The following is a 70,708-nucleotide window of genomic DNA, read 5'->3' as shown; positions in this document are numbered from 1 at the left end:
CCGTTCCCGCATGTGCGGGCGACGTTAAACATCCACAGCGGCGTCATTCGCCGGAGAAAGGCCCAAATCTGTGGGCCGGCGTCAGGCTCCGCATTTTGGCAAATTCGAAAATGACTCCGCAAATTGCTCAAATTTGGGGTGGGGGGATTATAGAGACGCACGGCAGCGGCAGTAATCATCGCCCCAACTGACAGCCAGGCTCATGCCCCCCCCCCCCGGGGCACTCTTAACACAAATTAGATCACCTTTGGTTTAAACACAAATAAACCGAAACTCGCCACTGATGTTGACCGTGGCCGCGAATGTGAACTCAGTGCGCGGAACCTTTATGTGCTGTGCTCCCAATTAACATGAGCAGTGGGGAGATAAAGGCGGCCGGGCGTAATGCACGGTTAAGTTACGTACGGTGCGAAAGAAGTTCAACATACTGCACATCAGAATCTGAATGTTTGTTTCTACTGGAGGAATCCGATGCGCTATAAAGCTCTTTTTCACAGATACATAACTGCATCGACATGCGCTACGATGGACTTAATAGGTGCTCGCTAACAGCATTTGGCCCACGAGTCTGCATGGCCACACACGCACAGTGACAAAGCGTGAGAAGTCGAGTGGTGAGGAAGATGATGATCGGATGTCAGTGAGGGTGGTGAGTGAACGAGTGAGGGTGGTGAGTGAACGAGTGAGGATGGTGAGGGGAGGGGTGAGGATGGTGAGTGTAGGGGTGGAGAGAATGATGGGAGAGGTGAGGGATGGTGAGTGGAGGGGTGAGGATGGTGAGTGTGAGGGTGGAAAAAATGATGGGAGAGGTGAGGGATGTTGAGTGGAGGGGTGAGGATGGTGAGTGTGAGGGTGGAAAGAATGATGGGAGAGGTGAGGGATGGTGAGTGGAGGGGTGAGGATAGTGAGTGTGGAACGAATGAGGGGAGGGGTGAGGATGGTGAGTCTGGGGGTGGAGAGAATGATGGGGGAGGTGAGGGATGATGAGTGTAGGGGTGGAGAGAATGATGGGAGAGGTGAGAGATGGTGAGGGGAGGGGTGAGGATGGTGAGTGTGAGGGTGGAAAGAATGATGGGAGGGGTGAGGATGGTGAGTGTAGGGGTGGAGAGAATGATGGGAGAGGTGAGGGATGGTGAGTGGAGGGGTGAGGATGGTGAGTGTGAGGGTGGAAACAATGATGGGAGGGGTGAGGATGGTGAGTGTAGGGGTGGAGAGAATGATGGGAGAGGTGAGGGATGGTGAGTGTGAGGGTGGAAAGAATCATGGGAGAGGTGAGGGATGGTGAGTGGAGGGGTGAGGATGGTGAGTCTGGGGGTGGAGAGAATGATGGGGGAGGTGAGGGGAGGGGTGAGCGTGATTACGACGTGGACATGGCGTGACTAAGTTAATGGTGAAGGAATTCCCTGGTCCCTCGAGATTCCCGTCGATTGTAGCGCGCGGACGAGAGGAGAGAGAGAGGTGAGAGAATAAACAGCGATCAGAGAGCAAGGGGGGGAGGGAGGTAGAGGTTAGTCGGGGGGGGGAGAGAGTCAGGAGTGAGACAGCGCACACGTGAGACTCATTGAGGCAGACACGAGGCTGTAACGAGATTAATTAAAGCACAGACCACGCGGACGACTTGAAACAAAGGACACATGCTGGTGGCTGGCCATTCAGACAGCCTGAGACAGTGCAGGGAATTCCACATTTCTATGGCGGGAGGGGTGGGGGGGGGTCGAGTGTTGTTTGACTCCAAGAACAATCAGCCAGAAGTTCGTCAGAATTAGCCGAAACTCAGGAATCCAAGCAGCCTTTAAAAAAAAAACAAATAACGCCGTCATCTTGGCGCCATGGAGGTCGATCATTTTGAATCCAGATATTGTCACAATTACAGCACTTTGCGTTGCCCGTGTACTTGCGCGGGATGCACGGCCTGAGTGGAGGGTGGGGGTGGGGAGGGGGTGGGGAGGGGGTGGGGAGGGGGTGGGGAGGGGGTGGGGAGGGGGTGGGGTGGGTGGCGACGGGGAGGCGTCACGTCGGCGCGACGCACGAACCCAACGCTGTGGGATGCGGGTGACGTCATCACGAAATATGTGCGTGGTGACGTCACCGCGCGCTCGCTGGCCAGCCAGCCAGCAAAACTTTTTTTAAAAAAAAGTTTGATCTTGCGATACGCGAGAACAGAGTCGAGGCTGATCTCTGTCTCTAAAAAAAACTTTTGTAAACTCCTGCTGCTGATGCATTTTTTGTGTTTCCCCTCACTCTCTCTATGTCGAAAACGAATAGAGACTGATGACGAGAGAGCGAGAGAATGAGAAAAAACGCGACAGTAGGAGGGGGAGAGGCAACAGGCAAGGGAGAGAGAGAGAGGGGAGAGAGCGGCAAATGGAGTGAAAACACAGCGAGCCCATTAAAGCCAAACCGTTTCTCGTAAGCGGCTGTTTCGCGCGTGACCCCTGGCGACCTCTGCCCGACACACAAGGTGTCTCGGGGTCACAGAGATCCTTAAAGAAAAAAAAAGCAGCTGAGGACGAAAATAGTGGCGGTAATTTGGAGCTGCTGAGGGTGTCTGTGGGGCGCGCGGGGGGGGGGGTGGTAGGGAACGGGGGTGGGGGGCACGGGGGGTGGATTGGTGGGGAGGGTGGAATCTGGAGTGTGTGGGGAGGCGTGAGTATAGTAGGGTGGTGATGGAGAAGAGGTGAGACGTGAGTGGGGTGGGTGGGTGAGACGTGGCTGGGGTGGGTGGGTGGGTGAGTCCCGCACCAGAGGCGATTCGCGGCCAGATGTATTACACGTGGACCCCGTAGCCTCCTGTCACGTGATATAATCCCTGGGTTTGATCTCCCACGAAGCTCATGGTCCACCCTAAACCGCATCCGTCACAAACAAACACAAAAAACCACCACGGCAGATGCGGACACCTGATGCACAAATTTGAAAATTGTAAAACTCTCCAGTAGTGCGCCGCGACCGTGGTCATCCAGAACAGAGACCGTGCACAACGTCGAGCGACGCGATGTCCGATTCACAAATACGAATGAAACATAGCAGCGACTAACGCGGTGGCCTGGGCTTGACCGATTGAATGTGAAACTGTCGTCTGCGTCTACACCATCAGCCGTATGAAGGAAGAAGAAGGAGGAGAATAAGAAGAAGACGCGACATTATGGATGCGCGGCGTGCCCAGGATATCTTCCGGAACAGCGTGCCGGGTTTGTTGTTCTGCCTGATATGAAGCAATGCCTCTACGTGTGTTGAACTTCTTTCGCACCGTACGTCGCCAACCGTGCTCATGGGAGGCGCTCTACTCACCGAAACACTGCTACCGTTTGGGCGCCAAGGTGACCGTCACTCTCGATTCGCAATCCTGAGGAAGCCGGTTCAATTTGATCACCCGGTGGATTAAACAATGGGGCGTGTTTCTCTATCCTCGCTCGCTCGCTCGCCACCGTCTACCCAGCAGCATGAATGGGTGCACTGCTGTTCGTGGGTCGGCTCCAAGCCGTCTGACGAGCGTGAAAGAGTAGGCCAAGGTACCCTTGTCCCAGAGAGAGTTTGTCGAGAGCTTCCTCGCTTGGAGGTCCTTCCACCAGCAGTGGCGTGGGGAGGCAATTGCAGGGCTGCATGACTTCTCGGCTCAGCAAAACAACCATTAGCGCGCTACCCAGTGGCGATGGTTTACACACCGCACCGGGTACCCATTTGGGGCTGAGTCGACCTAGGGGAGGCCCAGGACCGCTTCAGATATTCGCCACTTACCCTCAACGGGTGTTGGTGGCCGTGAGCGGGAATCGAACCCCGGGGGTTTCGCCGGGTTCGTGGCGCAGCGCTGCGAGACGAACGCTCCCCGTCAACCTCTCTCCACCTCCCCATCTCATTACCCACACCTCTCTGCACCCCCCACCCACCCCGCATTACACACCCCCCCCAACCCCCCACCCGCACTTCTCCTCGCTGCCCCATTGCAAATAAACACACGCGCCCGCTCGGCGTCATTAGCGAATTCCCGGCGCGTGTGTTGAGACGAACTGACGATTAGCACCCCGCGGCGTCAAACTCGGCCTGGATTGTTTGGGGCAAAACAATGTCTAGATTTACACGCGAGTGCGCGCGACATATGGGCTCCCGTAAATAATCTTAATTATTGCATTGGCGACTGTGCGTTTCAATGCCTCCCTGTGTGGCTCACGCGAACGCACGCGCTCGTGTGTGTGTGTGTGGCCTTCATAGGTGCTCGCTAACAGCACTTGCCCCAACAGTCTGTTAAGTCTATACGGTGGATCTTTGTATTTGTGTCTGTATATGTCTGCGTGTGTGTGTGTCTTTGTATGTGTTTGTCTGAGTGTGCATTTGCCCGTTTCTGGCTGTATCGGTGTTGTCTGTGTGGGGAGCGGAAGTGTTGTCGTTAGTGCAATGCGCTAGGAACCCGGCCATCTGAGTTCGATTCCCGCTAACGGCCAACACCAGTGACGATTTTCCGAACCGGTCCTGGGCCTCTGCCCGGTCTACAAAGGCGGCCGGGCGTGGTGCTGGCCACCCACCCCCTTGTGTGCCGTGCCGGCCTGCATAGGTGCTCGGTAACACCAGTTGCCCAACGGTCTGTTAATGTCTATACGGGAGATATTTGTCTTCGTGGCTTTGCATAACTGCAGTATTTGTGTGCGTACGTTTATTTGGAATTGGAAGTGGTTTGTAATCCAGCACTTTGGAGGCTCGGCTCGGTGGATCACACAAATGTTATGAAACTCCCTTCCCATGGGCACCGAGGTACCATACTCGCCAGGAGAAGGCAGTACAGCAAGTGGACTAATCGTCGTGTATCATAAACCCAACTCGTCATTTTTCATGTAAGTATGTTGAACTTTTTTTCCACAGTATGTATCCAAACTTGCTAAACGGAGGTGCAAAATTGGTTGAAAATTATTTGGCTGAAAACATCTTAAGAAGAAAACCCAATGCAGGACCCTCCTGAAACAGTGCTAGATACATATACATCCTTATTAATTATTATTAATTAGTATTATTTGAAGTTGAATCCGGGTTTCATCTGCCCGTGTTTTTAAATGGGGTCCTCTGGTGAGCTGGTGGTATCACTTCCCACCAAAGCTGAGTTCGATTCCCGGCATTGGCGAATCTGCGTACCGGGCGAGTGATATCTGAACCAGTCCTGGGCCACCCCTCCTTCATTAACTCGCACTGAGCAGCGTGGAGAAGCATTGCCAAATAACCCCAATGAGCGGCGAAGAGCTGGAATTCGGGTGACAACAGCAACGGCAAATTAGTTCATGCATTGCGCTGTGAACTCAGCGACCTCAGTTCGATTCCCGACCATGGCTATAGCAGCAATGAATGGCAAGCGTGCAGTACTGTTTGTTTGTTAGAGTTGCATCCGACTCAAGAGCCGCATGGCTCACAGGGCTATACCTAATAGATGAAACTTGAAAAACTTGAAACTGTATATGTGAACCAGTGCTGCATGGGCATCATCACGCGAACTTCGCAGCGACGTTGGGCTGGCCATCGAACAAAGACGGTCACCTGCATCGCGCGCTTTCGGATGCGCTTCTGCGGCCGTCTGGAACGCTCTTCCATCCGACATAAGGAAGCCACTGGGAGCTACGCACTTTTAAATTATCTCGATTGAAAACTCATTTCTTTTAAAACTGCTTTATTATCCTTAGTGTGGTGTCCTTCCCCATGCACCTCCGATTAGAACGGTTGGCTACGTACGGCGCGAAAGAAGTTCAACATATTATTGGTTCTTTCGATAAAGTCACGTAGAACGGAAATAATAAAAATAAAATAAAAATTACATTATAAAATGCTGACGACGTTTCGGCCACAACGCAAACAGCCGAAACGTCGTGATAATTTATTATTGTTTTATTTTTTATTATGTCCCTTCTACGTGACTTTACCGAAAGAACCAAGAATATGAATCCCTGCAGTCACGAAAGCTTTAAATCGAAAGTTCAACATACGTACGAACCTCTCTCGTCCTTGCTAACCCAGACCCCAGCGTGGGGAGGCCTCGATACGATGCGGCGAGGCCCTCTCCATCCAGCGGTGGACTGACAACAAAGCTTTGTGGTGTTTTTTTGCCGGTGCCAATCCAGGTGCCGGTGACAAGTGAAACACCTTGGTGTGGCACTCCGGGCCCAAAGGGGCTCGTTGAATGTGAACCTCCGCGAGTTTTTCTCCCCCGGGAGAGAGTCGGGGGGGGGGGGGTCCTCAGAAGTCGCCGAGCAGCAATTCGCAGCCACGTGTGGCGCGCACGTGCGGGGTTTTTTGGGGGGTGAGGGGGACAAAATTGGCGCACAGAGAGCGCCATTGCGTTCAAACGCGAAACAATATAGAGAATGTATTGAGTAACGGGAGGGTAAGGGAGGGGAGGGGGTGATGGGTGAGTGGGGAAGGGTGGGAGACTGTGGTGGTGGGGGGGGGGGCTGTAGGAGTCACTAAATTGAGCGACCTCCGCTTTTGCAGTCGCTGTGACTGAAACGAGACACAAAGCAGAGGACCCCCCCACACTCACCCCAACCAACCCCCCCCCCCCGGGCCCCCTCCATCGCCGATCCCCACAATTTACTCCACGTCTCCTAATACCCCCCCCCCCGCACCACCATCACAGCCCACCGCGTTCGCGACATCCGCCACGCACACGCGGACCGGGGATGACTGGCGCACTCACAGAATCCGCGGTGAGAAGTTGAGAGCCCGCTTGCTGTGCTGCCATCTCCTGGCCAAATCCTGAAGCTTCCGCGTGATCAAGCACCGTGAGAGACGGCGACGACTCGTATGTACTACGTATGTTGAACTTCGTTCGCACCGTACCTAGCCAACCGCGCTAATCGGAGGTGCGGGGGAAGGACAATAAACTGCAACACAAAAAGCAGTTCTAAGTAGTTTTCAATCTAGATTTAAAAGTGCATCTTAGCTCCAATGGCTTCCTAATATCGGAGGAATTGTGTTATAAAGGAGGTCTTCATTCAGCAGTGAATTGACCATGGCTTATGCTGCTGCTGTGGACGATTGCGAACTACACACAAAGTAGAAATACGTGATATACAGTTGAGTAGTTGCGCCCTTTATTAACCCCAGGCAAGTCTCCCGACGTTTCCAGACTTGTTCCGGATGGCCCTGCTGCTATACAGTGCGTGGTTTGGCCAATGCCACCAACGAATGTTTGGCAAAGTTAGTCGCTCCTGTCGCACTGGAACGTTCGGTGTGGCTACGTACAGTGCGAAAGAAATCCAACATACAAGGACTCATCTACTTACGAACGAGTTACGTTCCAGAGGTCTGTTCGTAAGTCGATTTGTTCAACTTTACTTCGTCGATTTTCAACGTGTTGTTAGGCATGTACACTGAACACGGGGAATGGCTTTAACAGTTGGAGAAAAAAACCTAAGAATATGGCTTTAACAGTTGGAGAATCTGCGGTAGATGCCACTGGTGATTCATGTTCTGCAGATGTAGATGCCACTGGTTCTCCATGTTCTCAAGATGTAGATGCCACTTGGTTCTTCACGTTCTGTAGATGTAGATGCCACTGGTTCTTCATGTTCTGCAGATGTAGATGCCACTGGTTCTTCACATTATGCAAGTGTCGGTGCCCCACCACCGCCATCTATTGAACTTACGGTCCGAACAGGCAAACTGGACATACGGGGCAGGTTTGTGCGTATCTCTGAAAGTTCGTAAGTCGAATGTTCGTAAGTAGAGGAGTCCCTGTACGTACGTGGAAGGAAACGGCAGAACCGGGAGGGAAAGTGAAGGCGCGTGAAGGAAACTCGACGGTCTCCACAGATGGAGAGATTCAGGAATCTGCGTGCTTGGACTGCCATCTCCTGCCCACTGCGAAGCCCCGCAGTTGGGTTGGGAGCCTCACAAATCCCCCCTCGCGTCATCCACCAACCCCTATATTCCTCCAAAGTGCTGGATCATAGGCGAATACTCTGGGACTGAAGAAAATTCGATTTCGTCAATCGACAAGTGTCCGTCATTTCTCACTTGCGTGAACGCGAATTTTCCTTCAAACCTAACGTTCATAAATCGAGGGATCCCTCCAGTTGCACCAGTCACTTCACCAGTCACTTCACCAGTCACTTCACCAGGAACGAGTCTCAAAACTCGCTTTTTTTCCGGAGGGTCTTGCCTGGTTTTTTTAGCAGTAGGGGGCGATGTTGATTTGGTAATTTCCAAGTGTGTATTTTTTTTTATTGCAATGGGGGATGTGGTTTTGACCAATACCGGTCACAACTGTGATTTCCTTTTGTTTTTGCTATGGGAGGCAAACAGGAATAAACCCAGAAGAAACCCATGCAGAACAGCGAGAGAAGATACGTGCATTGCCGTTGTACTATTCGCTTTTTGGCGTCCTCTGGTCTGACATTGGTGGTGAGACAAGGCCACGCAGAAGGCTGCTGTCTCTGGTGTAGGCCAATCAGTTTCAAAGACAATGCCATCTATAATTATCAAAGCATTTTGTGTTTGTTTTGCCACAAGTGCATGTGGTTGATGCAGACTTGATTCTTTGCAACATCTCAACACCTCCTGTTTAATTGGCAGAAAGGGTAAAAGCTATTATTTTTCTTTCATACAAACGCCACGCAGAAAGGCGCCCAAGTTGGGTATTCGAACCCAGGACTTTCTTGCTCCAGTGTGACCACTGCGCCTCCCTCCACTGCTGGATGGCGCCCTCCCCACGCCGTCCATCTCCAGCCCACGAGCTGCTTGCATTGCTCCGTTGTTCAGTAGCCAGTTAAGCTGATTCATCGACTCATATTTAAAATCTACTTTTATTTCGTGGTCGACTACTCGAGCTGATGATGGTCCATAACGTCACCAAGCCCCGCCCCTCACCTCCCGTTCAGCGGCACAACGAGGGAATAGAGGCCAGGCTTCCCCCCCACTATTTTCATATTCGTCGAGTAATCGAAGCGATGATCGGTAGAGCCGCCTTTCGCTGACCGAACTTGTTGGCGACGCCGATACCCAGAAAATATGCCAACGTTGCACCAACGTTGGCATGGGGTTGGAAACGTTGAAGCAACCTTGGTCCAACGTTCCTCGCATGTTTACCGGGGTAGGTGGACGCACGCTGGCAGCCCACTCGTGGCCAACTTCCAACTCCGTCTGTCATTTCCCGAGACAATTTGTGCTGCAGGCAATTATGTTTGTCATCGTTCGTTCGGTTTTGCTCAGCATGTGACGAAGTTGTTTTGTGTTGTTTGTTCTCATTGCTATTAAGTTTGCAATACACGTTGGTTCTTTCGGTAAAGTCACGTAGAAAGGAAAAATAGATTAAATAATAGCATACGAAGTTTAGATTGCAACACAAGCCATCATCATCAGGTACAAGTGAAAGATAAAACAAACCTAGTAAACTTAGAAATATAATGCAATGCAACACAGAGAGTCGGCCAACACAACAGTCAACACCCCACCTGGTTGATTAAGGTTCTTACAAAGATTGCTAAATTTGAGAGAGAGACAAAACACAGACACGGAGACACATAGACACATAGACAGACACACAAGCAGAGAGAGATAACACAGAGACACACAGACAGAAACACACAGAGGGAGACACAATAGTTAATGTTCCTCGTCGTGTGATGCCAGTTGTGTTTTTGTTGTGTGTTGTTGTGTGTGTTGTTGTGTGTGTTGTTGTGTGTTGTTGTTGCGTGCTCTCGTTGGTATTTGCTCTGCTTTTGGCATTTCGGCGACCCAAGGTTATCCCGTGCACATGGGACTTATCCACCCTGGTCTCGTGAGGCCTCACCTGGCTAGGCAAAATAAAGTTGAGCCTTGCTCGCGTCCTCCCCAACTCTGTACAGAGCCAAGACAAGTTGTCCTTTTGAGCATCATCTTGTGCCTTGCCCCACCAACCTGCCCATCCGGACTGTGTGTGCCCTCTCTGATTGCCCTTGGCGATGATCGCAATGCCCCTATCCATGCGCAGCTCCTTCTTTATGTATGTTGGCCATCCCGTTGCCGTCCGTCCCGATTATGCCTCGTAGCTTCCTCAATACACCCACTTCGAACGCTCTCAACTCACGCTCACCACTGTCATTTTCCCGAAGCGACCTGGCCACAAACGGTAGCCCGACGAAGTGGCTTATCACGTGGACATCTATAGCGGCCAAATACTCTCAGCGCATGTTTTCTAAACGTGGAAGGGAAAAACCGGAGGACCCGAAGAAAAATCCACGCGACCATTGGAAGAAGAAGAACCCACGACCTCCTGTATACCAGGTGAGGTAGTTAACATCTCGCCACCGCGGTACCACTTAAATGTACGGATAGCCCAGATATAACACAGTCGTAATACAACAGCAACTCAGCATGTCCGTCAATAACGCTGTGTGGCCTCAAATTTTTTAATAGGCGACGTTTCGGGCAATGGCCCTTTTTCGCAGAGCACACAGAGGCCAGAGAAGCAGAGTGAATAATAATAATAATAATACATGCTGTATCAAGTTGCTGTCCAACCTTGCTTTACTACCTTACTGATGATTATTGCCTATGGCATGACGAGGGAACCCCCCAGCGGCATTTGTTAAACAGACCGCACCCTGCTGATGAGTCGCCGAAAAGTTGAAACCGCTGAAGAGATTGCAGCTTCAATCAATTGCAGCTGTAGGCTATTGATCTGGAAGGTTGATGTGCTGATGGGCAACGCGTACTACTTACTGCTACGACTACCGATCTCAGGTCGCCCATCCAAGTACTAGCCAAGATCAACACCCTCTTAGCATTACGCGTGATTTGGTTATATGCCGGTGAATAACGAGCATCATTAACAATGACAGTAGTTTTGATTTAAAGTTTTCGTGACTGCAGGGATTCATATTCTTGGTTCTTTCGGTAAAGTCACGTAGAAGGGAAATAATAAATTAATATAAATATAAAACAATACAAATTCTCACGACGTTTCGACTGCAATACAAGCAATCATCATCAGGTGTGAAATCCACAGCAAAAAAAGTCGTGATAATTTTTATTGTTTTATATTAATATTATTTTATTATTTCCCTTCTACGTGACTCTACCGAAAGAACCAAGAATATAATGACAGTAGTGTCAGTGGCGTGGTGACGACATTATCCGCTCAGGCGGTGCGGCAATTGGTCAGGTGGAGCCTCAATATTTGATTTGTCTCGCACGGTCGCACTTAGGCTCCTCTTACCGAATCACATCATTGCACAAGCGTTTTGTTCTTTTACACTGTTGTTGAAAATCGTATCTCGTGGCGGTTGTCAAGGGGGCCCCAACTCGTAGCTTTGGTCACGCGAGTTACCCTCTTTGCAGTGACAATACGGTAGTCAGCTTTTGTTCACTCGGCGTTGCTTTCAACCCGTGGTTCTTCACCTGGGGTGCGCGCACGCCCTGGGGGTGCAAGATGCCCTTTATGGGGGTGCGAGACGTGGCCATATCTTTTTTTTTTAGTAGGTAAATAATCGAAAAGACAAATTAAGCGCGGGCACGTAAGTTACAACATACTTTGCTTCATCAAACCCTGTGCATTCATTAACATTCTTGTACATGTATTTTTTTACGATTGAGAAACAAAGGGGGTGCAAGACTGCAGTCAAGGTTTAAGAACCACCGATCTATAAGAACTTTGTGCCACACTGGAAGTGGGAGCCACGCGACTCTCACGTGCTCGCGTGGGGCACGGGGAGAGTTTGTCGCGGTGGGTGGGGGGGGGGTGCAGGGATGAGGATGGGGAATCTGCCGGTGTTGGTTATCGTTGTGGGTCAAGGGGCGAGAGCGGGGGGGGGGTTCAGCGGTGGAACTTCAGAAAAAAACAGGAAAACATGCACCCCCCCCCCGACTCCAACTCCGCCCCCCCCTACTCCAACTTCATCTAATCCCGACGATTACCACCCCCGAACACCACACACACGCGCACGGGAGAGCGCGTGTGATCACACAGCAAGCTTCAGGTGACCTCTTTAACTCGCTTAGCGATGAGTAGACAAAGTTACACGCACATACATCGGAATCAGCTATGAAGCTCTTTTATATAGATTTTTTACAAATGTCTAGGGGAGTCACATATGTCTCGTAGGGAGAGCATGGGGGGGGGGGGGGCAGACAGTGTATAGTTGTAAAACAGATAATGTATGTGCATGTAAATGTGTTTCTGTATGTGTACCGTTGCGGCCTTCATAGGTGCTCGCTAACAGCACTTGCCCAAAAAGTCGGTTAAGCCTATACGGTGGACCTTCGTCTTTGCGCGCGTGTGTGTGTGTGCGTATGTGTGTGTGCGTGTGTGTGTGCGTGTGTGTGTGTGCGCGTGTGTGTGTCGCCCTCCAGAATCACGGGGAGACCGAGGATCAACGCTCACAACAACGAGGGCGGAGCGAAGGGCGGATAAAATCGCAGCGAAGGTGGCACGGAAAGAGTAGCGAAGGTGGTGCATCTGTTGTAGCAGTCACCTCGAACACTTACATTGTACATTATATATATTTTTGGTTCGATCGCGTAAATATGAATGCGTCGTTAAACCCGCCACCAACCGGCATAATGAAATTCGTAAGGTTTGTCACGTAAACAGAACGTGCCAATTAGTTACTAGTACAGCAACACCGGTGTGTTGGAGAGGAAATTCACAACATTTACAATCTGTGTACGGTGTTTCGCTAGCATTTACAACTAGCATCATCAGGTGGGCAAGCCAGATTTCCCAAAGTTGTACTTAGATTGTAAATGTTGTGGATTTGCTCTCTAACACACCGGCGTGCTGTACTAGTAACGAATTGGCATGTCCCGTTGACGTGACAACCCTTACTAATTGGCTGTGTCGGGTGGTGGCGGGTTTAACGACACATTTATATTTACGTGATCTAACCTAAAAAAAAACCTGTATCATGGATGATATTGGTCGCTAAAGCCTGCGACGCGTTAAACTTCTATTGTAACCTCCAATAACATCTGGGGCTAGTCAGCGAAGGGGATCTGTTCCGTGACCCCCTACCAGCAAGCTAGACACTTCACGTGTTACGTATACTCAAAGTGCACCTAGCCTGGCACAAGAGCTGCGGTTAGTTTGCAAAAGGCGGTCAATGTTGTTGTGAAAGTTGAATCGTGGTCAAATCACAACTTGTAAACTACCTCGCCTGGTATGCAGGAGATCGTTGGTTCGATGCCGACCCTGACGCATGTTGTATATGCGGAGTTTGCGTGTCTCTCTCTCTCTCCTCGTGGTCGTGTGGCATTCTCTCGGGGTCCTCCGGGTTTCCCCTCCACAATTTAGAATTAACGTGCGTTTAGAGTATTCGTCTGCTGTAAATGTCCACTTGATGATAAGCCACTTCGTTGAGCTGTCATCTGTGGCCAGGTCGCTTCTGAAAAAGAGCTACTTAGCTCAGTGGGCCTTACCTGGGAAATTTTGTTACACTCTTCACGTGAATGACAATTTGGTACGTCGCGCCATTGATTCGTTCACGTGAGAAGTCAATGGATATCAACAACTACAGCATTCTCCGGATTATAAGACGCACATAACCCCCATCCCCCACACTGGATGGAGCTATACTTCACCACACTGGTGACCTATGGTACGGCTTAGTGAGAGAGAGGGGGGTTGGGGGAGAGGTGTGCCTGAGACTGCTTAAGATATCATTCGCCCATGGCGCGCAATCGAGCTGAGATGGTGCAGTCGTTCATGTGCTTTGTTTCACCATACTTCACCACTCTGGTCGCGGGCCGGTTGCTCGAACGCCGGGGGAGCGTTTGGGGAGGAAAAAAAACACCCAGCGGATCGAATGATTTTAAATTTCTCATTTTGTTATTTGACTCCCGAAGGTGCCGCTTCCCTCGCCTGCGTCGCCAACCCCCCGACGCGAGATGTCCGGTAAGGGCTGCGCGCGTGCCGCGTGGGGAGCGGTGGCGCAGTGGTGAGCGCACTGCGCCGCGAACGGCAGCGGCGGCCGCTCAGAGCACACCATTAGCGAGGCGTGTCCCAAACCGCTCCGAGGCACCCGTTGAGGTCGACTCAATCGCCTTCTCTGCGTGCGAGTTTATTGTCCTTCTCAATGCGCCACTGACCAACCCACCCACCGCCCGCGCGCCTCCCGATTAGAGCGGTTTGGCCACGCACGGTGCGAAAGAAGTTCAGCAGAATGCACAGAAGCTACAGGAATCATAACGAGTAGTTTTAATACTTTACAAGTGGGCGGAAATCGGGGCAGCCGGAGAAAACCCGCGCGCGCGAGAGGGCAACACTCTACCCACCGTATGGATGGTAACAGATGGTGATAAGCCAACTTGCTGTACTGCCTTCTCGTCAAGGAAGAAGTGTTTTTAATATTAAACGTGCAATTTTTATTTGACCACGTAAGGCCCACCGAGCTATAAAGCTCTTTTTCAGGAGCGACCTGCAATGGGGAGACAAAGGCGGCCGGGCGTGCTGTTGGCTACCCACCCATGCGTCGTTGTGACATCACCGCAACTTAGTGCAGAACGGCGGTTGTTGTTGTTGTTTCTCTCTATGCGTGTTTGCCTGCACGCGTGTTGCACCTCTACCGATCGCGCAGTTGCACCGCCTGCACACTCGATAGAAGCTACGCCAGTGGCTCGCCGCCCCCATTGCTCGTCTGAGCAGTGAGACGGAGTGACCCGGACGAGGCCGCTCCGCTTGGCGCACGTGGCCTGTAATCCGGCGCTTTGGAGGCAGCGAGGGTTGGTGGTTCACCACAAAAAATGTTGCGAAACTCCCTTCGCGTGGGCGCCGAGGAGGTGCCCGTACCCCTGGCTCGCCAGGAGAAGGCGGCACAGCAACAAGCAAATGTGTTCCGTCTGTACGGGATCGAGTGTTCCCCCCTCGCACATGGCGTGGGTTTTCTCCAGGTGCTCCGGTTTCCTCCCGCATGCAAACACTCGTCATTCATTGGCCGATAATATCTTAATATATCGAGGACCGCAGAGCTTGGGAAATGGTTGGCTTTGGCTCACCGTGTGGCTGCCTCCCCGCTCGTCCGTGGTTCCTCCTCGCGCTTGTCTGTCGGTGTCTCCCTTTGAAAGTGCGTGCATGCTGTGCGGCCAGTTGCGATTAGAAATTGTTATTATTGTCATTAACATTAAATGTGTTGTTAACCCTGACCTCTCGCAGGAGGAGAGAGCTCCATGGAGGAGTCCGACACCAAAGCCTTCGCCTACAACCAATTCGGTGAGTCGCGGTGCTGAGGTTCGACACCCATTACGCTGGGGACTGGAGTTGTGCTTACGGAAATTGAGTCATCTAGTTGTAATCGTAATAATAACAATTTCAACTCGTAACACCGTCGCCACCGCACGCTTTTTTTGCTCATCGCTCTCGGAAGAGAGAGAACGACTCAGAGGCGCTCAGAGGAGGAACCGCAAGACGAGCGGGAAGACAGCAGCCACGCGATTAGCCGACGCCAACAATTGCCCAAGCTCTGCGGTCCTCGATATACGAAGGGGTTATTGGACAATCAATAACGAGTGTTTACACGTGGGTAGGAAACTGCTGCTTTGTGTGCACGCATGACACATGCATGCACACAAATGCAAATGTCCCCCCATGTCGCCGTGCAGGTTGTTGGGGCAAGTGCTGTTAGTGAGCACCTACGACAAATTGTTTTCTGAAGAAGGGCGGTCGCTTGACACATCGAAATGTGTTCTCTGTGTGAGAGTAAAAAACCCGAGTTATTATGTTTAATGAATCTGCTCTGCTTTTCTATGAGTTCAATGAAGCAGCGAATGTTTACACTATCGTACGACCTGCACCAAATCAAGCTCTAGTCAGTGGAGTAGCTGCCGAGTGTGCAGGCGGTGCAGCTGCACAGGGGCTGGAGGAGCCCAAGCGCGGGGCTACGAAGAGGGGGGAGGGGGAGAAATGAGACAAGGGTCTCCGTGTCTCAGTCTCTCTCTGTCTCCATTTATTCGTGTCTCCATGTGCCAGTATGTCCGTGTCTCCATGTCTCAGTATATCTCCGTGTCTCAGTATCTCCACTTTTCAGTGTCTCAGTGTCTCCGTGTCTCAGTATCTCCATGTCTCATGTGTCTCCATGTCTCAGAGTTTCCCTGTCTTTTATGTTTCCCTGTCTCCGTGTCTCGGTGTCTCCATCTCTCCTGTGCCTCCATGTCTCATGTGCCTCCATGTCTCATGTGTCTCCACGTCTCAGAGTCCCCTTGTCTCAGTGTCGTCTCCGTGTCCCCGTGTGTGTCCTCGTGTTTTCCCCGACAGGCATCTCGGAGCGTGCCACCGAGCACTTGTCTTCAGGAGGCCGCGTCTGCCCCGGGTGTCCCCTCCGTCTCACCGTGCTGATTCTCCTGGCTCTGAGCGGTGCCATCGTCGTCGCCATCGTGGGCAGCGATGTGGCCGGTGCGATTCTAGCCCCCATTCAAATTGGTCAAAAATGTCGTGGGATGCTGAGCCATATTAGCCCCCACCTTCTTCCACGCCCCCGCGCACCCTCTACTTTAGATATTCTTTCCACGACCTTCCCCTCCACACGTAAAAGTAGATAACACCCCGCTCGCGGTCCCAACTCGGTGGAGGCAGTGAGCCCAGCCTCCTCCCGCCTCGAAGTTCTGGAGCACGCCGGAGTTTGGGACTTGTATCCGCGGAGTTTTTGTACCCCCCCCCTCCTCCTCCTTCCCCCCGACGTCAAGGTTGGTGCTCTGTATCGGGCTCCTGCTTATTGTGTTCGGCGGATGCTTTAACGCAGTTCGGTGCAGCGGATACACAAGGGAGATGATTAAGTAGTTTCATTAAATACGCGGGCATGTCGATGTAGTACGTGAGTGGACGTCAGCCCACGTAGCCGCAGAGCCACGTGACTAATGCCGGAGCCAGGATGATCAGGTAGGGGGGGCAACCCCTCCAGAAATGAAAAAGGATAGGAGTTGTTAGTGAGTAAGGAGTTGTTCGTAAGTAAGGACTTGTCCCTTGCTTCTTATTCGACGCGTGTGCGGCGATTGCGCAGCCATCGATCGAGTTGTCGAATTCGAACCGCGCTGTGTGATCGGCATCGCGCTCGCTGAAGGTGTTGATGCCTTCAGGGAAGTCGTGGACTGTAGACGCAACTGCGCACATTTCTGCGAGTCACTTAAAACTGCTTTGCCGTTACTTAATGCCAATTATAGACTCAGACTATTGTCCTATCATCTTATAGAGTCCCTGGCACGCAATAATATGCTACACAGTGGCAGTGGGGGTCGCAAAATGCCGATTTATTATTAATAAACGCCAATGATCCGATCAAAATTAGAGATTTTGATCGGATCATTGGGGGGGGGGGGGGCATCCTTCTAGGGGAAAGCGCGCAAAAGAAGCGCGGGGAGTTGCACGCTTAGAATGATGGGAGAGATCAAAAGGGAGGAAGGAGGTGGTCGAGACTAACTGCGGAGTAGCAGCCAAAGGAGGAGGGGGGGGGGAAATCACGCTCCGGAACCACAAAATGAACTGGCGTGCGAGATGGATTGTTACATCACACGACCGTGCGAAGATGACTACGGCTTGGGGATGTCTTCCTCCAGCAGTGGATTGATCGTGGCTGATTGATGATGATGGCGATGGTGACAGTGATACATTTGAACCACCCCAGTGCTGCAGGTGATTGGCTTCGTGGCGAGTGACGTCAGCGAGGAGCAGACGAAGCGGGAGAATCAGCTGAGCGACGTGGATTCACACGTGAAGAGCATCGGTGATGCAATGCATACACAATACATATGCACCGCATACACAACGCATACACAATGCACATGCAACGCATACACAACGCATACACAATGCATACACAACGCATACACAACACACATGCAACGCATACACAATGCATACACAATACACATGCAACGCATACACAACGCACACACAGTGCATACACAGCGCATACACAACGCATACACAATACACATGCAACGCATACACAATACATACACAACGCATACACACCGCATACACAATACACATGCAACGCATACACAACGCATACACAATACACATGCAGCGCATACACAACGCATACACAATACACATGCAACGCATACACAATGCATACACAACGCAAACACAACACACATGAAACGCATACACAAACATATACACAACACATAAACAATAATACAAAATGCATATGCAACGTATGCACAATAACATACACAACACATTCCTAACGTATACACAACATATAGAAATGCATATACAGCACATACACAACCCATACACGACACATACGCAATACATACGCAACGCATACACAACGTACACATATACGCAACACCTTCTCCCTTGACGCCTTGCAATATGTATCTATTTGGAATTTGTTTTATTGCCTTAAAGAGGAAAGCCTATTCTTATTTTTGGATAAATTTGATACTGGCAAAAAAAGGTCCCGTTGATATAACTGCACATCCCGAGATATTAATACAGTGGTACCCCAGAGATCGAACTTAATTCGTTCCAGAAGGCCATTCGAACACCGATTTGTTCGAACATCGAATTAATTTTCCCCATCAGAATGAATGTAAATGACATTAATTGGTTCCAGACACAAGACATCTCTCATTATAAAACAGTTTTACACGAAGTTTACAGTAATTACACGAATAAAATCATACAAAAAAACAAGAAACACAATAAATAAATGGAATAAATGAATAAATATATGGAATAAATTAAATAAATGAACATTGAACTTCACTTTACCTGTGTAGAGGTTATTACGGGAGAAACGGCGGACGAGAAACACAGGGGTGTCTGCACTCACACACACGGGTGGTCACACCGACGTCCGCATCCGTTATCCCCCACGCCCCCGCCCCTCGGAGGGGATCTCTATAAAAGGCGGGGAGCCAGAGAGCTCGAGGCAGTTCGACACGAAGCTGACCAGTGAAGATCGAAGACTCGGAGATTAGGCCCTGGGACTCCCCTGTCTCGCTGCCCTTGTCAGGGCCGAGCTGGGTAAGCCAGCGGCGCGGCCCAAGAGCTCCCGGACCTCTGCCCTTGTCAGGGCAAGGCCGGCTTAGCTGGTGCCGAGATCTGTGCTTGCCAGAGCCAGATCAGTCAGCCTCCCGTAGCCCACTAGAGGTGGACTGGGGAACAGGACAGAGGGCTTAGTACTAGGGTGGGTTTCCCATAGTACGGGTGAAGGGGCCGTTACCCCTTCAACTATTGTGCCTGTCACTGAGTTAATAAACAGAGTGTGCCTCAACTCCGACCTCGTCTCCTCGAACTTACTACATCTGGCGTCAGATGTGGTCCAAGCATGGATACGAGACGGACGGCTCGTGCCCAAGACCCAGGAGAGGATGACGACGAGGGAGAGGCGGTGCAAGACGTCGCCGCCGACGTACCTGCACAACCGCTGCCGGCTCCAACACCTGCGGGATCGTCGGAGAGGCTCGGGACGTCGGCTGACGAGTTGGCGTTAGCCCACTCACGGCTGGCGGAGCTCCTATATGCAGCGGCTGCCATGCTGGAGCAGATAACTCGCCTGGGGCCGGGAGGAGCGACGTGGCGGGAAGATGCACAACGCCCGCCAGAAACTCCTGCCTTTGCGATGGGCAGGAGGCTTGACATTCCCGCCATGGGGACAGTAGGGGCCGAGGGAGGGGCCCCAGCTCGTCACGCGGGTGGCGGGGCCCAACCAGCGGGCGCCATGTCATCGGCGGGGGCAGGTCGCAGTCGCTGCCTATCAGGGGTTGCCACGTCACCACCAGCGGACGCCAGCACCGACCAAGCTGAAACCAGCGCGTCACTGACGGCGCGACCTCCATTAGGGGCCGCCATTGCTCATACTGTCCATGGACACGGTACGAGTGCTGCGAGAGGATCGGGGACGGAGCCGACATTTCAACAACGCCTGCCGGCCCTGCAGGTGTTCGTAGCAAGCGGCGGCGATTGGGGTGGGTTCCAGCGCCGGTTCCTCGCCCACCAAGAAATGGCTGGGTGGACGGACAACGAGGCGCTGTGTGCTCTCCCGGCGATGTTGGATGGCGACGCCCTGGGCACCCTCACCGCTGCACCCAAGTCGGCACGCTCCACGCTTCAGTCGGCGCTGCAGCTGCTGGCCACGGTTTATGGGCCGCCTTCCGATTGTCGCCAGCTCTTCTACGAGCGACGGCTAACAAGGCAGCTGTGAGACACACCGTGGCGGCGACCACTTCCGAATCTGAGGGGGCCTTCGCTGCCGACCGTTCTGCGGGATGGCGATCTGGCGAGCGACCGGCTCGGGACATACCGAGCCACCGAGAGCAGCCCAAGTCTTCGGGAGCGCTTGTCGCGTGCTACAATTGTGGCCTCCGGGGCCACGTGGCGTCGGGATGCCGGGCTCCTCGACAGCGCGGAGCAAGACCTGGGGCTGCGGACGGTCCTCTTCACAAGCCTTCGCAACATCCTCGGGCAAGTCGTGGCACCCCACATGTTCGGCCTGCATGCACACCCACTTCCCTCTCACATGGTCCGACACACGAGTCTCGGGGTTTGGGTGCTGGTGCGTCGGGTCGCGGCTTGTCGGGGAGGGCGCTCCAACCGGGCCAATGGTCCGAGTTGGCTCACCGGGTTGTAGCTGCGTCGGCGGGGTCGTCCGTTGTCACGGGGCATATTGACGGGGTGGAGGTACGGATACTGGTCGATACGGGAGCTTCGGCGACTATCATTTCGGATTTGATTTATAATATCCTGCCCATTCAGAGTCGCCCGTTGCTCCCTGTCGACATACCGTTTTACGCTGCGAACGGGGGCTCGTTAGGTATTATCGGCCAAATTCGAGCACAAATATCTATCGGGGACATTAAACTATCTGGCCCGGTGTTCGTCTCCTCCTCGCTGGCAATTCCGTGCCTGTTGGGGACAGACTTTTTGGCCAAATTGCCCATCAAAATTTTGATTGACCAGCGATGCATCGAGCTTCCATCGGGCCGACGTATAACGTTCCTGCCTTCCACCCCTGCCTTGCATACTGCCTGTGCAACGGTACAGGCGCTCGTTGCCCGAACGGTGCGCGTACCCCCGGGGGCACAGATGCTGGTGCCCCTGCGGTTGCGTCGACCATTCGCTAAAGGGGTCTCAGACCAGGGCATTATGCTGGGCCCGTCTAGGGCCGGGGTGAATGGGCCAGATTTGGTGACGGCCCAGACTATTGTTAAAGGGGATGTGGACCCGTTTATCGCGGTCCTAAATGTCGGAACACGGACGCCGGTGGTTTCGCAGGGAACCGTGTTCGCACATGCAGTTCCGGTACCTGCGGAAATGCCGATCATTGGCCAGGTGGCCACCGATTCTCAGTCGCGGCTGCCCTCAGACATTGACGAGGGTTGGCTCGAGGCGCTGTGTGCTGAGTCACCTGACCTGTCCGACTCACAACGTGCTAAATTGCGCACCCTTTTGCGGGAATTTTCCGACGTCTTTAGTAAACATAAATACGATATCGGATGTACCAATTTGCTGCGCCACCATATTGACACCGGTGACAACGCTCCTATCCGACAAAATCCTTTTCGGTTAAGTCCCGCCGAAAAGGATCATGTCAAATCGGCTGTAGATGACATGTTGATTTCTGACATCATTTCTCCCTCGACCAGCCCTTGGGGTGCACCCATAGTGTTGGTTAAAAAGCACGACGGGTCCCTAAGGTTCTGCGTTGATTTCCGGCGGTTAAATAAGATCTCGGTGGCCGATGCTTACCCGCTTCCTCGAATGGACGAATCGCTGGATGCCCTCGCGGGATCGCGATTCTTCTCCACTTTGGATTTACTCTCAGGATTTTGGCAACTTCCCTTGGACGACGAATCTAAGCCCAAAACAGCTTTCAGAACGCCGCACGGCCTCTTCCAATTCGATCGGTTACCCATGGGGCTCCACTCCGCTCCTGCGATGTTCCAGCGCCTGATGGAATTGGTTCTCACTGGCTTGCAATGGGAGGTGTGTTTGATTTACCTGGACGACGTTATCGTATTCAGTAAGACATTCGAGGAACATCTTGATAGGCTTCGGGCCGTCTTTCTCAAAATGCACGCAGCTAATTTGAAATTCAAGCCACAAAAGTGCCATTTGCTGCGCGAATCTGTAAAATATTTGGGTCACATCGTCGGCCGGTCAGGCATCTCAACCGATCCCGCCAAAACGCGTTGTGTCAGCTCCTGGCCAACTCCCACCTCGGTGGGGGAGGTTAGAAGCTTCATCGGATTTGCTTCATATTACCGCCGGTTTGTCGCGGAGTTCACTTCCATCGCTAAGCCATTACATGCCTTAACGGCCAAAGGGGTTAAATTTCATTGGGGACTGGAGGAGGAGGCCGCTTTTAACTCTCTTCGGGACGCCCTGGTGGGGGCCCCGCCGTTAAGCTACCCCGATTTTTCTATACCCTTCAGGTTTGCCTCCCGTGCCGCGTCTATCATCTCACTTACAATAGGAGTACGTTGGCGTGCCCCCCATTGATCTCCCCGCCCTCTCCCTCCCCCCGTCCCCTCCCCCTCCTCTCTATATTTAAGGGACCGTCACAGAAACGACCATCTCTTTGTGCCGATTTGTGTCCTCTCTCTGTGTGCCGTTGTGATGTCTGTCTGCTTGTATGTCTGTCTATAGTTTTCTAGTTAGATTTTTGTTGCTCACACAGCCGATTTGTGTCCTCTCTCTGTGTGCCGTTGTGATGTCTATACCCTTCGTGCTCGACACGGACGCGAGCAACACCGGGATTGGAGGCGTGCTGTCACAAATTGTGGGTGGCGTGGAGCGCGTTGTGGCTTATGGTAGTAGAGTATTGTCTCCGGCCGAGCAGCGATACTGCGTCACCCGCCGCGAACTGTTGGCTATTGTTTTCTTTATCCAACAGTATTGGCCATATCTGTACGGCCGGCGTTTCACCGTCCGTACAGATCATGCGGCGTTGCAGTATGCCCTGCGTATTCACCAGCCATCGGGGCAGTTGTCCCGATGGCTGGAGATCATTCAGGATTTCGATTTCGAAACAACTTACCGTAAGGGGATTCGCCACACCAATGCCGATGCCCTGTCACGCCTGCCGGTCGCTTCTGATTGCACCTGTTTCTTGGGCTCGGGGCGTTGCAAATCGGCAAACGACGGCCACAATCCGGTCCTAGCAGCCGCCGTTGAGGCCCCTTCGGACGTTGACCCTATTGCGGTGGGAGGGAAGGATTCCCTATTGGGCTTGTCATGTGCGGAGTGGGGGCGCCTCCAATTGGAGGATGCTTCTCTCCTGGCGCTACGGCGTCGTGCGGAAGGATCCGCTCAGGGAAAGTCGGGCGTTGACTCATGGGGGTTGTGCCAGTGCCTTCTCATGCATTGGGACGGTACGATCCACCGCCACAGGCTGGTGGTGCCTTCCGCGTTGAGGGGTAGGGCTGTATGGGCCGCTCACGAGCGGCTCCTGCACCTGGGCACCCTCAAAACCCTTGCCATGCTCCAGCTTAATTTTTTTGGCCGGGCATGGCAAGGGATGTGGACGATCTCTTGCAATCTTGTACCCAGTGTGCTCAATGGAAGCCGCAGGCGAGGGGAGCCTGCCCACCGCTCCAGTATATTTCGGTTACCCGGGTTAATGAGCTTGTTGCCCTCGATATTTTGGGGCCGTTTCCCTCCACGCCGAGGGGTAATAAGTACCTGCTGGTTGGCGTCGAGTATTTCACGCGATGGACTATGGCTTGGCCCCTCGCCAACCAGTCAGCAGCGGCCGTTGCAGAGGCTTTTGTTCACGGCTATGTCCTTGACAAGGGCGCTCCGGAACGGTTGTTAACCAATCAGGGGAAGAATTTCACTAGTACCCTTTTACACGAGGTGTGTGAGCTTCTGGGTACGAAGAAAATTCGTACTTCGCCTTACCACCCACAAACGGATGGGATGGTATAACGCCTGCATAGGACTCTTACGTCCATGCTATCACACCAGGTATCTGAGTCCCAAACCGACTGGGACCTTCAGATCCCTGGAGTCCTAGCAGCATACAGAATGGCTCCTCACGCGGCGACCGGATTCTCGCCGTTTTTTTTAATGTATGGCCGCGAAGTTGACCCGCCTGTCGCGACTCAGCTGACGTGTACCGCGCCGCACGCTAAATCTAAGTTGGCGGACCATGTTAAGTTTAACGTCCTCCGGTTGGCTGAGGCACGGGAGGCGGCCATGCAAAACTCTGCCTCGCGCCAGAAGCAAAATGAAAAGTTGCGATCACGCCGGTCACACATGCACGAATGGCACCCGGGTGACAGAGCGTGGCTGCACTGCCCCCAGGTGCCATTGGCCACCTCGTCTAAGTTGTTGAGGCCGTGAAGGGGCCCCGTGGAAATTGTGCAGGTTATGCGGCCACAATGTGTTCGCATTAAATGGGGGAAACGTCGGTGGTTTGTCCACCCTTCACGGTTGAAGCCGTTCTTTGCTCCACATGCTTCCTCTCATGACTATGGCCGAACATGTGGGGGGTCCACTGACTCTGGGAGGGCGGGTTCGCCGTCTGCCTCTGATCCGCTGCTAACTGTTCCATCTTCAGGGGCCCGAGGCCTGATGCCCTCTCTGCCGCCAGCCTCCTCCGAGGAGGTCGACGCTGGCTCGTCCAGGATGCCGGTGCGCCGCGCACCTGTACATTCACCACCTGCCGCCGACCCTACCGGGTTGGGCCTTTGTGACGGGCCCGCTGCACGGACACGCGCCAGGACGCGCCGGTTATTGTAAAGTGCTTTCCGCGCGCGTTCCGCTGCTCGTGGGCTCACTCACCTGTTTTTTTTCCTGTTGTGTGCATGGGGATGGGGAACCACGTTCTGTATATATGTTGCATTTTGGGGAAGTGGATACGTATAGGGGACCGTCGGTTGTTGATGTTGTTGTTGTTACACTTGTTCTTGTTATTGTTACGGTTACGAGGCACACGCGTGTTGACTGGGGTTAATCTTTATTCTTGGGGGTTGAGGGATTGTTGCAGCCGGGACGGCTGCAAGCTGTACAGGGGGGGGGTGATGTAGGGGTTATTACGGGAGAAACGGCGGACGAGAAACACAGGGGTGTCTGCACTCACACACACGGGTGGTCACACCGACGTCCGCATCCGTTATCCCCCACGCCCCCGCCCCTCGGAGGGGATCCCTATAAAAGGCGGGGAGCCAGAGAGCTCGAGGCAGTTCGACACGAAGCTGACCAGTGAAGATCGAAGACTCGGAGATTAGGCCCTGGGACTCCCCTGTCTCGCTGCCCTTGTCAGGGCCGAGCTGGGTAAGCCAGCGGCGCGGCCCAAGAGCTCCCGGACCTCTGCCCTTGTCAGGGCAAGGCCGGCTTAGCTGGTGCCGAGATCTGTGCTTGCCAGGGCCAGATCAGTCAGCCTCCCGTAGCCCACTAGAGGAGGACTGGGGAACAGGACAGAGGGCTTAGTACTAGGGTGGGTTTCCCATAGTACGGGTGAAGGGGCCGTTACCCCTTCAACTATTGTGCCTGTCACTGAGTTAATAAACAGTGTGCCTCAACTCCGACCTCGTCTCCTCGAACTTACTACACCTGTAGTAAGGAGAGTTGATGGCTTGAGTGGAAGGTGGTGAGGAGGAGGTGGTGGTGGTGTTATTGTTTGGAAGGGGAGTCCCCTTGGGCAAGCGTCATGCACGATGGCCATATGCGTCTCAGCAGTATAGCTTCTTTCAAGTCGCGATTGCCCGTTCGACCTCCGAATTTCGTTCGGTTTCCGGGGCAAAACATGTTCGGAAATATTGTTCGAACACCGATTTGTTCGAGGTCTGGTGCGTTCGATCTCCGAGGTTCTACTGTATTTTGATAGGTGCATTGATTTTGCGCTGTTCGCCTTTTGACGTTCTCTGGTGTGACACTGGTGAGACTCTGGTGTTAGTCAATTACTTTCAAAGACAATGCCATATATTTTCGAGGCATGTATTTGTTTTGACATGTTTTGCCATAAGCTCGTGCGATTGATGCAGACTTGATTCCTTGAAAAGGGTTTCTATTTCGTGTTCGAACGTCTTAACACCTCCTGTTTGATTGCCGGGAAGGGCAAAACTTATTCTTATTCTTTCATCAAGTTAAATGTTATTATTATGAAAACTATTCCTCCTTCCCGCCCGCCTGTCGTTCATCCGCCTGTTCACCCGTTTATTCACCCGCTCGTTCAACTGCCTGCTCATCCGCTCGTTCACCGCTCTTTCATCTGCCTGTTCACCTGCCTGTTCACCCGCTCGTTCACCCGCTCATTCACCCACCTTTTCACCCGCTCGTTCACCCACTTGTTCATCCGCTCGTGTACCTGCCAGTTCATCCGCTCGTTCACCCGCTCGTTCACCCGCTCGTTCATCTGCCTGTTCACTTGCTTTGTTCACCCGCTTGTGCACCCACTCGTTCACTCACCTGTTCACCCGCTCGTTCACCCACTCGTTCACCCACTTGTTCATCCACTCGTTCACCCACTCGTTCACCCGCTCGTTCACCCGCTCGTTCACCCACCTTTTCACTCGCTCGTTCACCCACTTGTTCATCCGCTCGTTTACCTGCCTGTTCATCCACTCGTTCACCCGTTCGTTCACCCGCCTGTTCACCCGCTCGTTAACCTGCCTGTTCACCCTCTCGTTCACCCGCCTATTCACCCACTCGTTCACCTGCCTGTTCACTCGCTTTGTTCACCCGTTCGTTCACCCACCTGTTCACCCGCTCATTCACCCACTTGTTCACCCATCTGTTTACGCGCCTGTTGACTCCCTGTTCACCCGCTCGTTCACCCGCTCGTCCTGCCGGTGCACAGAGGAGCACATGTCCTCGCGGCATGCGGCGTTGGAAGGCCTGGTCTCTAACAATCGCCTCGCCGTGCACTCCTTGGACACGCGCATCGGGGAACTGGAGAACTCCCTTCTGCAGAAAACGCAGCAACAGCTGCAGCAGCTGCAGCAGCAGATGCAACAGCAGCAACAGCTGCAGCAACAGCAGCAGCAGCAACAGCAGCAGGAGCAACAGCAGAAGCTTCAGCAGCAGCAGCAGGAGCAGCAACAGTTACAGCACCAGCAGCTGCAGGAGCAGCTGACGCAGCAGCTGACGCAGCGTCTGCAGCAGCTGCTGTCGGACGTGAAGCAGCTGCAGCAGCAGCAGCAGGCGGAGCTGGCGGATCGCGCGGAGCGGCAGGAGAACGCGACGGAGGCGCTCCGGGTTCGCGTCGGCGACCTCGAGACGGAGGCGCTGGCGGGGAAGGCGCGCGCCGACGCCGGCGACGCGCGCGCCACGCTCGAGCGCGAGGAACGCGAGAGGCGCGAGCGACGCGACAGGGACGAGAGGGAGGCGAGGGAGGGCAAGGAGAGGGAGGAGAGGGAGGCGAGGGAGAAAGCGGCGCGCGACCAGCAGGTGCGCCTGGGCACGCACGTGGAGCAGCTGGGCTCGAGCGTGGACGAGCTGAGGACGCGCCTGGAGGAGGTGGCGCTGCGGGCGCGCCAGGCGGCAGAGAACGCGAGCCGAGCGCTGCGCGACGTGGCGCTGAGCGGCGTGCGGCACGGCGAGGTGGTGCGCAACCTCACCTTGATCCCAGGTGCGCGACGACGCACACGGGGTGGCGCTCCACCCCCCCCCGCCACCCGTAGAGGCAGAAGTCCGAGATGGAGCAGAAAATTGAACAGGAAAGTTTAGTAATAGGTTTTTACCCTTTCAACTGGTACAAAACTGACACCTTTATACAAGGCATCATGTTTGCAATAACCACAACACAAGCATTTATTGCAAACATGATGCCTTGTATAAAGGTGTCAGTTTTGTACCAGTTGAAAGGGTAAAAAGCTATTACTATATTTTGCCACTGGTAAATGAGGTCTCATAGAGTAGAGGAAAGTTTAGGTCCAGTGAAAGGTTTCAGTTTTATTTAGAGGCGGTAACGGCTGTTTTTTAGCTGAAATCGATACTCCTCCCTCTTCTTCTGCTACAATCCTTCGCAGTCGAGGATAATTGTCTCCCCGCAGAGTCTTATCTGTGTGCGTCCGGAGACGGGCCCGGCAGGGTGACGATGCGGGATCGACTCGCTCCGTAGCCGCAGCGCGGGCTTGTTCTCCGAGTGGGACGCGTGGTGGCCCCTGCGCTGTTGACTCGATGTTGTTGTTGTCATCGTAGAGATGGAGACAATCACAGTGGTGACAATGATAATAATGCTCGTGATCTTTTACGGAGGGAAGCTTCACCGAGGCTCCTTTTCACGAGGATACTGCACTGGGAGATTTGGCCAATTCCATTCATGAAGTGCAGGAGGAGGAAACTGGAGTGTCTGGAGAAAATACACGTGCGTAGGTCGCTTCGATCAAGTACGAACGTACTTGTTGGAAGGGGAGTCAGACAGAGGGAAACAGAGCCGTGCCCAGAGTATGGCGAGCCGGGGCGATGGCCCCGGGCCCCGCGCTTTGGGGGGGGAAGGCCGCGCTTCAACGTCACGGTGCCAGTATAATTCTTCCGGTTTAGTTTAAAGGCGTCGGTTGTGATTTGCCCCGGGCCCTGGGGAGATATTTCCGCTTCGGCCCAAGTTATTGCAGCAATGTGAGAATATATATATTGTCCTAACAAATGTAAACAAAAGCACGGTGGAATAAATTGAGGGAATATTAACGAATCACGTGACTAATCCTTGACCATTATCAACCCTTCACAGGACCGCCAGGGATGCCCGGACCACGTGGTCAGATGGGGTTCCCTGGGGTCGTGGGACCAGCTGGACCCAAGGGGGACATTGGGGAACGCGGCGCGGTCGGAGTTCGAGGTCTACAGGGGCCCACAGGTCTCTCAGGCCCAGGGGGGCAAATGGGACTACGGGGTCAGATTGGCCGGCCGGGCAAGCAGGGGTCCGTGGGGGTCCCAGGTAAACCCGGGCCGCCGGGCCCTCCGGGGAAACCCGGCGAGCGGGGGCCAGTGGGGCCAATGGGGCCCCCCGGCCTCCCCGGCTCTCAGGGGTCACCACAGGGGCCACCGCTGGTGCCACTGGGGCCAGGGATGATGGAGAATCCCCTTCTGCAGAACATGAGTGCAAGCCTGGCACCAGGTGAGGTGTTGCCCTGTGGCGGGGTGGGTGCATTGCTTCATTTTTCTCAAAACAGTGTGGGGTTTGCCGGTAGACTGGGGGTATGTGGCACGTGACAGAATGTTAATGATTCGGTTTTTTTTGTCGTCGTCGTTGTTGCAAATAACTGGGAAGCAGCAACAGTAAGCGGGCAGTCAAATGCCCACTTTAAGGCCGGTGTCTGTGTCCACTTTGTGCCGCATAGGGACAGCTGCCGTAAGTGGGGGTGGGTCCCCTAAGCTTTAATAACAACAAAAAACCCTCTGTGCTCTGAGATGTTTGTTAAGTTTTGTTGTTGTTGTTGTGGCTGCCATCTCCATTGCGAGAGGTATACTGGACGTCGTGTGCCGGATGTGGAAAATATTTTCCATGCAGGTCGCTGGTCGACTGGCGTAGACGGCACGTGACATAACTGTTAGCAACAACAAGAAAAACGCAACGCAGCTAAGTTTTTCCCCGGGCTCAGTTGGAGCCAACAAACAAGTGGATATCATGTGGCGTGGGTTCTTGGGCTATGCCAGGGCGTTGGAGTCGCGTGCAGCTCTTTAGCTTCACCCCACAGCTGTCAACCCACGCGGTTTACCCCGTATTCTTGTACAGGGAAACTGAGTTTTCAGGTCCATACGGCGTACAGCCGTTTTGAATACGGTCAACATTTTTTACTGGTAGGAACCTCCTGGTTACACCAGCCCACAGGGGATTATTGTGTCCGTCCGTCGTGCAGGGAGGGGCTGGGTGGGGAGGGAGGGCCTGGGTGGGGAGGGGAGGGTGGGGAGGGGCTGGGTGGGGAGGGGCTGGGAGGGGAGGGGCTGGGTGGAGAGGGTGGGGCTGGGTGGGAGGTGGGAGAGGTGGGGCCGGCTTGTGCCCGCCCTCACAGTCGGGCATATTTGCGGAATACACCACGCCGCCGTTGACCCTGGCCATTGACTGAGCAACCCAACGTTCCTACCAGCTCCCTCCGCAGGAATGTGTTTTGTCAATTTGTTTGTGTTTCTCCCTTGTAATGGGACTTTGTAGGATGAACGTTCAGATGTATAAGGGCACGGGGTCACCAATAAGGTCTGAATTGGTCTGTAATAAGATAGGCACTGATAAGGGATTGACAGGTTTAGCTTCACCCTTGCCGCTCTTTGGCTGCACCCATTGCGGGCTGCCGTTAAAAAAACATCTTAAACGTAATTTGACGTAAAGATAATTTCGTAAATACGTCAGGGAATGGGTCTTGGTGACAACAAAATGTACAACAGTCAAAATTGTTCTGTTAAAGAATACCCGAGGGGAGAAATAAACTATATAGAAGCAATCTTGATTTGAATCTTGATTATAGACGCACAATTATTCCACCACCCAAAGTTGTTTATTTGAGTCAGAATGTGTTTGTCATCTGCTGTTGCTGCTGTGTCTGTACAAGTCGCTCTCTCCGCGTGTGATGCGGGGACCGCTGGCGTAGAGGACGGGATGAGACAGAGTAAGAGAATGAGAGAGGCAAGATCATGGAGCGGCGTTCTTCATTGCAAGGCCCGTGGGCCACTAGCGGCCCCTGGTGGCCTTGTTTAGTGCAAAATAAAATTAAAGTTAATAAAAGTAATAATAGAAATAAAATAATAATTGTTGATTTATTATTTTGTGATTTATTATTTTAGTTTATTTCTATTATTACTTTTATTAATTTTATTTTTACCTACGTGACGAAAAAAACCTAAGAGTATGAATCGTTGCAGTCACGAAAGCTTCAAATCTAGAATTGTTTAGTGCAGCCCCCGACAGCACACAAATGGTGAAAACACCGCCATCGTCAGCTGAACACGTAGTAGGCTTTCGCAACTAATATTAGAGCGCTTTAATATATAAATGTGCCGTTAAACCCGCCATCACCGGACAAAGTCAATTAGTAAGGTTTGTCACGTAAACAAAACGTGGCCAAATCGTTACTAGTACAGAATACCGTATACCGGTGTGTTGGAGAGTAAGCCCACTACAACATTTACAATTCGAATACGACGTTTCGCCAGAAATTACAACGAGCATCATAAGGCAACACACAGAGTTGTAGAGAAATCCTCCTCTGTCGGTCTTGCATAGAGGCAGTAAATGTGATGTCATCACTTGTGAGCCAATCAGGTGCGAAGGCCAGGCAGTTAATGTATACATATCAATTACAATGGATATCCATTACGGGTTGGTTTGTCATCGCGATGTCAAACCCAATTGTTTAAAATGTGTGGTTGCCCTCATATTGACGCCTTATCAGCGAACGTGCCCTTCTCCCCCCCTCTGAAAATTAGCGAAAAACACTGCCGTGGAGGGATTCGTTTAGCGAATTGACTTATCGTCCGAGCTCAAGACAATGCGTTCAAGTTTCAAGTTTCATTTATTAGGTGTAACCCTGCGTGCCATGCGGCTCTTGAGTCGGGTGCAACCGCAACAGACAAAATATGAACAGAGAACATCTTAAAGCGACGACGCGCAACAGAAACATCTTGGATAAACCAGCAAATCTTCCAGAAAAAAAACACCATATTACAACGCTGTGTGCAATAATCCCAGTGTGCAAGTCAAACAATAACAACCATAAGACAATTTAGATGAAAGTTATCAGGCCAACTCCGCACTTCCGCACGAAACATGGCTTAACAGTATGTTTCCGAAATCACCAAAATAAAGCTATAAAAGCAATGTAATAACAGTAATCATAGGAACTGTGATTCAAATTTAACAATAAACGATATACATAACATGTACGACCAAACTTGCAGCCGTAGCTGGCAGCATGACACTCCCAGTGTATGATGTGTGAGTGAGTCAGTGGTAGTGTGAGTGAGTGTATGATATGTGAGTCAGCGTATGATGAGTGAGTGAGTCAGTGGTAGTGAGTGAGTGTATGATGTGTGAGTCAGCGTATGATGAGTGTGGTTGCCGTGGCTTTGTCCCAGGACTCAGCTGCCCTGACCGCTGGAAAATCTTCGGGGGTCACTGCTACCTGCTAACTTTGAGGAGGAAATCGTGGAACGATGCAAATTCCACCTGCCGGAACCTCGGAGGATACCTGGCCATCGTCACATCCATTGAGGAGAAGGTTATTCAACTCCATCACCATCATCTTCTTCAGCCATGATCAATTCATTGATGGATTAAGGCCTCCTCTCTCCATCACCATCGCATACATATCTGTGTGTATATGGTTCTGTGGTGTCACAATCCGTCCCACTCCTGCACGTAAACTGATTTAATCGTTCTGTGGTGGTCATGCTCTTTGAGTGCTGTCATTGTCAGCAGTCTTGTCCATCGGCCAAAATTCTTCTAGCAATCATCCATTATAGCAATCAACCATTCTAGCAATCATCATCCCTTCTAGAAATCATCCCGTCTAGAAATCATCCTGTCTAGCAATCATCCCTTCCAGCAATCATCTCATCTAGCAATCACCATCCCGTCTAGTAATCATCCCTTCTAGCAATCATCCCGTCTAGAAATCATCCCGTCTAGCAATCATCATTTGTTCTAGCAATCATCTCATCTAGCAATCACCATCCCGTCTAGAAATCATCCCGTCTAGCAATCATCCCGTCTAGCAATAATCCCTTCTAGCAATCATCATTTGTTCTAGCAATCATCTCATCTAGCAATCATTCCTTCTAGCAATAATCCCTTCCAACAGTCACCCTTTCTTAAAATCATCCCTTCTCCCAGCAATCCTCTCTAGCAATCATCCCTACTGGCAATCGGCATTACTGCTTATAAATTATTATAACCTGAATGTACCCGATTGTATTCGATCTTAAAGCTATGCAGGACTGAGTCTGGTTTGTATGCGGAAGGGTAACCAGCAGTGCATCCTCCAACTGTCCATGTATGTGTGTTTCTGTGGTGTTCATGTGTGTGTGTCTCTGATGTTCATGTGTGTGTCTCTATGATGTGCATGTGTGTGTGTGTCTGTGGTGTTCATGTGTGTGTGTCTCTGTGATGTTCATGTGTGTGTGTGTCTGTGTCTGTGGTGTTCACGTGTGTGTCTGTGATGTTCATGTGTGTGTCTGTGATGTTCATGTGTGTGTATCTGTCATGTTCATGTGTGTGTGTCTGTGGTGTTCATGTGTGTGTGTCTGTGATGTTCATGTGTGTGTCTGTGAGGTTCATGTGTGTGTGTCTCTCTGTGATGGCCATGTGTGTGTGTGTTACTGTCTCTGATGTCCATGTCTGTATTTGTGTGTGTCTCTCTCTCTCTCTGATATCCATGTGTGTGTGTGTGTCTCCTCCATGCAGGACTGGCTAGCGTTTGTGGGGAAACGCCGATCATATTACCTGGGCCTGCACGACTCGGTGGTGGAGGGGCGCTGGGAATGGGTGGACGGATCTCCCGTGTCCGAGCCCACGTACGGGAAACGCAATTCATTGGCAGCGCCAACACAATTCAGTCAAACGCGACCCAGCGCAATGCAACGCAGCCACAGTGCAATAAACCACCGCGACCCAATGGAGCGTAGCCCAAATACAATGCGGCGTAATTCAACACAACGCAACGCAGCGCAATGCATTGCAGTGCGGCACATTGGAATTCAACGCGCGCAACCCAATGCGATGCGGTGCAACTCGATAGAATGCTACGCGATGCGACGCGATGCAATGCATTGCTGCGTAATCCGATGCTGCAATTCGACTTAATACAGGACAACACTATGCAATGTTACCATGCAAATATTAACAAATATTAACAACCCAATACTTTGCAACCCAATTTAGCGCAGACGAATGCAACGCAACATACTGCTACGCAACATAATGCAATGATACATTTCCACTTAAAGCTTTCGTGACTGCAGGGATTCATCTTCTTGGTTCTTTCGGTAAAGTCACGTAGAAGGGAAATAATAAAATAATAAAAATAAAACATAATAAAATACAATTCTTACGACGTTTCGGCCACAACGCAAGCAGCCGTCTTCAGGTGAAGAACATGGCTGTCGGAAAGACAGCGTCATTCGGATAATGCAATGATGAAAGTGATGTTGATGCTTATAGTAATAACAACACCGTTGCTGCCAGGGATTCATTTCTCACTGAATATTTCTGTTTGTTTGTCCTGGGCCGCTGCTAGACGACAGTCGGTGGCATGTGACTAGTCGCCACATCCATAGAGAGAGGCATATTGGATGTGGTGTGCTGGGGGTGGAAATAATCTTTGCGGGTCTTTGACCCAGACAAAACTCGGATAAAATGAATCGCCTGGCTGCCCGTGATAATGATTTTTACGTGAGCTGATAAGGCCGTTTTCCAAGGATGACTGACCACCTTCCAACCCCGATGTTCTCTCTCGACACGATCCCACATCCCTCCACCCCGTCCATCCCCAACCCCCCGTTGCGGTGAAGGTTTTGGCACGAGGGGCAGCCGGACAACTGGGCGCACGCGCTGGAGGGGCGCGAGGACTGTGGGGGGATGAAATACGACGGCGACTGGAATGACTACAGCTGCAGCGAGGCGCTCGGCTTCGTGTGCGAGCGGGAGCCCGAGAGCCTGGCCCCGACTCGCTCCCCGTGAACCTCTAACCCTGGACGTCGCCTCGTCACCGTTAACGTCTTTACCTCCCCCCCCCCCACGTGACCATGTTTCCCGTCACGGTGTGACGTCGACGCTCTGCGGTGTGACGTCAATGCCTTGCGGTGTGACGCTGACGCTCTGCGGTGTGACGCTGAAGCACTCTTGGAAGCTGACCTCTCTACGCCCCCACTCCAATGACTGTGCTGTCATCTTCCAACGCAGCAGCATAGCTGCATTGCTGCTCCGTTCTTTCAGCAGCAGCATAACTGCTGCAGCGTTCTCTCAGCCATGTGTTCCTCTTCCTGTCGCTCAGTCTAGTTCCAAATACGCTCCTGTCCACGCTTCTTCACGCACTATTCAGTTCAGATTCCAAGTCGTTTGTTAGTGTCTGTTTTCCGGTCCATATGTCTGCACCGGAGCCCACAGGGCCAGGCAGGGCAAGGCGCCGGGTTACAATGGGGAGAGAAATCAAGACAGGGGGCTCCATTTCATGTCCTGAGCGAGGGCACCATGCCAACCCCATCACGCCACTGCCTCAATGATACTCTCTCTACGTGACTTATTTATCCCTACGACTCAATCACCACAATGCTCCATTACCACCATCATGCCATCACCATATCTCCAAATCACATGATCTCCTGGTTTACCTTATCTTGCCGATGACTATCTTATATCCTAGCCAACCCCGTTGCCTCCAAACGTCCAAGCGTGCACACACGTCAACTTATCCTCACGCTGTGGGACGCAGCATTCACGGGCCTGTCGTGTGAGCGTGTTGTTGTTTTTATTCGTTTACACCAGGGGTGTCCAAAATTTTTGCAAAGAGGGCCAAATTTGATAAAGTGAAGATGCCCGGGGGGCAATAGTGCCTTCTGACATTTTTAACCACAAAGGTTACGTGAAAATGCACACTGTTATAAAAAAAATAATTGCCACAATTACCTTTATTTTTCAAATGACAATGTAACCAAATATAAGCCACTCAGGCAGACGTGAACAACTCTAAAAACACAATTCTGCCTTTCATTCAGTCAGATAACATTGAACAAACTGTATAGAATACCTTAAATTTGCATGAGTTAAATATCTTTGCCTCGTGAACATTTTAAACAGGAGTTATAAGTAATGCAAGGTGGCATGAAATCTGACCGCGGGCCGTGATTGGCCCGCGGCCGGACTTTGGACATGCCTGGTTTACACAATCTCATAAGTGTCTTCGATCTAAAGTTCATTGAGATGATCATTTGTTCAAATGTAGCCACCGCTACAAATTAAAACGTGTACTGCGATCCTGATTTGTTTACGCACACGGGCCTAATCATTGCAATCGTAGCTTTAGGAGTGACGCCTCGTGTGACGAGACGTGACGACCGTCAGCATCTGATCGGCGGAGATCTAGTGTCCTCCGCGCCGAGGAGATATCAAATCGCAGTGTGTTCAAATGGTTAAATAAAGTGCATTGCATTTCATGACGTGTGAATGTGTTTGTGATCATCACGCACTCCGGAGTATAGTTCTGCCACACGTATCTGCTTGCATAAGACACCTGAGGGACGTTTCCCTGTTGGCATGCAATACAAGTTGTATTTATATGGGGGCCTGAATTAAAACCGCGTCACATGACTCTGTTTGAAATGGTGGGACATGGGCACGGGGGAAAGGATGCAATGTTATCTTTTTTTAATACACAGAAAGAGGCAGTCACAGGCAGATGATGGCAGATGAGACACGGAAGGTCCTGAGTCTGGACTTGCCGATCAAGTGCAGGGAGTCGACAGCAGTGCTGGATTAAGCTAGTGTGGGGCCTGTAACATATGTTATTAAGGGGTCCTAAATAAAAAAAATATTAAATCACAAATGTTTTACTTGCATAGTAAACTAATTGTATTTTTTCATTTGCTATACAGCCAGGTAATATACAAATCGCGAACGTTAAACACCCAGTCGTTCATAAAAGCTGAAAACAGTTTAGTACTATAGTAATAAAGCAAGTGCAGAATCACTGAACCGGAATTGATCGCTTGAACGCATTTAGCGCGGGGCCCTTGAATGTGCGAGGCCCGTAGCATATGTAGCTTCTTTTTCTACTAAGGATAATCCGGCACTGGTCGACAGCACGGATGGCTCGGGGAAGGGATTTCCAGACTGCAAGGGCAGCGGAGATGAGAAGATCGATCGGGGAGCTTCAATAGAACACCTTTGTGAAGTACAGGGTGCGTGGAGGAGAGTAGAGTGAGGAGATAAGTAGGAGAGTGTGTGGAGGGGATTAGAGTGAGATGAGAGACAGGCGCGAGTGCACAGAGAATGTTGAAGACAGCAGTTCGTGCGATCTAGAAATTGACCTTGGGATCCAGTGGAAAGGTTGGGATCATTGGAGTTTTGGTGCGATGTGGTCTCGTTTACGAGCGTGGGTGAGTCGTCTGTCGAGGAGGTTGTTGATCATGGGGAGGCCGTGGAGGAGAGAGTTGCACGAGTCAAGTCGGGATGTAGTGAAGGTGGTGAATGAGTGTCTCTGCCTCAGCTGGGTGGTGTCGTGAGAAAATAACAGACGTGGGAGGTGTTGCACAGATGGAGATATGAGGTTCTGTGGAGCCGAAGAATGCGCTGATTTAAGTAAATAAACTCGTTGAATCGTAATATATTCTTTGGTTCTTTCGGTACAGTCACGTAGGTAGAAAAAGAAAACAAAATAAAATGATATATCACTACGTTTTGATCGCAACACAAGCGGTCGTCCTCAGGCTGAAAAAAATATCCAGCAGTGGAACTGCTGAACCAGCGAGAGAGCTGTTACAACAAGAGGTTATATATGTGGCGATGGGCAAGCAAGCGGGGTCAGTTGTGTTAATGGGGGAGATTAGGGAGAGAGAGATTAGGGAGAGAGATGAGCATGAATGAGCTTCCGTCGCCTGAGGACGACCCCTTGTGTTGCGATCGAAACGTCGTGATATGTTATTTTTTATTTTGTTTTATTTTCTACCTACGTGACTTTACCGAAAGAACCAAAGAGTAAGGATTCCTGCAGTCACGAAAGCTTCAAATCAAGATCGTAATATATTGCTGAGTCAGTCGCCGCGTGAGTAAAAAAAAACAACGCGTGTCGTACACCCTCCGCCACCAGACACGGCCAAATAAGTGAAGTTCCCACGTGAAGAGACGTGCCAAATTATTATTACTCCGGTACAGCGGTGTGTTTGGAGAGCAATTCGCACACTTTTCACAAATTGGCACGATTGTTGATAGCTTTTTTTTTTTGGCTGCGCCGGGTGTAGTAGGGTGTACGTCACATATTTATAATTTACTCACGTAGCGATATGACGAACAATCAATTGGGAATCATATCTGCCGCGAGAGCCTACATGTGGAATCTAAACAAAGTGAAACTGATATTCTTAGGTTTTTTCGGTAAAGTCACGTAGGTAAAAAATAATAACAATAGCTAACCTAAGAGAATGAATCCTTGCAGTCACGAAAGCTTCAAATGTAAAATTAATGCCCTATACGGGGAGGAATTTCACCTATCTGTTAAAGTTTTTAACAGACAACGAGACAATAAGTCACAGCAATTGTTATTATTATTTTTTTTTACCTATGTGACTTTACCGAAAAAACCTAAGAGTATGAAGCCTTGAAGTCACGAAAGCTTCAAATCTAGAATTAAAGTGAAACTCACATTTAAGAGGCCTTATCTAACCGGAGAGAGCACAACAAATTATCAGCTGGTTCAATTTGTAAACTTCCGTCAGCTGGTTTGCAAAGACTAAATTAGCCAGATGACTGCAAAAAAAGTTGTTTTTGTTGAACTTCCGTGAATTGTGATAAAGAGGAAAGATTAACTAGCAAGACGGGGTTTGTGTCACGTGTTGTTATGAAATGCAAGGGGTTTCTGACCATTACCACCCCAACCCACCCTTATTGTGCTCGGCTCGTACAGGCATCTCGTGTTCACCTCTGCCCTGAAAAAGGACCATTGCCCGAAACATCGCCTATTAGCCGGGCGGTGATGGCACTGCTTGCCCGTTATCCAGCACCGTCGGTGATTCGCACACAATGTTGTTAGAACTCCTTTATAGTGGGCACCGAGTAAGTGCTATTAACCCCGGCTCACCAGTCAAGATGTGAAAATCCCACTTGTGTCGTCTATATGGGATAGAGCTGGGGTCGGCAAACTGCCGCATGCGGCTCATCATGGAATGTTTCATGACGGTATTTATTAAGGCACCGTCTCGTATCCACAATGCATTGCGGCTCTTACAATATTGAGGTTTTTAAATCCTTTATATTAAGTTCACTTGCGCGCTTGCTTGCTTGCTTACGACCGTGCAAATCTTTCGGTCGTTTTTTAACCCACTTCCCGTGATCCAATCGAGCTGACATTTTCCACACAGACTCGTTGTGCGTGACAATTAATGTTCGTGAACATTTTTTTCAAAAATTTTACACTTTTTAGGACAAAAATATTATATTTAATTACCAATTGCTTAATGGTGCCATGCAATCATCTGACCCATAGGTGGCAGCCATTTCAAGCCAGAGGACGAGAGGACTCTAGCCGCCACGCATATAAAGGATTTATAGTGAAAAACTTTGTTTTTACGGGTTATACTTGTTTTTGGTTTTGTTTGACCGAATTTCAAACCAATGGCACTTCTTGTTATTTCGCTTGCCGACCCCCGGTCTAGAGCGTTTCCCCCATGCACTCGTGGGTTTTCTCCAGCTGTTTTCCCACCACATGTAAACACCCATTAGTTTGTCAAGTAACATTCTAACATATAGAGAACCGCAGACCTTGGGCACTTGCTGGCACGGGTTCACGGCGTGGTTGCTGCCCTCTCTACCCTCGTCTGTGGTTCCTCCTCCTGCCGCCTCTGAGTCGTCCTCTCTTTACGAGTGTGAGGATCGAATGCCGTGCGGTGACAAGTTGATCATAATACTCGTAGGAACCTCCTGGTTCCACCAGCCCACAGGGGATTATTGTGTCCGTCCGTCCGTCGTGCATCCAAAAATGGGAGGGGTGGGACTGGGTGGAGAGGGGAGGGTGGGGAGGGAGGGGCTGGGTGGGGAGGGGAGGGTGGGGAGGGGCTGGGTGGGGAGGGTGGGCCTGGGTGGGGTGGGGATGGTGGGGAGGGGCTGGGTGGGGAGGGGCTGGGTGGGGAGGGTGGGGCTGGGTGGGGGGTGGGAGGGGTGGGGCTGGGTGGGGAGGGGCTGGTCACCTCGTGGTGCCCTTATAAAACTCAAAGTTTAACCTACTCACGCTGGCTTGTGCCCGCCCTCACAGTCGGGCATATTTGCGGAATACACCACGCCGCCGTTGACCCTGGCCATTGACCGAGCAACCCAACGTTCCTACCAGCTCCCTCCGCAGGAATGTGTTAATGATTATTTAATATTTTTTTGGACAGTGTTATTAACAAACGTGTTGAGTTTGTGTTTGCCTCCTGTCTCCGTGAGAATTGATCGCTTTAAAAGTTGCGAAGCACGGTGAGGAATTCCCACCCGCTGGCTCTGCAGGCCCTGTCGACAGGAGATGTGCAGCAATGCATCATGCTCGTTGGAGCGAGGAAATTACTTAGACTTTTATTTTTTATTTACTAAATACTATGCAGATTAAAACAAGTGTGGCTCGCTAACTTGCCGGCTAAAGAGTGTTTACTTAAAACAATGTGTATTGCTCTGGTGTATTTTGTTTCAGAGGTTCGCGGTTCCAATCCCAGCGGCCGCCCTGGATAATATTTCGGGTTACATTCAGGCCGTCGTGTATCGGCGTCACGGTCTAAAATTTATCCAAATCCCCCCCCAATATTATCCGGAATTTCCCCAAATTGAGATGACAAATGCATAGCAGCGAACATCGTCCCCCCCACTTACTGGCCGATTAATGCCTCCTTGCTGAACCAGGTTCTGGGTCGCACAGGGACAGCTGACACTGGGGGCGACCTAAGAATCGTTTGAGATGAGAATGAAGGGCACCTTTTGAGTTTTGTTGAGGCATTGAATCGCCATGTACTGCAGAGTACTGTAAAATGTGATACAGTATGTAACTTTGATCATTACCTGTGTAGTATCGATAGTTCAATGTTGATGTGCCATTCTATTGAGGGACTGCTGCTGTGTGGCGTTAACTTGGTCTGGTCTGGGTTTGTTCTGTCGTTGTTTTTGCTGCATTGCCCAGTATTGATTAATCAGACTTTTTAATTAATGCATTTAGTATGTATTTACGTCTTAACATTTAGTGAGTTGCTGACCATTTTCTCTATTTTGTACTCCTATCGTGTTGTTGTTTTGTTGTTGTTGGCTGTTTTTAATTGCCGAACCTGCCCATACTGGACATCTATTAAACAAGATTCTCATTCTACATTTTTGTTGAAGCATCACAACCATAGTTACATTAGATAATTGTCAATGCTACATTACCAATGTAACATTACAAATGCAACATTACAAATGCTACATTACCAATCCTATCAATGCTACAATACCTATGTTCAATTACCAATGATACATTACCAATGCTACATTATTATCAATGCTATATTACCAACGTTACTAAATTATATTGAGTGTTGCATTATCAACGTTATATTATTAAACCACGCACTGTTTATACGAACTGCGAATTACAACCGTGACGTCACCAACCTCCCGTGATTCCGCGCGCGCTCCTCCTCAGTGCCGACTCAACATGGCGAGCCAGGGGTCAGGTTCGTGTCCCACCGGTTACAACTTTACACTTTGGTGGTGGTGGTTCTTGTTTATTTAAACGTTCGCCTTCCTCCAGGGTTTGCAGTCGTTCACGGAGGCGAGACCGGCGCTTCGCCTGCGGTCATTTAATCGCGGGCGGGCCGCGGGGTTTGGCCCTCGGTGATTTCGTGACCCGACATCCTGAGGCCTACACAGTGTCCTTGACTGCTGTGTGGGTTATTAGGCGCGATAAAGTCATTTGTTCGTGTAATTGACGTTCGTTTAAATGATTTTCATCTTTATTTTTACCCCCTCCCGTGATCAAATCACCGGGATATTCTCCCCGACTCTTCAGTTCAATGCAGCTATGCGGGGGTTGACCCTGACTAGTTCTTCGATGGGTGGAATTTGCCATATACAGTACTGCATACCAGGTGTCATAGGCTGCGAGGGTTGCGCCGTGTTCTAGGCAGTGAGGCGGAAGAAGTTGTACTGCGTTGTGCTCGGGCGTCTATGCTCCCCGCCGTCGGCGACCGGTGTGGTGAAGTATGGCAAAATAAACCGCACGGCGTGGGGAGGCCCTCATCCAGCAGTGGATTGGCAAAACAATATTTGTACGTCTTCTTGGTTCTTTGGAAAGACAGCCCTGTTCTTCACCTGAGGACGGCTGCTTGCGTTGTGGCCGAAACGTGAGAATTGTATTTAATTATGTGTTATTTTTATTATTTTATTAGTTCCATTCTACGTGACTTTACTGAAAGAACCAAGAAGATGAATCCCTGCAGTCACGAAAGCTTTAAATCGAAATATTTGTACGTGTGCGGTCTTTATTTTTTAACAAGCATGTACGGACAGCACATATATCGGTGTCGCGTCCGTAGATTTTCAATCGTCAGTAACGTAGTCTCTGAATTGGCTGACAATGCATGCAGCTATATCGTGCATTGATGCATATTACGTATGTTTAATTAAAATATGATATGCAAATGAATATATTTAGACTATGGAAAGGAGACCCATCAACCTCGATACCCATTTTCAGGAGGTCGCTGTGTCTGGTTGCATTAGACGTCTGAGGTTAAAATTACCCCAAGGTTACGCCGATGTTAATGTCGACTACTCTACATCTAAATACCGATAAGTAAATCTTTAGCTTAACTAAACCCTAACAACAACAAAAACCCAGAATGTCTACATGTAAACTTTAACCCACACCCTTAACCCGAATTCTAAATCCTAAACTTATCCCTAACTCCTGGGTCATAATGAAAAACCGTTAAAGACTAACCCTAAACCCACATCACATCCTGAAACATGATTCCTAACTCGAAACCCCAATGCTAGCCTTAACCCTAATTCCTTAAGTATACATGGAAACTAAAGGAAGTGGTGTTCCTTAATGTCATTAAAATCTCAAGAAAGCTCTGCAATTGGACGAAAAACAACAATGATTGGATGAGAATATGAGACCATAGCGACACACGTTTCGATTCTTTCCATACATCTATGTTGACACAAGTCACTTTCTTTGGTTAATTAATGTTTTAACATTTGTATTTGTGAGAGGAAATTAGAGAGGCTGGATAAAATGCACCTATCCGCAAACTCTGTGAGCCACCGCCATTCCACATGACCTCTTGGTGAATGGATGTGATTGTTGATGGTGTGTGTATTTATATGCAAAGTGCACCTAGTCTGGCACAAGTGCTGTGGTGGCGTCCTCTCCACTTAGTGGAGGATGGCGGTTGTTATATACACGTGTTCATGTCTTGCAGTGACCGTCACTCGGAGGTTTTTCAATGTGTTCCGCAATTGGTACTACAATGCGGCTGGCTTCAGCAAGTATGGTAAGAACTCGCATCCTAATCTCCATACACATTACATACATACTTTGTAATATCACTCGAATCATTTGGTCAAAGTGATGCAACCAAAACGTTAATAAATACTGTCATGGCAAGATAATACTCAGAATTTAAATACAATATACTCATTTAAAAGTAAAGATTTGATTAATCACACCAAATGTTTGACCTTGAATTCTAACAATGATCATGCTTTTCACGAATTTGTGTCGTTAATGTGAAACATAGTGGTATGAATATATAAAATGTATCAGTATAAACATTTTCAACATACTGTATTTGAATCAGAATCCATAACTTTTTGCAGAATTTAATTATTGCGAGTGCAATTAATTGTAATCAATTATTTGATGGATAATTACATTCTATAAAAATCCATGCTTTAAGACCAAACCTAAAATCCATCGGTTTTGGTTACCATTGAATAATGATCGTTTCTTAGCTCACTCGACTGACATAGGCAGAGGAAAAAAGGGGGGAAGCTCTTGAACCTGGACTTAAACAGGGGCAGGGACTCCACAGCACAGATGGCAGGGGGAAGGGAGTTCTAGACTACGGGTGCAGCAGGGAATACTTTTCATGTTAAACTGTGAATGTTAGTTTTCATTCCCTATCATTTTTTTATCTCTTCAATTATTAGTTTGTTAAATAGTCTGAGATATTACACCAATCACGCTGACCGTGTGGACATTTGTCATCGTTGAGTCTCTCAAATAGTTTGTTGTTTTCACTGCTTTCCTCTCTTCCCAACCTCTATCATTAACGTTCCACCTCTTCCCCACGGCTTCTTTCCAGGGCTCATGTACGAGGACACGCTGCATGAGGATGACGTCGTCAAGGAGGCAATCCGGCGGCTGCCCGAGAACCTGTACAACGAGCGTGTGTTCCGCATGAAGCGTGCCCTCGACCTCTCGGTCAAGCACCAGATCCTTCCCAAGGACCAGTGGACAAAGATTGAAAATGTACGGGCAAGCAGCTGCCTTGCTGAGTGGGTGGCAGTAGACTGGTGGGGGGATGGAGAGGGTGGAGCTGAAATTTTTTTTGTCACTCATGGAGGTTGTTTGACCCTACTTCACCATTCTAGTCTGTGTGGGTTGGTGAAGGGGGTTGCCCAAGACAAGGTTCAGACATCACTTGCAACTGATGTTATTTGTGGCCGGGATTCAAACTCGGGTTACTGGGTTCATGGCTCAGTGCGCTAACCACAGCCATCGCTCCGGAAATTGGCCATGTGGCTCAGAGGTGTAGAGCCAGTGGCTCGCAATAAGGTTTCCAAGTTCAAATTCTGGTTGGGGTTGACTCAGCTCATCATCTGTGTTGAGGTCGATACAATTAGTACCTCTTTGTGGGGAAGTGGACAGATTTGGCACTGCCATGGGAAGGTCGAATTTCCACCACAGGCTCAAGGCTGAAAATAGATTCCTTTGAGCAGGAAATCACCGACTTTTTTGACCACTCTGGAGCTAAAGAGGACGAAGAAAAAATGCCTTTGCACGATGAGTTGGCATATCTTGAGATCAGTGCATCTGATTACAGTGATAGAGAGGATACAATTCATCATTTCATTGGTAAAATATTCTGATGCTCAAGATGAAAGCATAAATATCTCGTGTCTAACTCATGTATTATTTTCGAGTGATATGATGTTACATTTAGGCAAATGCAATGAATGAGAACATTTGAGACAAACTTCTGTCCAGCTGCATAAAACTAAAGTACAATAGAATGCAGTTTTGATTTATAAAGAATCTCATTATGACTGCATCTTAAGTCGCAGTTGATATTCCTGTTGAGCATTTACTTGATGATGTAATGTGGTGACATTGGCAGGCTGATGAGCCTTGTGAAGAAATACATCTCAACTATAAACGCAGTTAAAATACCACTGCTCAACAGAGTTCAAGGCTAAGTGTAGTTATTCACTGCCAGAATCTCGTCACAATTTGAGACACATTGATTAAATAATATGTTCTTATGTTGCTCTTGTTCATGGTACGTGTAGAATATGCATAATCTCTCGTTTGAGTATATTCTGCAAAGTAACTTACACAGTTCGATTTAAACATCTTGTTCATGTATGGCCCATTTTGTCAGTCCACTGCTTGATAAGAGCCTTCCCACGTGGCTTGTTGGATTGTTTGCAATATTTCACCATGCTGGTTGGTGAAAGCAGAGAGCATAGACGTTTATAATTGTACGGTACAATATTTTTCTGCTTTGCCCTCTGCTGAATTGTAGGACCTAAGATAAATACTTATGCTCATTTTGCTGCCCCACCCTCTATTCCCCTTGCAGGAAAAGGCTTACCTCTCCCCATACATCCAGGAGATTGAACGGGAGCTCAAGGAGAAGCATCTGTGGGAAAAAAAATGAGGGAGGCGGATGCAGCACGTGGGCAGCCAACTTCGCTGGCTATCTGGCTTAGAGTTTCTGTTTTTCCCTTCATCTATCATCTGCCCCTTCATCGCTCGCTATTCTCTTCTCCCCCCTTGTCACAGCTGTACATGCATTTTCCTGAGGTTGTACCTGACCTCCCTGTAATGACTTGTCGGTAAAATAAAGTATGATTCTACAATTAAAATATTGGTGTGAATCGTGGTTTAACTGACCTGAACGATACTGTGAATACATTTATTTCTAAGCAAAATGTGCACGGTTGGCTATGTGCGGTGCGAAAGAAGTTATACACACAACAGTAGCTTAAAACATTATCTTGGATAGCGTATGGTGGAGGTGGCATATGCTTTTTAATTGAGTGATGTGGACATGTGCAGCAATTAGACTTCTGACTGGCAGTGGTGGTCACCCATTGCGGGTCCTGAAGCAGACATTGAGTACCCCTATTTCAACTTAATCTAAGATGACAACGAGATGTAGACAAGACAAATGTAACGAGAAGAGATTCAGGTATAAAAATGTGTAATTGTTTATGATAATTGACTCATTATAGTGTTGATTTGAGCTTTTGCATCCTGTTTTGAGTCATCGATATCACGAAACAAACTTTACTGGATGGATACACCAGTCATCAGTTCGAGCGCATATCGGGTTTTCTACATAATCGGATTGTCTGCCACTTCAAATAAACAAAAAGGTAATTGGTAAAATATTTAAAGCAGGATTGGTGGATCGCAAATATTCGCAAATCGTCCAAATTTGCTGGGAGGCGATGTGTCCTGGAGATAACGGTACAGTCTATACATTGACTTAAACACTCCACGTTTTGTGTTAATTGTGATTGTGCACTGCTGTCAACAGCAAAATAAAATCATTTTGTATTTAAAAAAAACTTTAGATGCCAAATAACACTTAGAGAGTAAGTCCTAAACTGAAAGGGTCTTTTTCAAGTTCACGTAGTCTAAAGCATCTGCAGTATTGTCCAGCACCACGATAGGGCGTGTGAAAGGGCCTTCGTTGATAAAGGCTTGTAAATGTTTTGTAAATAAAGACTGGCAAGAAACGTATTTTTCTTTTTTAAGTATAAATCGCTTGCGTTGCGAAGACAACTATTAAAGCATTTGAGATTAAGGAAAATAATATACAAAAAAACTGCCGTAGTCGGCAGGATTCGAACCTGCGCGGGGAGACCCCAATGGATTTCTAGTCCATCGCCTTAACCGCTCGGCCACGACTACTCACGAGCTATTGTTAGAACCACGTGCATTACATAGTTAACAACGGCTATCGAATCACCACGTGTGTGTGGATGCCGTGAGATATTCCGTTTTAAACATTTGGCAGGCAGCGTGAAATCTTCCGTTAAACAAGGAACGCAAACCACGACTCGTACTAATAATTATCTTCACCATCTGAATTTGTTTATATATAAAAGGAAGTCCTTGAATGAATTAGCTAATTGTTTGCAGGGCTCAAGTTAATTCCTGAGAAAATACATTCTGGTTATAAAAAGTATCTTGAACCACACTAAAAATACAAAATGCTCATACTAAATATAGACAGTTCATACACGCGACTCGTACAGCAAAGACCTTATAGACTGCATTGTGGAATCCTGTTAACAGCTGGCCGGTTAGCTCAGTTGGTTAGAGCGTGGTGCTAATAACGCCAAGGTCGCGGGTTCGATCCCCGTACGGGCCACACTACTTTTACATTTTTTTCCGCCCCTTATACATTACTATAATCAACAGCATTTCTTTATAGTAACACTTTTTGATCATTGACACCACCGTAACAATGTCATCCGATATAATTCTCACAATAAAGATGTTCAAGTCTTTATTGTGAGAATTAGCAACGCTGTGGCGCCACCTTGTGCCCAGTGTCCGTAATTGCCCCCTGCGGGTTGGACTCGCCATCACTAATTAACGGACAATCAATTATTAAGCTCCTGGCTTCCGCCAAAAGAGGTACTCATTCGCACAGCGGTGCCTCTATCACGTATACACGCGACAATGTACATGCAGGTGTGTGTGTGAATATTAGTGTGTGTGTGTATCGGGCGCTCTGTACTGCACGTGCTTAGTCCATTCGTATCATAGTCGTACAGCTGGTATATTATGTGTACACGTGTGTGTACACGTGTGTGTGTTAACGTGTGTGTGTGGCCTTCATCGGTGATAACACTTGCCCCAACAGTCTGTGCAGGCTATACGGGGGATCTTGGTCTTTGTTTGTGCGTGTGTGTGTGTGTACACGCGTGTGTGTGTGTGTGTACACGCGTGTGTGTGTGTGTGTACACGCGTGTGTGTGTGTGGCTTGAAGCAATTGGGCTCCCGTATTTAACGAGAAGTCGTTCGTAAAAATGTGTCTCACCGTGTCACTGTCACCAGGCGGAAGTCCGGTCCGGGTGTGTGTGTGGTGTAAGTTACGGAGGTGTAGTCAACACACACGCACAGGCTACAGCAGTCATTCACTGTGGGTCTGTGAGGTTGTACCGGTGTGTGTGTGGTGTGAGTTACAGTGCTGTAGTCAACACACACGCACAGGCTACAGTCATTCACTGTGGGTCTGTGAGGTTGTACCAGTGTGTGCGTGGTGTAAGTTACGGAGCTGTAGTCAACACACACACACAGCAGTCATTCACTGTGGGTCTGTGAGGTTGTACCGGTGTGTGCGTGGTGTAAGTTACGGAGCTGTAGTCAACACACACGCACAGGCTACAGCAGTCATTCACTGTGGGTCTGTGAGGTTGTACGGTGTGTGTGGTGTGAGTTACAGGACTGTAGTCAACACACACACAGCAGTCATTCACTGTGGGTCTGTGAGGTTGTTCTGTGTGTGTGGTGTAAGTTACAGGACTGTAGTCAACACAGGCTACAGTCATTCACTGTGGATCTGTGAGGTTGTACGGTGTGTGTGGTGTAAGTTACAGGACTGTAGTCAACACAGGCTACAGTCATTCACTGTGGATCTGTGAGGTCGTACGGTGTGTGTGGTGTGAGTTACAGTCCTGTGGTTCTGTAGTCAACACACACGCACAGGTTACAGTCATTCACTGTGGGTCTGTGAGGTTGTACGGTGTGTGTGTGGTGTGAGTTACAGGACTGTAGTCAACACACACACACAGCAGTCATTCACTGTGGGTCTGAGGTTGTACGGTGTGTGTGGTGTGAGTTACAGTCCTGTGGTTCTGTAGTCAACACACACGCACAGGTTACAGTCATTCACTGTGGGTCTGTGAGGTTGTACGGTGTGTGTGGTGTGAGTTACATGTCTGTAGTCAACACACGCGCTACAGTCATTCACTGTCGGTCTCTTTAGGTTGACCGGGCGAATCTTTGTGTGTGTGTAGCTATCCACAGCCGTTAAGGGAGACAAAGGCGGCCGGGCGTGGTTCTGGCCACCCCCTTCATCGTTTTGCTACTCGCTTACAGAAGGGGGTGGGGGGGGGGAGGTATTTCGTGATTGTCCGTAAACACTCTCTTACAACTCAGACGAATAACCACGCGATTGTTTGCGAGCACCGATGATACGACGGAATGGTCGGTGTGGACAACACTACGCCCGACCGCCTTTGTCTCCCCCAGCGCTGATGTGTGTGTGGTTTTTGGCACCCCCCCTCCACCAGGTACGGGCACTCATCATTTCCTCGGGAGGGGTGAGAGATGTCTGCTCGACGGAGTTTGGGGCCATCCATTGAGTAGGTACGCAAAAATCTGTCGAAACTTAACCCACGCAGAAACGATCAAGGATACTCTTGTATAAGGGGCCGTCCATAAATGACGTCACGCACCTAGGGGGGCTGGGGGGGTCAGACATTTGTGACGATGTGTGACGAGGGGGGGGGGGTGGTTGAGAAATGTGACGTCACATCAAAATGCGCAACTTTAAATAAATATAGACAACACGTTCTACTTAATTAAATAGACGTTTTAATAAATGTTTTCTCCTACAACATCAGAGTGCAGCGCCACATTAGATACGCACTACAATGGCAATAGTTTAAAGCGATTTGAAGCATGTTTTATTTGGGGGGGGGGGGGGCAGAGCTTTGTGACGTCATATTTGAGGGGGGGGGGGTCTGACTTTTTGTGAGGCCATGCGACGAAGGGGGGGTGGGGGGTAAATATCGTCCAAAATCGCGTGACGTCATTTATGGACGGCCCCTAACCGCACAACCGTCATGCAGGGGGCGCTGCAAACCTACTCGCCCTCTGCATGAACGACGGAGGCGCAGGGACTGACGTTCGATTACGTTGGAATCGATCTGCAAACAGGTGATAGTCCGCATCGAACCGAACCCCCAGCAAGGCCATCTATTTAACGACGAGAGAAAATTCACACGAAATGTCGTTTTCAATTAAGTCTTCCAGATGTGAAATGAAATATGCTTTTAATTAAGAAATACAATTATCTAATTCAAAACAAAATACAATTCAAAACATCAAAACGGAGCATCCGGTGCTTGTGTGAATGCGTCGTTCGTGTGCAACTTTTTTGTGACTTTCCTGGCCGAAGGCCGTAAATGATTGTGAGGGTCGTCGCAGGCGCCCCCGAACAACCCCTAGTTAATAATATTGACGCGTTTAAGCAAACAGATAGTCCACCGCCGCTGGACTATCTAACTCATTTGAAGGCCAATGTAGACAAATTATATTATTATTGAGGCGTCACCCCCCCCCCCCCCCCCCCCGTTTCCTATACGCATTTGGGTTAACCCCCCCCCCCCCTCCATGCGTACGTACTAAATGGATGGCCCCTTTCCCCACCGTACGAGGGCTCGATCCGACCACGGATTTATCAGAGCCTTGACTCGCCACGTGCCGGTGTCAAACTGGTGCGCAGTGGCCGGATTAAACTCGTGCGGGGCCTGTAGCATTTGTTATAAAGGGGCCCTAAATATATTTAAAAAAAAAGATAAAAAAAAATATGGAACTTGCATAGTAAAGTTATTGTATTTTTTTCCATTTGCTATACAGCCAGATAATACGACAAATCGCCAAACTTAAACACCCAGTCGTTCGTAAAAGTTGAAGGCGGTATAGTACAGGGGTCGGCAACCTACGGTTCCGGAGCCGCATGCGGCTCTTTACGGGCTGCTTCTTGACGATATGTACGTATGTACATAGATGCATTGCGGCTCTTGAAATACTGAATTTTGTACCGAATTGGAAAGAAATGGCTCTTCTTGTTATTTTGGTTGCCGACCCCTGGTATAGTACTATAGTAATAGGGCAAGTGCAGAATCACTGAACCGGAATTGATAGCTTGAAAGCATTTAGCGCGGGGCCCTTAAAAGTCCGGGGCCCGTAGCATATGTAGCTCTACTCTTTGGTTCTTTCAGTAAAGTCACGTAGCTACTTTTGCTACTCATGATAATCTGGCACTGCCGGTGTAGGTCGCAGGTTGGCAGCCCCTGGGCCATGGAGGGGATGAAGGAGGGAGACCGGGCTCCCGGGAGACCCCCCGCGGTCTCGGGCAAGAGAGGCCGGCGGGCACCTGCCCCGGGCAGCGAGGAGCTGTGCTGCTGCGAGTTCGTGAACAGGCAAGGACAGACGACTCACTTGCTGGCGTGCTGCTGTGACTGCGAGGAGCTGGACTCCGCCTGCGACAGGTGAACACACGCGCGTGTGTGTGTGTGTGCGTCTGAATACACCTGTGTGTGTGTGAGGTGTGTGTGTGGGAATACACCTGTGTGTGTGTGAGGTGTGTGTCTGAATACACCTGTGTGTGTGTGAGGTGTGTGTCCGTGTGAAGACACCTGTGAGTAAGGTGTGAGTGTGAGTGAATACACCAACATCAGTGACAATTATCTAAACCGGTCCTGGGCCTCCCCTAGGTCGACTCGGCCTCAAATGAGTGAGCCATACAAAATTATCAACTTAAAAATTAGCCTTGTTATATTTGGTCAAACATTTAATTAACTCACCCCTAATGCGATGGCTGGAACTGCTTCTCTTTGGTGAGGCGTGTGATGTTAGCTGGTATTGATGATGTTGCTACTCGCAACTGCTTTTCCAGGTTTGCTCCTAGTTTTATTGAATTTCGAGTCCCGCCTGCGGTTGCCTTGGCAGGGCCACACCAAATGGTTTTGCGGGCGTTCTACGGCCCGCGGGCCGGACGTTCCCCAACCCCTGGGCTAGGTGAACCCGAGAAGGGCACGTGACCAGGAGAGGATAAGGACGGGGGCCAGAAGGGGACCGAGGGGACACGTGACGTCAGGTCCCAGAACCTTCGGGGAAGATCCCGAAGGGGGCGTGGCCGAGGGCGGAGCAAGGCCACGCTCGGGGGATAAGGAGCTGGTCCTGTGAGCCGAGCGGGGCTGTTCTCTGGGATCAACCCGTCGTGCCACGCTCTTCGCTCTCCGGGCACGACATCGTGAACCAGGCAGCGCGTTAGCTGACCTGGTCTGATTATATAGTTAGCCCGTTAAGTGGTCAAGTAGTTTCGATTTAAAGCTTTCATGACTGCAGGGATTAATCTTCTTGGTTCTTTCGGTAAAGTCACGTAGAAGGGAAATAATAAAATAATAAAAATGCAATTATACAAAATAAATCGGACGCTGTCTTTCCGACAGCCCTGTTCTTCACCTGAGGACGGCTGCTTGCATTGTGGCCGAAACGTCGTGAGAATTATTTTATTATGTTTTATTTTTATTATTTCCCTTCTACGTGACTTTACCGAAAGAACCAAGAAGATGGTCAAGTAGTTGCCCGTGGTGGTCACCACCCTATGTCGTTATCCCGCCAAGAGTGTATATAGTTACGTAGTTACCCTGTTGGGGTGTGTAATACACGTGTTGCCTCCAAGTTAGAAGTGTCTGCCTCCGTGGAACCCACTACAATAGTATCATATTTTATCGCCGTAACGCGATTATCCTTGCTAATGTTACGTATTTCATGAACTAAACAAACTGTAAAAGTTGTCAATAAATAACTGCGCTCCATTAAATCAGACTGTTGCTCAATGACGGAATGACGGTTAGATGTCACCGTTTGTGACGTGATTTTATTTGAATGTTGTGCAACTTGGTACACGGGCATTATCCAATGTTTGGGCTTGTAAAGTTGCAATGGTCAAACGATTTACGCCAATGCCTTTGCTGGACAAACTCCCGTTCAACGATTTTACCATGCAGCCTTTGGCACTTATCGTTACGATTCATCGTTGGTTGTTATTTTTTTTGGATCAGATCGTTGCGTGAGTATACCACGTGCCAGTGTGTTGTGTCGTAACGCCCCTCCACCACCCGATGCAGTCGAATAGACAAAGCTGTCACGTGAATAAACGCGTCAATGTACAATACCTGTCAACCCCTTATCAGTGCCTATCTTATTACAGACCAATTCAGACCTTATTGGTCACTCCGTGCCCCTTATGAATCTCAAATGTTCATCCTACAAAGTCCCATCACAAGAGAGAAACACAAACAAATAGACAAAATTCTGTTTGAATGCCCGTATTGAAACGGCTGGACGCCGTATGGACCTGCAAACTAAATTTTCCTGTACAAGAATACGGGTAAACTGTATAGGTTGACAGGTATGATGTACTATCTCTTCAGCACTATTATTCACATGATCGGACCCAACAGCAATCGATGATAACTTCGGTAATATAACTTTAAAACACCAAAACATGTGGAAAAAACGATACAATAAAAATGCAAAACACATTTACAAAGGGATGGCAAATGGATGTTACAATTATCGTCATAGTGTGTACATTTACATCATATATCGCAGACCCCCCCGTTGTTAGATTGTATATGCGCGTATGCTTGTGTATGTGTGTGTGAACACAGCGATGGGTGTATGCACCCGTGCTATACGGGGGATCTTTGTCTTTGTATCTAAATGGCAAGCGGGAGTGTAGCGGTTAGTACACTGCGCGATGAATCCCGCGTCCCTCTCGCCTACGCACCACAGCTGCTTCAGGTGCCAGGGCGTCGGCCTCGCCTCGCTGCATTCGCTGTGCGACGACATCACCGACCGGATCCGCGTGCCACGGTGGTGCCCGACGGCCGGCCGCTACAGCAACGCCACCGGCACCGGCACCGCCAGAGCGAACGGCGGCGCTCGCCGCCTGCTGACCCCGGCGGACGCGGCCTCCATCCCGCCGGTGCTGCTGCTCCCGGCCGCCCTGCGGGTCGCGGCGCTCCACCCGGCCGCCACCCTCGCCGCGGCGCTCGCGGCACCAGCGCTGCTGCTCGCCTACTTCCTCGCCACGCACCGCCGCCGTCGCCGCTCCCCCTTCTTCCTGCGTCTGGGCCTCGCCTCGCTGCTCTACCTCTACGCCGTGTTCTCCTGGGAGCTGTGGTGGCGGCGGGGGCGGACGTGGTTCCGAGACGCGACGGAGATGGCGATGACGAGCGGAGGAGGAGGAGGAATCGGCGACGGACAGTGGCTGTGCGTGACGGCCCTCTTCGCGGCCGTGCTGCTGCTGCTGCACTGCTCACGACGCGACCCGGGATACCTGGACCCCAGCGATGCCGAGGTGTGTGCTCACGATAGTTAATTATTTTTATCATTTTCTCTTTCAAACGAGGTTGGTTTCTAACCGAGGCGATGTGTTCGTGCGTACGTATACCCGGCGACCCAGGTTCGATTTACGCTCACGGCCAATGCCAGTGATGATTATCTGAACCGGTCCTGGGTCTTCCCCTAGGTCGACTCAGCCTCAAATGAGCACCTAATGCGGTGTATAAACATTGCCACTACGGAGACAAAGGCGGCCGGGTGTGGTGTTGGCCACTCACCCCCTCGTGTACTGTGCCGGCCTTCATAGGTCCTCGCTAACAGCACTTGCCCCAACAGTCTGTTAAGGCGATACGGGGGATCTTTGTCTTCGTGTTTACGTGTATGCGTGCGTGTGCTCGTGTGTGTGTGTACGTGCGTGCATGTGCTCGTTCGTGTGTGTGTACGTGCGTTTGTGTACGTTGCCGTGTGTACGTGCGTGTGTGTGTGAATGTGGTGGAGTCCAGGAGGGGGCGGCTGGCTCTCCCGGTAGCGAGCGTCGTGCCTGTGAGGTGTGCGGCGCGAGGCGCCCTGCGCGGGCCGGGCATTGCCGCGTGTGCGATCGCTGCGTGCGGAGGTTCGACCACCACTGCGTCTGGTGAGAACCTCTCACCCTCTCAGCCTCTCACCAGCAGGGGGCCGCAAACTCGGACTTGGGTGCGTCAGCTGGTGAGGCCCCCGTTGAGCCAAGCGGATCTGTTACCGGGACGGCCACAGCCCAAGAAAGACGGCAACGGTGGAAGTTACCGGACAGTGCAGGGAGGGAATGGGCCAACTCAACAAGAATAATTGATGCAAAACCCACACCAGAGCTTACTGCAAACAGGGTAAACAATAGGGTTAAATAAATAAACAAAACCGCCGTCAAAATATAATTTCACAGACGCGTGTAAATTAAACAGCCTCACACATTACGGAGCTTAGTTATAGCATTCATAGCAATAGCGGCAGAGGGAACAAACCCATGCCCATGGGCCAGATAGAGGCCATGACTTAATTTAATACGTCTCGTGGCCACGTGAGGCCCTACCACCTTCGACGTGGCCCACGAATGAAGCGGGGCGGCAGCCAGAACAGGCGCCAACAGTTTGCCCGAGCTCCGTGGCCCGACATTGGGATGTTTTGCCAACTCCAATTACGTGTGATCATACGCATGGGAGTGGAAACCGGAGCGCTCGGAAAAAAAAACCCAAGTGCGTTAGGGAACCAACACTATATTTTACCCCCCGTACAGATGGAAACAGATGGAGATTAGTCAGTACTTTTGCTGTACCGCCTTGTGGCCAACCAGGGTAGGGCCCCTCCTCGCGGCCCATGTAAAGGGGAGTTGCACAACTTTTGTGCGGTGATCCACCAACCTTCGCTGCTGCCTCCAGAGCGCCGGATCAGCGGTAGCCACGTGCAGCAGCGTCGCCACCCACCGCCACTGCCACCGCCGCCACCTGCTGGCCGGCTAAATCGCCATTGATCAGACGTTGTGACGACCGTCTTTCCCAAGCGCAGGATCGACAGCTGCGTGGGCGAGGGAAACCACGTGTGCTTCGTGGCGCTGCTGGCGCTGTTCGTGGCGACGGTGTGCGTGGGGCTCGCGCTGGCGCTGCCGATCGTCTGCGCCGGTTCCCCGCTCGTGCTGGCGCTCGTCTACTGCCCGCATGCCTACGAGCGCGCCGAGTGAGTGCGCAAACTTCTTCATTATCATCGTCGTCGTCGTCATCAGCATCACCATCATCTCCATCATCATCGCCATCATCATCTTCATCATCATTGTCACCATCACCTTCATCATCGTCACCTTCATTGTGTGTTCCGCAGGGCCGTGCTGGTGTACGCTTGCGCCGTGCACACATGTTAACATAGCCGCCTTCATGCGCTGCGCTGTTGTACGTGTGTGCGGGTGTACATATGTTCGTGTACCCCGTGTTCACGCACACGTTCGCGTGTTCCGCAGGGATGCGCTGGTGTACGCGTGCGCCGTGTACGCGGCGCTGGCCGCCGTCTTCGTGTCGCTCCTCCTCTGCGTGCAGCTCTGGCACGTCGCCCGCAACGAGACGCAGCGCGAGGCCGCGCTGGCGGCGCGCGGGGGCCACCGCCACGGGGGCCACCGGAGCCACGACCGCGGGGTCGTGCGGAACTGCAGGGAGTTCTTGATGCTGGGGCGCGAGCGATCGCGAGGGAAGAGCGCGGCGGAGATCGTGTGACGGAATGGGTCGTTGAGCGAGCAAGCGAGTGAGCGGACGGGCGAATCGATTGATGGCTTGGCCAGTAACCGCGCCTCCCAAACTAAGGTGCTCTTAAGAAACCTAGGTTTCAGTGCAGTTGCTCTAGACTCCTAAAGCAACTATCACGAGAGTGTTGAAGTCACAGGAAACCACCAAGTTGAATACAGACACATGGACAAACACGAAGACGGACACACATACGAATCGGACACACAGACAAACACAGAGGAACACGTGAATAAGACAAAGACTCCCCAGCAAGTGCTGTTAGCAAGTAGCACCTATGAAGGCCGGCACGGCATACGAGGGGGTGGGTGGACAGAACCACGCCCGGCCGCTTTTTTTTCTCCCCAATGGCGATGTTTACACATCGCACCAGGCACTCATTTGAGGCTGAGTCGACCTAGGGTGAGCGTGAATCGAATTCGGGTCGCCGGGTTTGTTGCGAATCAGGAGATGACAGATTCCCCCTTGCTTGCATGAACGGGGATACACACTTAACTTGTTGACTTCATATTTTCTTTTTAAATCAAAGTTGTTTCTTGCCATTTTGTAGAGATTCCACATTTTAGAGTAAGGTGCCAGTCAACCCCTGACTTCCCAAAGGTTGTGGCACTCATTTTATCGACCCCGCAAGGGGAGATGGGCTAGCCAGAACTCTATTGGTTCCAAAAGAAAACACTATCGAGACCTGGCAGACACAACCATCGTGGAGATCCATGTGTTGATTGGTGTAATTGCAAGCGTGCAGTTAGTGTTGTTCGACATATTGGCTCCATCTGGAGTGTTATTCAGTTGAACCTTTTAGATTCAATGTGCTCTCCTTCGCAGGAATAACGTGACGAACACTTTTACAAACGCAAGCACTGTCCGCAGCTGATTAGAAAACGCATCTGCCAGAAAAGTGCACACCGGACAGAAACAATAATGATTTATTTTTTCAAAATCAGCTCAGGGTTCTCGTAAATCGCGTGGCTTATGTGTGGCCACCCGCACTCTGAATCTCTCCCCTACCCCCAAATATTTGGGGGCTTTTTTTTTTATTCCTGTGATGTAAGTTGTCTCGGGTGAAATACTTTGGCTCTGCTTTGACAGTCGTCAGTGGAGTGCAGCCACAAATGTGCCTCACGGAGAGATTCTGAGCGACCAGTTTTCCCACCGGGGGACCAACGGTTCCACGTTTAAGCGTGCTGTACACAAATAACACATTTCCTTGAATGGTTTATTATTGTTTTCAAATTTACAAGCACACAGTGTGCGCACTTACATCGTAAAGTTGCGCGTGTTTCCAATTGTTATTTTTTTTTATCAGATTGATAGATGCAAAGACAAAGATCCCCCGGATAGCCTTGAACAGACTTTTAGGGCAAGTTACTGTTAGCAAGCGCCTCTGAATGCCGGCACGGCACACGAGGGGAGGTGGTGAGACCAGAACCACGCCCGGTCGCCTTTGTCTCCCTCGTGGCGATGTTCTCACATCCCACCAGGTACTCATTTAATGCCGAGTCGACCTAGGGGAGGCCCAGGTACGGTGCAGATAATCGTCACTGGTGTCGGCTGTGAGCGGGAATTGAAGCAGGGTCGCTGGGTTCGTAGCGCAGCGCTAGCTCAGCACGACTCTACCGCTTCCCCTAAAAAAGACTCGATAGTGATATACCACACAGGGCAGGGGGAGCGTTGGTGCAGTAGTTCGCGCGCCGTTACATGAACCCGAGTGCAATTTCAGTTTGAGTTAAGAGCCCACGGCTGACGTCGGCGGCGAGTGTGTTGCCCAGAGCCAGTGTCATGTGCCCTTCCTTCGCTAACCGGCAACGATCATCATCGTGGTGAAGTATGGGCAAGCAACCCTCTGCCAATCCACCCCCCCCACCCCATTGCTTATGCGGTATTGGGGGTATGGAATGCCTTCATCCGGCAGTTGACAAAGTTGTTCAAGTTATTATTTATTGTACGAGCATGTTTATGATATTTGCTGTGCGTCACGCACGATGTAGAATGATTATCTTGGTTCACTGTGATTTTTCCACGAATTATAATCATAAAAAATAAAGTCGTTGCTGTTTCATGGTGGTGTACGGTTACTTATTAGTGCTAGTTTTAACTGTGTTATTTAAGCACCTCTGTTGTTTCTAAGGCGTAACTTACAGCAAGGGTAAGGACAATAAACAATTTTCTTCTTGGTTCTTTCGGTAAAGTCACGTAGAAGGGAAATACTAAAAACAATGTTCGGGTTCTCACAATATTTTGTTAGCTCCTTTGTTATTCCACTGCTGGATGAGGCCTTCACGTGGATGAGGATCTGGGAGGGGAGGAGAGTGAACTGAGAGGTAGGAGAGAGTGCGTGGAGGGGAGTAGAGTGAGCTGAGAGGAGGAGAGAGTGCGTGGAGGGGAGTAGAGTGAGCTGAGAGGAGGAGAGAGTGCGTGGAGGGGAGTAGAGTGAGCTGAGAGGTAGGAGAGAGTGTGGGGAGTAGAGTGAGCTGAGAGGAGGAGAGAGTGCGTGGAGGGGAGTAGAGTGAGCTGAGAGGTAGGAGAGAGTGTGGGGAGTAGAGTGAGCTGAGAGGAGGAGAGAGTGCGTGGAGGGGAGTAGAGTGAGCTGAGAGGTAGGAGAGAGTGTGGGGAGTAGAGTGAGCTGAGAGGAGGAGAGAGTGCGTGGAGGGGAGTAGAGTGAGCTGAGAGGTAGGAGAGAGTGTGGGGAGTAGAGTGAGCTGAGAGGAGGAGAGAGTGCGTGGAGGGGAGTAGAGTGAGCTGAGAGGAGGAGAGAGTGCGTGGAGGGGAGTAGAGTGAGCTGAGAGGTATGAGAGTGCGTGGAGGGGAGTAGAGTGAGCTGAGAGGAGGAGAGAGTGCGTGGAGGGGAGTAGAGTGAGCTGAGAGGTATGAGAGAGTGTGGGGAGTAGAGTGAGCTGAGAGGAGGAGAGAGTGCGTGGAGTAGAGTGAGCTGAGAGGTAGGAGAGAGTGTGTGGAGTAGAGTGAGCTGAGAGGAGGAGAGAGTGCGTGGAGGGGAGTAGAGTGAGCTGAGAGGTAGGAGAGAGTGTGTGGAGTAGAGTGAGCTGAGAGGAGGAGAGAGTGCGTGGAGGGGAGTAGAGTGAGCTGAGAGGAGGAGAGAGTGCGTGGAGGGGAGTAGAGTGAGCTGAGAGGTAGGAGAGAGTGCCTGGAGTAGAGTGAGCTGAGAGGAGGAGAGAGTGCGTGGAGTAGAGTGAGCTGAGAGGTAGGAGAGAGTGCGTGGAGGGGAGTAGAGTGAGCTGAGAGGAGAGAGTGCCTGGAGTAGAGTGAGCTGAGAGGTAGGAGAGTGCGTGGAGGGGAGTAGAGTGAGCTGAGAGGTAGGAGAGTGCGTGGAGGGGAGTAGAGTGAGCTGAGAGGAGAGAGTGCGTGGAGTAGAGTGAGCTGAGAGGTAGGAGAGAGTGCGTGGAGGGGAGGAGAGTGAGCTGAGAGCTAGGAGAGTGCGTGGAGGGGAGTAGAGTGAGCTGAGAGGTAGGAGAGTGCGTGGAGGGGAGTAGAGTGAGCTGAGAGGTAGGAGAGTGCGTGGAGGGGAGTAGAGTGAGCTGAGAGGTAGGAGAGTGCGTGGAGGGGAGTAGAGTGAGCTGAGAGGAGAGAGTGCGTGGAGTAGAGTGAGCTGAGAGGTAGGAGAGAGTGCGTGGAGGGGAGGAGAGTGAGCTGAGAGCTAGGAGAGTGCGTGGAGGGGAGTAGAGTGAGCTGAGAGGTAGGAGAGTGCGTGGAGGGGAGTAGAGTGAGCTGAGAGGTAGGAGAGTGCGTGGAGGGGAGTAGAGTGAGCTGAGAGGTAGGAGAGTGCGTGGAGGGGAGTAGAGTGAGCTGAGAGGAGAGAGTGCGTGGAGTAGAGTGAGCTGAGAGGTAGGAGAGAGTGTGGGGAGTAGAGTGAGCTGAGAGGAGGAGAGAGTGCGTGGAGGGGAGTAGAGTGAGCTGAGAGGTAGGAGAGAGTGTGGGGAGTAGAGTGAGCTGAGAGGAGGAGAGAGTGCGTGGAGGGGAGTAGAGTGAGCTGAGAGGAGGAGAGAGTGCGTGGAGGGGAGTAGAGTGAGCTGAGAGGTATGAGAGTGCGTGGAGGGGAGTAGAGTGAGCTGAGAGGAGGAGAGAGTGCGTGGAGGGGAGTAGAGTGAGCTGAGAGGTATGAGAGAGTGTGGGGAGTAGAGTGAGCTGAGAGGAGGAGAGAGTGCGTGGAGTAGAGTGAGCTGAGAGGTAGGAGAGAGTGTGTGGAGTAGAGTGAGCTGAGAGGAGGAGAGAGTGCGTGGAGGGGAGTAGAGTGAGCTGAGAGGTAGGAGAGAGTGTGTGGAGTAGAGTGAGCTGAGAGGAGGAGAGAGTGCGTGGAGGGGAGTAGAGTGAGCTGAGAGGAGGAGAGAGTGCGTGGAGGGGAGTAGAGTGAGCTGAGAGGTAGGAGAGAGTGCCTGGAGTAGAGTGAGCTGAGAGGAGGAGAGAGTGCGTGGAGTAGAGTGAGCTGAGAGGTAGGAGAGAGTGCGTGGAGGGGAGTAGAGTGAGCTGAGAGGAGAGAGTGCCTGGAGTAGAGTGAGCTGAGAGGTAGGAGAGTGCGTGGAGGGGAGTAGAGTGAGCTGAGAGGTAGGAGAGTGCGTGGAGGGGAGTAGAGTGAGCTGAGAGGAGAGAGTGCGTGGAGTAGAGTGAGCTGAGAGGTAGGAGAGAGTGCGTGGAGGGGAGGAGAGTGAGCTGAGAGCTAGGAGAGTGCGTGGAGGGGAGTAGAGTGAGCTGAGAGGTAGGAGAGTGCGTGGAGGGGAGTAGAGTGAGCTGAGAGGTAGGAGAGTGCGTGGAGGGGAGTAGAGTGAGCTGAGAGGTAGGAGAGTGCGTGGAGGGGAGTAGAGTGAGCTGAGAGGAGAGAGTGCGTGGAGTAGAGTGAGCTGAGAGGTAGGAGAGAGTGCGTGGAGGGGAGGAGAGTGAGCTGAGAGCTAGGAGAGTGCGTGGAGGGGAGTAGAGTGAGCTGAGAGGTAGGAGAGTGCGTGGAGGGGAGTAGAGTGAGCTGAGAGGTAGGAGAGTGCGTGGAGGGGAGTAGAGTGAGCTGAGAGGTAGGAGAGTGCGTGGAGGGGAGTAGAGTGAGCTGAGAGGAGAGAGTGCGTGGAGTAGAGTGAGCTGAGAGGTAGGAGAGAGTGCGTGGAGGGGAGGAGAGTGAGCTGAGAGCTAGGAGAGAGTGATGACTGTGAGATGTGATTGCTCGCTCATGGGTGCCCAATTTAAAATGTGAAAGTCAAAATTCGATCCATGCAGCCTCAGCAGCAGCAGCATTCAGGTAGCAGACACAACGTTTGGTAGGTAGCCTTGCATGAGGATAATCCGAGCGAAAATATGCACGTTACCTTACTCTTTGGTTCTTTCGGTAAAGTCACGTAGGTAGAAAAATAACAGATCACGACGTTTCGATCGCATCAGGTGGGACAACCACAGCAAGAAAAAACTGCTGAAGTAGGCGGTGGTTGTCCCACCTGATGACGATTGCTTGTGTTGCGATCGAAACGTCGTGATCTATTCTTTTTCTACCTACGTGACTTTACCGAAAGAACCAAAGAGTATGGATTCCTGCAGTCACGAAAGCTTCAAATCAAGATCGCACTTGACCTTGTTTCGCAAGCGCGTGTACAGGTGAACACGGGACCACACCGAAGATAGTTCAAGAAGACGGTGGTAACGACGGCGCGGGCGGGGGGGGGTAGGAGATTGGAGGAAACCCAAAGGAGGTACATTTGATGGGAAACAAGGAGATGCTGAGAGGAGCTTGTGTAAGGTTACAGAAGGTCGAGGGTGAGGGGGGTAAATACGGAGCGTGGGCCTTGAACTCAGCACTCCGAGAGAAGAGAAGGCTGGTTGAAAAAAGAGGTCACAACGCGTGTGTTACTGAGTCCCCTAGGTCGGCTCAGCCTCAAATGAGTACCTGGTGCGGTGTGTCAACATCGCCACTAGGGAGACAAAGGCGGCCGGGCGTGGTGCTGGCCACCCACCCCCGCGTGTGTCGTGTAGGCCTTCATAGGCGCTCGCTAACAGCACTTGCCCCCACAGTCTTTTGAGGTTATAACGGGGGATCTTTGTCTTGTCTTTGTTACTGGAACAATGCAGTTTGCTTCGCGCGACTCCCACACGTATGCCAAGTCCACCATTGCTCCTGTAAACAGGTGGCAAGTGCGAAGTCCGCGTGCCTCACACCACCGTTGGGATTATGAATGCCAAAATAATTACGCTTACGTTGCTATTGTTTCAACAGTAATACGCCACTCTTGCGCCTGGAATTCATGGTAATTGATATGCCCCCCACCCCCGACCCCCCCGCTGTTGCTGATAACTCGGACTCACAGAGATGATGGGCACGATATGCATTCTGACCACACATGACCGGAGGAGCAATGCAATGCAGACACAGATGACCGATGCAATGTAGGATAATTGAAAAACACCTAATTTGCAAACGTAATTGCATTGCATATTCAAATGAGGAGGGTCCTTCGGTTTTTCACTCCACATTTAGAGGACTTGGCTGCTCTAAATGTCCACGTGACGATAAGCCAGGTCGCTTCTGGGAAAAAAATTAACTATATAGCTCAGTGGACCTTACCTGGTAACATAAAATAGTTTTAGTTGAATCGTTTTTTTTTAAATCAAGATTGGCAACTTTTGGACCATCAAACCCATAGACTCACACGTGGGCCACTATGTATTGTTTTTCGAATGATGCCACGGAACATTCTGACGTTCACTGTGAAGCAGACGGCGCTTCTCATCACGTGGACATGTTTTGCAGCCAAATACTCCAAACGCGTGTTTCTCAATGAAAAAAATAACCTGCGAATATACTCGGTTGAGAAAACACCTCGCAACACCGCTCATCCTACTGTACCTGTCTGTAAAACACAGCGCATTCTTTTGTGATAGCCTCGTGCTATGAATGGCGTGAGAACGAAATGTACCGAATAATTTTGATTTGGTCTATTTTGAGGTGTGCTCTCTCTCTCTCCACGTCTCACGCAGACACATTAAGGGACCTGTGTGTGTGTGTCTGTGTGTGTGTGTCGTCGGTGCTCGCTAACAGCACTTGCCCCAACACCCTGGTGAGGCTATATGGGGTATGTTTGGTTTTGTCGTTGCGTGTGGGGAGCGGTGGCGTAGCGGTTAGCGCTCTGCGCTACGAACCTGGCGAGCCGAGTTTGATTCCCACTCACGACCAACAACACCCAGTGACGATTATCTGCACCGGTCCTGGGCCTCTCTCAGGTCGACTCAGCCTTAAACGAGTACCTGGTGCGATGTGTAAACATCGCCACTGGGGAGACAAAGGCGGCCGGCCGTGGTGTCATTCTGCCTCCCCCCCCCCGTACTCATGTGCCCTGTCGACCTTCATCGGTGCTCGTTAACAGTTACTTGCCCCGAAAGTCTGCTGGGGACACACGGGAGAGCTTTGTCGTGTGCGTGTGTCGCGTCTCAATGATCTCTCTCCCTCCGACTCCCTCTCGCTCTCTCTCTCACACACCTCGAGGCCAAGGCCGTAATTAGAATATATATTGGTGGGGGGCACATCCCCCCTCTAATATTCAAATATGCTCAAAATGTCCCCCCCCCCCCCGATATATTGCTATAGAAAATAATTGCTCTGCGATGTAAATAAAAACAACAATTTGTTAAACCTTGGCCACAATATCTGGACTTGTCTTCATTAAAATCAATGCATAGATTTCTGTTCATATGATTGTGGTTATGGTTGTAATTTATTAATCCCTAATCTCTGCCATTACATACAATGAAACAAGAAATGCTTAAAAAAGTAAAAACAGAGCAATGTAATACAATAGACTATTAGACATTATTGTAAAAAATAAAAAAAAAAGTCCATCCCATGTGTTAGTGATTTTTTTTTAATATTTTAGGCTGGAAATTAGTTTTCAAATTTCCATATTTTTCTGGGTTGGGACCCCCAGACACGCTATGGCTACGGCCTTGATCGAGGCTGCTGCTGCTGCTGTTTGCCCGAGGTTCCACCGCGCTCCGCGATCATTCGCCCCATAAACGCACTCGGAGAGCGGTTACGGCGCCCGGCCAATCGAGCCCACCCACCGCAGACATTACAAAATGATGAAAACCATCACGCACCGGAGCAAAGGTCCATTGCGACATTAATCGATATACATATGCAGGCGAGATGCACCCTGTCGTTCAATTATTACACCGCTGAGTGGTGGTGGTGGCTTCGTTTGTCGCGGTGGTGGTGGTGCACGTGTGTGCTCCACGCATCTCTTCTTCACAAGCAGGGTGGGTGGATCATGAAGAAACCAGCATCATCATGGACCTGAGACTGTGATTCCGCTGGGCGACTGTACATTTTGTTATTATTTAGAGGTGCCTATGAATGTCGTTGGAGTGGGAAAATCAAGAAGACACAATCAATAGACATACACGCAGAGAGGAACACAATACGTATGCACAGAGACACGATACACACGCAGACACGTGTGTGCAGAAATACAAACATACACGAAGACAAAGATCCCCCGCATAGCCTTAACAGACTGTTGGGGCCAGTGCTGTAAGTCAGCACACATATCAAACAAAGACAAACAAACACGACGGTCATGTATACATACAATGCACACACATAGGCACATACATAGATATACACACGGAGATAATCGTATGAACACAAATACACGTGCACAAAAACACACTTACATGCAAACTCCGAGACACACACACACGTACATATAGACACAAACGCATTGCCCACAAAGAACCACGCACGAACATACAAAGATCCCCCCGTGTAGCCTCAACATAATTTAGGAGCAAGTGCTGTTAGCGAGCACCTATGAAGGCGTCCACGAAGACACACACACATACAACCACACACGCACCAACAGCCAGTAGGTGAGGTTGACATTACCACAGCGCTTGTGCCAGGCTAGGTGCACACACACACGCGCTTTCAATGTTTGTGGATCGCGCCTGCAAGCTGGCTCAGCTGCCTTGGATCAGGAGCAAGCGACGCACGTTGGAGGCAGCAGCGCCACGTGACATGGTGAGTGGTCACTCGTGAACTGTGCTGGAGATCACGCCTAAAGGTCACCAGTGGCCCGCGGGCCTTATGATGAAGAACACAGGTCTATGGGTCTCGATGTCAGTCTATGAGTCTGAGGGGGGATCTAAAGCTCTCAAGGCGATTCCATGGGTCTCGATGTGAGTCTGTGGGTCTCTGTGAGTCTATTGTTCTGTGTTGAGTCTGTTGGTCTCGATGTGAGTCTGTGGGTCTCTATGTGAGTCGGTGGGTCTCAGGGTGAGCCTATGGGTCTCTCTGTGAGTCTATAGGTCTTAGAATAAGTCTATGGGTTTCAGGGTGAATTTACGGGTCTCTATGTGAGTATATTGTTCTTCTGAGCAAATGGGTTTCTTTGTGAGTCTATAGGTCTCAGAATAAGTCTATGGGTTTCAGGTCGAGTTTACGGGTCTCTATGTGAGTATATTGTTCTTCTGAGCAAATTGATTCCTTTGTGAGTCTATAGGTCTCAGGGCAAGTCTATGGGTTTCAGGGTGAGTCTATGGGTCTCAGGGTAAGTCTATGGGTTTCAGGGTGAGTCTATGGGTCTCTATGTGAGTCTATGAGTCTGAGGGCGGATCTATAGCTCTCAAGGTCTCTATGTGAGTCTGTGGGTCTCTATGTGAGTCTGTGGGTCTCAGTGTGAATCTATAGATGTCTTCTTCGTATGGCTGATGTTGACGAAGAGCAACGACTGTAATTGTACATTGTGGTGGTCTCAGATGATCGCGTCTGGAGTAGCGGATTGGTGCATCGCTGCTGTCATGGCGATTCGTCCTCCTTCATGTGTGTGCATCGGGCATTAAGTCGTCACGTGTTCCATGGTTCCGTTCTGAGCGGTGACCACGGTCTGCAGGATAAATCAATATTCTGATTCTGACCGGGGAGGTGTTGATTTTCCCATTGGCGCATCATCATCAGCATCAATTATCCGCATCTGCTGCTGCCATAGTTTGTGTGCGGAAGCGGTTTAGGGGTTGTGGCCCCAGAAGCTTCAGGGTTGAAGATCTTCTGCGTTGAGAATGACTACAAGATTATGAACGCCGGCGTCGTTATGGAGCATACAATGAACATAATGCATCGGCAACGTCTCCCATCATACACACCTGTTTCTTCGCATAAAATGAGTAATATGTAAAAAAAAATAAACACGCTTTTATTAAATGTACTAGTAATGGCGAACTCCACGACTCCAGGAAGTGGCCCCGAAGCTTGCCATAACGTAAGGGACCGTAGTGATTTACAGCCAACGTCAGTTGACCGTGGATAATTAGACCAAAGCCGAAACATAACATATGAAAAAAATGTTTAACAATATTAAAATATTTTATTTTTTATGATAGAATATAGTATTGTCATCAGTATGACACAAGTATACCAAGTTTGCAGTCGATACCACATTGGGAAGTGGGTTAAAATTGAGTTACAAGATTTATGGATACAACAACGACAACAACAGACAGAGCGAGTTAAATGAAGGCGTGTAATAAATGAAAGTGATTGTTGCACAACACATCGGTCGCAGCGCCCTTCTGCGAGTTCGCAATATCAGCAGCGTTCGCTTCAAGACGAGCAGAGTCAACGCTGCTGCTCAGCCGCCAGATGTCGCAGGCAACGGAACCCTTCCACTTGACAACATTGGCACCCAGTCGGACGCAAAATCGCATGTGCAGTGCACGCAATGATCATCAACGTCATTGTGGTGAATACAAAGAACTAAAATAAACAATCAGACTTGAGCAGATAATCACCAATTACAAGTGTGGGGGGGGGGTTCTATTTGGAGGGGGGTTTCTATAGAGGGGGGGGGGGGGTGGAGAGGCGGTGGGGGTAGGGGTGGAAGAGGAGGCTGCGAGGAAGCAAGTCGTGTTATGGGAACCCCGGCGCTGTCGCCGAGGGGATGATGGGGATGCGAAGCGCGGACTTCGCTCAATGCGCGATGCTCAAAACGGGGTTCAATTCCCCCGGAGCTCGGGTTCATTCCGCATGGAGTTGAGTGAGTGTAGTGGATGATAATAGCACTTGCCCGGACAGCCTGTTCAGGCTATATGGGGGATCTTTGCCAATGGGTGCTCATGACGAGCGGAGACGATTGGTAAAAAGGGGAAAGTTTCGTTTCACTCTAAGAGACTACACATTCAATTCGTTTCACTCTAAGAGACTCCACATTCAATCCGTTTCACACTAAGAAACTACACATTCAATTCGTTTCACTCTAAGAGACTACACATTCAATCCGTTTCACTCTAAGAGACTACACATTCAATCCATTTCACTCTAAGAGACTACACATTCAATCCGTTTCACTCCAAGAGACTACACATTCAATTCGTTTCACTCTAAGAGACTACACATTCAATCCGTTTCACACTAAGAGACTACACATTCAATTCGTTTCACTCTAAGAGACTACACATTCAATCAGTTTCACTCTAAGAGACTACATATTCAATCCGTTTCACTCTAAGAGACTACACATTCAATCCGTTTCACACTAAGAGACTACACATTCAATCCGTTTCACTCTAAGAGACTACACATTCAATCCGTTTCACACTAAGAGACTACACATTCAATCCGTTACCAACCACCTTGAGCTGTTATGAAAGGCGTTTCATATAAAGCTGTACTCGGTATTATGTTTGGATCGTCTATTGACACGTAAGTCGGGAAGACACCATTGGGCTATAAGACTTTACTGCATGATGGGCTCTCATTCCAAATTCCAAACTCCACCGTTTGAAAAGTATCCGCGACGTAGATTGCGCAATGGAATAAGGTCGCGGCCGCTGCTCGCCACCGCACACACGGAGAGCAGTTCCAGAAGAGGTCTCGTCCGCGACCGCCTTTCGCGTGACCAAGTGGAGCGCATGACAGCCGAGTCTTGGCGCGTGACGAGTTGTCGTGCTGCGTGTTTTACGGGGCGAGGCGGCCCATGCAGAGTTCTTGATCGCAAGGCCCGCGGGTCACTGGCGGCCCCTGGTGGCCTTTAGTGCGGTTCCCGATAAGACACAAAGAGTGAAAACACCATCATCATCCTCGTGCTGATGTCAAACCCCCAATGGTGTCAAACGTGCGGCGGCCCTCACGTTGATGATGTCTCATCGGCGAAAGTGGCCCCCACCCCACCCCCCACTCCTGACACTGCAATGCGAACGCTTGGGAGCGAATGGCGCAATTCAACCTGTCACATCAGAAGGATGAGAAGTGTATTTTACACCGAGGAGTTAAAGCCCATTGAGCTAAGAAGATGTTTGTCAAGGGCGACTCGGCAGGCAGACAAGATCAAAGCGTTACGCAATTACAGATGTATAAACAAAAACAAGCTTAATAATAATACTACAATAATAACAATTATGATGTCGAATTGCATTCGCACGTGAACTGGAGTGATTTTTAATAATACTGTAGAGTCAGATTAAATGAGAGACAGAGAAGGCAGAACGGACAGGCCTGAAGACGAACCTATCGGTGGTGTTTCCAAATCGTCGAGGCTTTGAAAACCTTTGGTCCAAAAAGTGTGCGCGAAATCGTGGAACTATCCATCGACAATTAAATTGTGCGGTGAAGCTGCTTTGCCGGTGGGTGCACAAGTACAATGAACAACAACACCACCACGTTTTGTTTACGTGCAGTAGCGGTCGTGACGGCAATGGGTCAGGTAGGGGCCCCAATGTTTGATTCGCCTCGCACGGTCGCCACCCTATGAGGCTTCGTCTATCGCGGCTTCTCTTGCCTAATGACATCACGGCAACGCTCACGGTCTCGAACATTGAACGCTGTAGGGGGCTCTCGCTCTTCGCAAAATGTAGCCGCCGCGGCTCCGTGTTACCCCTTTGCGATGTTACGTTCACCGCACTGATTCGATTGGAACAAACTTTCTCGCTCGTTTCCACTGCGTAATCACGACTCACTGATTGTTCCCCAGCTCAACCCACGATACCTTCAACTCCCCATCATAACCGCCACGGCTACTGTTCCCCATTCATCTTCTCGTTATATGGTTATTGCTCGTTAACCTCACTCATTCAAAACGTTCATCATCATCATTAACCGTCATCGGTTTCGCTTTCACCGAATTCTCGCATCGTCACAGTTCCGCCCTCCATTGCTTCCTCTCATCTGTTTCATTCACCGCATCTCCACCATTATACATCTATAACGTACCGTTGTTAATTCTGTGTAAAGTGTATTGGATATATAAATCATTTCAAGATAAGAGAGTACTTTCATAAAAAATATGTATATACAAATCATGTAAGCCGAGTTTTAAATCAGTTTTTGTTCTTTTACACTGTTGTTGAAAACAAATCTCATGACGTTTTTCAAGGGAGGCCCCAACGCGTGGCTTTTGCCACCAGGGATTGGGGAGAGGGGGGGGGGGCAAGGCACCCCCTGCCCCCCCGCCCCTCGCTAGTTACCGCTACTGGCCACGTGACCATCGTGTCGGGTGGAGGTGGGTTCACGACGCATTTACATTTCCCCAAATCCAACACCGACAGAGCAACTGCGTTGTTACGAAGAGCACAGCACCTGTTGACGAATGCGGCGGGGACGTTGTGTGTTTACCTGTGCGGGCGCTACAGGTGCTTCCATTCCCAAGGGGGCCGGTGCCAATTCGTCACGAGCTTAGAGGGCAGCGGAGGTTGTTGGGGAGCCGTGGGTGGTTGACCCATGATCGTATTGAGTGGTTTTATGACCTCTCTCTCTACCTCCTCAACATCAATGCCTATCCCATAGCGTGCGCTCTTTCTCTCTCGCGCCCTCATCACCCCCACACTCACCACCAATCATCTTACATTTCCATCCGTGTGTTCGAGTATTTGTCTGTGCATCTAAGTGCATATATATGTGACTGTGTATGCATGTATATGTAACTGTGTATGTATGTGACTTGTGCTGTCTGTGTGACTGTGTCTGTGTGACTGTGTATCCATGTGAATGTGTGTCTGTGTGACTGTGCATGCACTCTATGTGACTGTGTGTCTAAGTCACTGTGTATCTATGTGACTTGTGTCGTCTATGTTACTGTGTGTCTATGTGACTATGTTATTGTGTGTCTATGTGTCTATGTGACTGTGTGTCTATGTGACTGTGTGTCTATGTGACTGCGTGTCTATGTGTGTATGTGACTGTGTGTCTATGTGTCTATGTGACTGCGTGTCTATGTGTGTATGTGACTGTGTGTCTGTGTGTCTATGTGTCTATGTGACTGCGTGTCTATGTACCTTTGTGACTGAGTGTCCGTGGCCAAACATTTCCAAGCGGCACCCTCCTGAAATTCAGGTTCTGGGACTCATTTCGTTCAATGGATAATGTCTGACCTGAGGTCCAGATCAATCGGGTAACCTCATCGGGCGTCAGGTGAGTGAGTGGTGTTCGCCTTGCAAATCGCACTCGAGTGTGGAGACAGGGGACGGTGATGAGTCCCAGCGTGTAGCAGCACAGGGAATGGAGAGAGAGGCGACTATAAATTATAGATCACAGC

General features: G+C 50.3%; 2 protein-coding genes, 1 long non-coding RNA gene and 2 other non-coding genes across 7 annotated transcripts; 4 read left to right on the top strand and 1 right to left on the bottom strand.

Moving 5' to 3' along the window:
• Window positions 1–12,320: 12,320 nt before the first annotated feature.
• Window positions 12,321–15,161, top strand: LOC144938452 (uncharacterized). The gene is made up of 3 exons (XR_013637843.1): window positions 12,321–12,403; window positions 13,798–13,846; window positions 15,104–15,161. It is a non-coding gene; the product is annotated as an uncharacterized LOC144938452 (long non-coding RNA).
• Window positions 15,162–41,153: 25,992 nt separating this feature from the next.
• On the top strand, window positions 41,154–45,644 carry UQCRB (ubiquinol-cytochrome c reductase binding protein). The gene is made up of 4 exons (XM_078866261.1): window positions 41,154–41,218; window positions 42,974–43,045; window positions 43,859–44,025; window positions 45,359–45,644. Exons 1-4 carry the CDS (start codon window positions 41,200–41,202, stop codon window positions 45,434–45,436), a joined length of 336 nt encoding a protein of 111 aa, XP_078722387.1. The 5' UTR covers window positions 41,154–41,199; the 3' UTR covers window positions 45,437–45,644.
• A 972-nt stretch (window positions 45,645–46,616) lies between these two features.
• On the bottom strand, window positions 46,617–46,698 carry TRNAS-AGA (transfer RNA serine (anticodon AGA)). The gene has a single exon. It is a non-coding gene; the product is annotated as a tRNA-Ser (tRNA).
• A 389-nt stretch (window positions 46,699–47,087) lies between these two features.
• Window positions 47,088–47,161, top strand: TRNAI-AAU (transfer RNA isoleucine (anticodon AAU)). Its single transcript has one exon. It is a non-coding gene; the product is annotated as a tRNA-Ile (tRNA).
• Window positions 47,162–47,856: 695 nt separating this feature from the next.
• On the top strand, window positions 47,857–58,235 carry LOC144938439 (palmitoyltransferase ZDHHC23-B-like). Of its 3 annotated transcripts, XM_078866225.1 has the most exons (7): window positions 47,857–47,883; window positions 49,092–49,163; window positions 50,862–51,077; window positions 53,392–53,959; window positions 54,447–54,577; window positions 55,483–55,650; window positions 55,928–58,235. In XM_078866225.1, exons 2-7 carry the CDS (start codon window positions 49,129–49,131, stop codon window positions 56,175–56,177), a joined length of 1,368 nt encoding a protein of 455 aa, XP_078722351.1. In that variant the 5' UTR covers window positions 47,857–47,883; window positions 49,092–49,128; the 3' UTR covers window positions 56,178–58,235. The 3 variants fall into 3 exon arrangements, with proteins under 3 accessions (XP_078722351.1, XP_078722371.1, XP_078722361.1); XM_078866245.1 differs by lacking the exon at window positions 47,857–47,883 and having other exon boundaries at window positions 48,925–49,167; window positions 50,869–51,077; XM_078866235.1 differs by lacking the exon at window positions 47,857–47,883 and having other exon boundaries at window positions 49,089–49,163.
• The last annotated feature ends 12,473 nt before the right edge of the window (window positions 58,236–70,708 follow it).

Source organism: Lampetra fluviatilis, chromosome 2 (assembly GCF_964198595.1).
Source record: "Lampetra fluviatilis chromosome 2, kcLamFluv1.1, whole genome shotgun sequence".
In the NCBI taxonomy this organism is placed as follows: Eukaryota; Metazoa; Chordata; class Hyperoartia; order Petromyzontiformes; family Petromyzontidae; genus Lampetra; species Lampetra fluviatilis.
The sequence above is the reverse complement of the archived record's forward strand: the minus strand, read 5'-3'. Positions and strand labels throughout refer to the sequence as shown.

What these genes read in the sequence shown, in the direction of transcription:
- LOC144938439 (XM_078866225.1), top strand. Translation starts at nt 49,129, where the DNA reads ATGTCTGCTCGACGGAGTTTGGGGCCATCCATTGA. An exon ending in CTGGACTCCGCCTGCGACAG is followed by an intron (nt 51,078 to 53,391) that starts GTGAACACACGC and finishes TACGCACCACAG; the next exon opens with CTGCTTCAGGTGCCAGGGCG. An exon ending in CATGCCTACGAGCGCGCCGA is followed by an intron (nt 55,651 to 55,927) that starts GTGAGTGCGCAA and finishes CGTGTTCCGCAG; the next exon opens with GGATGCGCTGGTGTACGCGT.
- UQCRB (XM_078866261.1), top strand. An exon ending in GGCTGGCTTCAGCAAGTATG is followed by an intron (nt 43,046 to 43,858) that starts GTAAGAACTCGC and finishes GCTTCTTTCCAG; the next exon opens with GGCTCATGTACGAGGACACG. An exon ending in AGTGGACAAAGATTGAAAAT is followed by an intron (nt 44,026 to 45,358) that starts GTACGGGCAAGC and finishes TTCCCCTTGCAG; the next exon opens with GAAAAGGCTTACCTCTCCCC.